The sequence below is a fragment of the Prionailurus bengalensis genome, chromosome E4, assembly GCF_016509475.1.
Source record: "Prionailurus bengalensis isolate Pbe53 chromosome E4, Fcat_Pben_1.1_paternal_pri, whole genome shotgun sequence".
Classification (NCBI taxonomy): Eukaryota; Metazoa; Chordata; class Mammalia; order Carnivora; family Felidae; genus Prionailurus; species Prionailurus bengalensis.
The window spans coordinates 42,001,095-42,073,183 of NC_057360.1; the positions used below are offsets into that span (position 1 = coordinate 42,001,095).

The 72,089-nt window shown below is 39.6% G+C and overlaps 1 protein-coding gene across 2 annotated transcripts; it reads left to right on the forward strand.

Annotated features, from left to right (window-relative positions):
• The first annotated feature begins 2,610 nt into the window (after positions 1-2,610).
• Positions 2,611-48,748, forward strand: SNRPE (small nuclear ribonucleoprotein polypeptide E). 2 transcript variants are annotated; one of them, XM_043567644.1, is made up of 5 exons: positions 2,611-2,740; positions 3,252-3,278; positions 4,712-4,774; positions 5,656-5,734; positions 48,677-48,748. In XM_043567644.1, the coding sequence occupies exons 1-5, from the start codon at positions 2,687-2,689 to the stop codon at positions 48,745-48,747; spliced, it is 294 nt and encodes a 97-aa protein (XP_043423579.1). In that variant the 5' UTR covers positions 2,611-2,686; the 3' UTR covers position 48,748. The 2 variants fall into 2 exon arrangements, with proteins under 2 accessions (XP_043423579.1, XP_043423580.1); XM_043567645.1 differs by lacking the exon at positions 48,677-48,748 and adding an exon at positions 7,987-8,205 and having other exon boundaries at positions 2,613-2,740.
• The last annotated feature ends 23,341 nt before the right edge of the window (positions 48,749-72,089 follow it).

A 72,089-nucleotide genomic window follows, 5' to 3' on the forward strand; every position in this document is an offset into this window, starting at 1 on the left:
TTAACTCACAAAATCATGAATTGTAACAATACTTGTTGTTGTTTTAAGGTACTATTTGAAATATTTCTTTCACAGCAATAGAGAACCAGAAGAGCATTTTTATAAAGTTCTTTATATACTAATAAAACTAGCCATTAGTTTGATGTGGTGCAAACATACTTTTCCCAGATCTTTTGACTTTGCTTATTATGGTGGCTTTTTAGTCACCCAAAACTTTATGTAATTTTTATGTAATTGAATCTATCACTTTTTCTTCTAAAACCCTGCTAGAGCATACAAGCAAGGAAAAGGCAATTGTTAAGTACAAGAAAGAGGAAATATCTATGATTACACCAGATAAGCCAGCAAGAAGGAACTAAAAAGTTTACTGGAAAATTCTCAAAAACTCAAAAGGAAAATTTAAACGAATAGCCATCAGGAACTTAGTTTTAAAAAACTGATTCTAAGTTGTTCTCAAGTTTATTGTAAAAGGATTCTTTTAATCAGATAAGCTAATTCTAAAGTTTATAAGAAACAAACAAGAATAGCTAACAAAGTTCTACTGACTTTTAGTCCTAGCAAATAAACATCATACAATACTTGCAACAGTGACACTGGCCCATAAATAGACACAAAGATCAATTGAGCAAAATATAAACTACACACACACACACACACACACACACACACACACACGGTATATTATAAACGTGGCATTTTATTTATTTCTAATGTTTATTTATTTTGAGAGGTATACAGAGTGCAAGTGGGGGAGAGGGGCAGAGGGAGAAAAAGAATCCCAAGTGCAGAGCCTGACTTGGGCTTTGATCACAGGCCCCTGGTGGGATCATGACCTGAGCAGAAATCAAGAGTCCGACGCTCAACCAACTGAGCCACCGAGGTGCCCCTAAATGTGGCATTTTAAATTAAATGGGGAACAATGGGTTGTTTTTTTGTAATAGTAATGGAAAACTGGGTAGCCATCTAGATATTATAAAGTTGTATCAGTTCCAGGATATACTGGGATACATTCTAGATGGTTCAAAAATTTAAATGTAAAAAAGCAAAATCATTTTTACTTTTTTTTTAATGTTTATTTTTCTGAGAGAGAGAGCGAGAGAGATAGTGAGGAAGCGCGAGCAGGGGAGGGGCAGAGGCTCCAAAGCTGGCTCCCCACTCACAGCAGTGACCCTGATGTGACCTGAGCTGAAGTGGGACTCTCAACAAACTGGGCCACCAGGCGCCCAAACTTTTTTTTTTTTTAAATCGCTTCTCACGAACTATGTGATCAGATAATAGGTTATAGGGATCGATCTCCAAAAGCCTAGGCATCATGACGTCAGAGCCGGAAAGTTGCAAAAGTAGTTAAGCATCTTTGTTTTCTGAGATGAGACAGGTATGATAGTCTATTCCACCCATGCTATCTTTGAATTCAACAAATCTCCTGTATACTCTGTGGACAATCTAACCCTCTACTGGGATTGGGTGGGACACCATTTTTTTAAAACAAATAATTATCTTGTGCGTTTTCCAGCTCTTTATAGTGTAAAGCTCATTTTCACATCCTTTAATCACAACATTTTATAAGGACAAGCATCGATATTGTACTCAGCAGAAGATCTCAGGCAAGTTACGATTCTGCCACTTGCCTAAGGGGTGTCCCCTTAGAGGAGTCCCCGCAACTCTGAGCTTCAGTTTCTTCATCTGTGAAATGGGTATCCCGATCAAATAACATTTCTGCCAGGCCACAAGCCCCTGACAAAACCTTACAAACTCCAGCTCCTCTCCTTCCAGCTCTGTCCCCCGGGCGACAGTGTTTCAACACGGAGGCCTTGCTGAGCACACACACAAGGCACCGCTTCACTGCATCTTCAACCCGGCGAGGAAGGACATTTTCATCTCCATCCTGGTGATGCCGCCGCCGAGACAGGGCAAGCCTGAGGAACTTACCCTTATTTGGGCCTAGTCCTCAGGTTTCAGGGCTTCCCCGCCAGCCGGGCCCTGCGGCCACCTTGCAGTAACCCCTTACTTACAGTGTTCAGAAAACAAAGGGGACGAGAGTGCGATCAGAGCGAACCACAGGGCCTGATTTTTGCATTCAGATCATCTGTGGCTGCTAGTGGCAGGTGTGTGTGTTGGGGGGGGGGGGGTGGATGGGTGGAGGGGGGTCTCCGGGGTTTCAGATCATCTGTGGCTGCTAGTGTCAGGCGGGGCGGGGCCTGGCTAGTGTCAGGGGGGCGGTCCTCCGAGTTGGGCTTCTTGCCGCCCTACCCTCTCCATCACGATGCGGCCCCTCATGCCTAAATTTCAAGGAAATAGGCCTCAGAAAAAGCCCTAGACCCTAGAGGTACGCAGGGTAACCACTCGGCTCCTAAAGCCCACATAGAAAATGGAGCCGCTCCGGCGCCAGGCGCCAGCGTCTGCACCGCTTTCCGCCGCGGCCGCCGTACAGGCGAGGCCGCTCGGCGCCTCCTCCCGGCTCCCTCCAGGAGGCGCTGTAGGACCGACTCACGGTCCAAGGTGCGGCCGCCTCCGGAGGGCCTCCCCGCAGGGGCTATGGAGCACCGAGAAAAGCAACCTCCACGGCTAGAGAGGCATTTCCCAGGAGCCGCCCCGGTCGCCTCGCGCGCGCCACACACTTCCGCTTCCGCCTCTTTTGCCGGAAGTTGCTCTCAGAGCTAGCGTGCGGTCTTTGTCAGCTTCCACCATGGCGTACCGCGGCCAGGGCCAAAAAGTGCAGAAGGTGATGGTGCAGCCCATCGTATCCTACGTAGGATGTCAGGACTGGGAGGTTCGGGCCAGAAAACGGGGGGCGAAAGAGCAGACCGAGAGCAGGCCTGAGGGAGCGGAGTGCGGACCCACATCCCATGAGCACCCGGGGCGACCGAGGCCGGGAGAAAGCGCGGGGTAGTTGAAGACCCGGTGAGAGGTGGGCTTGGGCAGCCCCCTGCAGTGGGCAGTGCAGGAGTGGCGCGGATGAGCGAAGGAAGACGGCTTTAGTTAGGTACTGAGTGGAGGTGGGGGTCCTCAGGCTCAGGGAGGAGGAAGATGTCGGCGCCAAGAAGCCCCTGGAGAGCAAGGGAGTGGGAGGGATTCCTTCGGAGCGTTCGGGAGTCCCTAAAGAGTGCCTGGCTGGGCTCCGGCCGTTGCCTGGACACCAGACCTCGTGTTCAGAAAACAAAGGCGAGATGGGGGTGGGATTGACCCGTTTCGGGGAGCACGGTCTACCCTCTGCCTGTATTTTTTTTTTTTTCCCTTAACCTCTGGTGCAGAACCTCATCTTCAGATACTTGCAAAATGTACGTAAGTTGTTTGTGCTTTGTTGTTCTGTCATTTTGGTTTTTTTTTATGTAAAAGGTGAATTTATTTGGCTTGTTTGCATCATCCTGCCTAATCAACGTGTTCTAGAGTTAAAAATAGATGAAACGGGCGCCTGGCTGGCTCGGTCGGTCGAATGTGCGACTCTTGATCTTGGAGTGGAGTGTTCCAGCCCCACCGTGGGGCTAGAGTTTCCTTAAGGGAAAAAAGTACGTGAAACCGGAGATTGGAGGAGTATTTGCGGGGAAGGGGCTCCGGGATGTAATGAAATGCCCACTCCAAGCAGTGAAAGAATAGTGTCATTACTTTTGCAAGACCAAAGGTACTTCAAAAAGCAGTTCTTGGCAGGCATGATTGGTATTTGGGTACTTTTGTTGGTACTCATTATCGGAACGTTTCCCCTTTCCTTTCCTCCGGGGTAAAACATTGAAGGAAAGAAATCCTGTCGACTTTAAGCCACATAATAAGGTGGTGTGTTTAGCACTTGGGAGAAAACGGAGATACAAAAAAGATGCCCGAAAAGGAAGAGAGGAGGGATACCTTCAGAGGATATAGTGGCAGGCAGCTTTCCTTTAGGGGAATTTTTAGCAATTCACATTGTGAGGTAGTAGGGCCGAGTATTTAAGTTATTTTGGAAAGAAAATGCATTTTCTGTTGCTCTGACCGTTGTAGTATGTGTAACACAGTTGCAGACAAATTTCAAGCCATGATAATTTTTTTTTGAGTCATCTCCACCCAACGTGGGGCTCAAACCCATGACCCCACGATCAAGAGTCACATGCTTCACCCAACCGAGCCGGCCAGGCACCCCAAGCCATTGTAACTTTTTTTTTTTCTAAGCAGGCTTCATGCCCAGCGCAGAGCCCAAAGTGGGGCTTAAACTCCTGACTCTGAGATCAAGACCTGAGCTGAGGTCAAAAGCGGGGGTGCTTAACCCAGTAAGCCACCCAGGTGCCCCCAAGCTATTGTGATTTTTAATCACCAGGCTTGAGGGTCCTTCCCCTGGTTGTTAAATGTGAGATGTGGAAAACTGGGAACCTAGAGAAAGCTGTTTTGAAGCTGGATTTTGCTATTGCAGATAAGAAAGAAGCCCTGATGATTTGGGAATTGGCTGCTTTATACTATACTGTCAATTAGCACTCAATATGTATCGAGACGAGAAGCTGTAAGAAATACAATTGAGTCCCAGCATCACAGGAAAATTATTAACTTGGTCCCAATATAGCATTTATTGAGACTGTTGCTTGGCAAGTAACTAATCTTGGTTACTAATTCTTACATATGATTTGAGTAGTTAAATTCTTGGCTTTTATTTTTGAAGGTTTTCTTTAGCAGCCAGATTTCTGTATTGTTTGACCAGAGTGCTTATGTTTTGCTTGTTTTTTTAACATACCTATTTTTACGATTATTTCAGAGATCTCGGATTCAGGTGTGGCTTTATGAGCAAGTGAACATGCGGATAGAGGGCTGTATCATTGTGAGTAACCAGGATGTTTTCTCTCAGTCGGTGTTCATAGACAACGATTTTGCAAAAATGCCCAGCCAGGACAGTGTACAAAAACACAGTGACCCAACCCAAGGAAGGTTCTTCAGGGCCACTGTCCTTGTCTCACTGTTGTACTTAATAGGGCTTGGGTCATTCATAAGAGAGGGACAATTAATCTTTAAAAATTATTTGAACAACAGTGTTAGTATTCGAAGGACGGGACGAAAGAAATGAAATTACAATGGGGTGAAAATCAGTGGTGCATTAGTTCTGTCTTAGGTGATAACCTGAATATAGCTGGGTGGGGTTAGTTCAATAGGACTTTCAGGATGGCAGAGTACACTAAATAATGTTTTAAAGAAAGACAAAACAGTGCTCGCTTCAGCAGCACATACACTAAAATCGTAAAGAAAGATAAAACATGGCTGAAAAGTAGTATGTTAGGACACTTTGGTATTCCCTTTAGACATTGTAGATTCCGTCAGTAATCTCCCCTTCTGTGATTACTAGTAGAAAAACAAACGTTCTGGGTAGTGGTGATAGTGTTTTGTGAGGAACACGGGAGGAGTGGTGCCAGTGCAAGTTCACACACAATTCTGTATGGGACAGGTTGTAAGAGACAGGGACAGTGGCTCTTAGGCCCAGCTAATCAGATCTTAAGTCCAAAAGGCTCTAAAGGTAATTTGGAGTACGGTCTGCCTTTCTTTTGTTATTTAGAAAAAGGCTTAGGAGGGAGATGGTGTTTCAGCTGAAAGATCAGTAGAAAGGTGAATTTCTGAAGTTAGTTGGCATTTCTGTGTTGGTGTAGTCATCTGAAATGGCGTGCATGTGATTTTACTTGAAGATGACATTCGGTTGGCTTATCTTTCTAGGGTTTTGATGAGTACATGAACCTCGTATTAGATGATGCAGAAGAGATTCATTCTAAAACAAAGTCAAGAAAACAACTGGGTAAGAATAGCTGGCCTTTTGGACTTAGAGAAATATTTATTCGCTTGCAGAATTGAACGAGTTGTAACTCTATTCATGTTTAAATTTAGTGTGCAGTTGAGAATTCACTGTGTGGAGGAGTATATGCTTTTGAAAACCTCCTCAGCCACTTGCTGCTTACCCCACTCCATTTCTGCTTTTGTTTCTCCACTCAGACCCCTCTCATGAAGGTCACCAAAGACTAACGGTGTCAAATCGAGTCGTCAATACTAGTTCTCATTTTATAGAACTCTGAACAGCGTTTGGCGCCGTGGGCCACTCCCACCTTAAAACGCTTTGTTCCTTTGGCTCCGTGATACTGTACTCGGTTTTATTTTTCATTTCTAGTTACTCCTTTTCAGACTTTTGTATATTCATCCTTTCAGACACCGCCAATTAAATGTTTTGAGTTGCTCAAGGCTGGGTTCTAGGCCCTCCTGTCATTTGGTGTTATTTATCCAGGCCCTCTAGACTATACCTTCAGTTGCCATCTGTAAATTGACCTCAGATTCACCTCTGTAGCAGTAGGCCTCTCTGAGCCTATTCACCATGTCTACCTGGATGTCTCAAAGGCTCTTCAAAGTGAGCATGTCAGAAATCAAACTCGCTTCCCACTCCCTGTACACTCTTTTAGACCTATTTTAGTGTTCCTGCCTTACTGAATGGCACCAACCCCCATTCAGTTTACTGGTTGATTTCTTTGCAACTGCCTCAGCCCCCTCCACTTTGCTCTGCAGGCTGCAGTTATCTTTGAAAAGCACCAATTTGACCTTGTCATCCCTCTGCGTGAAACCTTCCGTGACTTCCTGTTGCTAGTGGGATAAGAAAATCTTTAATGTATTCTGCAAAGTTCTTCATGATCTTTTCTCTCTCTGCTCGTTTTGTATCACTGCTTCATTTTCTGAGCTTCATCCACACGTGTGCTCTCTCAGCTGTTTGAACCTGCATACTTGCTCCACCATAAATCTTTGTATATGTGGTTTCCTCTGTGTTTAGGACTCCAATCAAATGTCAGATATCGGGTTTTCTTTTTGTCTTACTGGGGTGAGGATGGGGGCGGGGGGAGACAGGCTGTGCTGAGTTGATAGTAAAACACTCATTAGTGGGATTGTTCGATTAATGTCTCTCTCACTGGGCCGCGTGCTCCATAAGTCCTCTCTTTTTTGCTCCCTAATAGGCCTAGTGCCTAATTCAGTGCCTGTCATACAATAGAAACAAAAAAATATTTGAATAACGAATGCAGGTCCTGAACCCAGTTAATGAAGGGTCTTTAGGAATCATGACTTCAAGACAAGCAGTCATTTCTTTCAAAATCCTGTTCATTTGAAGTTATTTAGGTACTTTGTTTTTAATTGTTTAATGCCTAGTTCACAGCTCACTAGTACCTTAATCAGTGGTGGCCTTCAGGTGTCTCTTTTTTCCGGACCCTGAGGATTCTCTTGAGCCTGTAGGAGATATGTGGAAGGTAGAATCTGAGAAGTGGTATGGTGTTTTGCTATGCTTCTTTCTGTTTAGGCTATTTTTGTGAAAGTCTGGATTTTCGAATTTAAACATGTCTTGCCAGGAAGGGTAAGCTAGCTTTATTGACATCAGTATATATAAATTATTTGGAGGGTGTTGAATTCCTGTAATAGTATTTATCCTATAGAATAGATTAATATTACCTGTTGTAGAAGTCTGAGAAACTTAAAAATCAATCACAATTGGGGTTGATTAGTATTTCTCAAAATGATTTTACTCAACACTGAAGATATTTATAGCTATTTCTCAGGAAAAAAGTATTCCCTGCTCAAATAAGTTTAGGAAATGGTGGATAAATTTGAAGAATTTTATTTATTGTAGTATAGACTCTTTAATTTATTGAAAACAAGAATGGTATCGGATGCTGTCAAATGTTTTAAACTTGGAACACCACTCGTTCTTCAACTTCTACAAACTCAGAGCAGTGGGATATGCTCTGAGTCAGTTGACTTAGTCTGTAGAAATCGGAGGTTTCGTAAAATAATATTTCTCTACATTCATTAGTTTATTGTTGGAAAAGCTCATACACTCTAATATGCAGAGCTTTTCAATATGTGGATATTTGAAATTTTTCACATACCTTCTCAAGGAAGAAAGCATTTCAAAATTGCTCAAGTGTGATCTGAAATTCTGAGGCTAAAAGGTGTTGCACACTTGTCTGAGTGGCTATTAATAGCTTTTTTTTTTTTTTTTTTTTTAATTTTCTGTTGCAGGTCGGATCATGCTAAAAGGAGATAATATTACCCTGCTCCAAAGTGTCTCCAACTAGAAATGATCAATGAAGTGAGAAATTCTTGAGAAGGCCATGTAGTTTGTTTTTTTAGAGGTCCTTTGTTGGGAGTATAGTTCTAAAACATTTGTTCCTATTGTTTTGATTACCTTTATGTTATTACCAGATGACAATAAATGCTGTGGGATTGTTTTTATTTAAACATGTACATTGTTTCTTTCTATCCAGTGTTAGAGACCTTTTACACAGTGGCCCCTAAGTTTTCTGAAGGGCGGCAGTTGCCCCTGGGCATTTGTTTTCTGTAGGGCCTGGATCTGTAGATTCTTAAGGCAAAGAGTAGGAATTCTACCTGACAGGTAAGCTTCTGATATTGGGTCATGGAGAAGAGGAGGGTTTGCAGAAATAAAGGTTTTTAAACGAATACATGTCTTCATTATCAGTTCTAGTTCTAGATGCTGGAACACTAGAATTCCTAACCACAGTAGGTTGCAGGTGCTATGATAGTTTCAGTATTTGCTTATTAGCACTCTCTGAGTCACTCTCTGAGGTCTTTGTGAATTCTTGTATTACTAAGATCAGAATGTGAGAAGTATTTGGGTATAAGCAAAGAGTAAAGTGCCCTAAACGTACATTTAAAATGAGATCTGTTGGGGCACCTGGGTGGTTCAGTCGGGTAGGTTTCCAACTTTAGCTCAGGTCATGATCTCGCAGCTCGTGGGCTTCAGCCCTGTGTTGGGCTCCGCACTGGCAGTGTGGAGCTTGCTTGGGATTCTCTGTCTCTGCCCCACTTGTGCTCTCTTTCTCTCTCTCAATAAATAAACTTAATAAATAAATAAAATGAGCTCTGTTAAGAGTTAACAGGAGGGAGGGGTGCCTGGGTGGCTCAGTTGATTAAGCATCCTACTCTTGGTTTCAGGGCTTTTCTCAAGCCATGGTCTCATGGTTCGTGGCATCAAGCTCCACGTCGGACTCAGTGCTGACAGCATGAGCCTGCTTGAGATCTCTCTCTTTTATTCCTCAAAATAAATAAATAAACTTAAAAAAAAAAAGTTAACAGGAGGGACACTTTTGTGAGATTGGTAACCTGAAAAAGACCACAAGCAGTGCTGGTCAGTTGGTAGGCATAATAATAGTATGTTCGTTGGAGCAACACGTATCTCTTACCCTTCTCTCTAAAGATTTTGGTGCCTCCCTCAGTATTTTCTTAGTTCCCAACTGAATTATGTGGATAGATCTTTCCTCCCCCAGTTTCTCAGGGCGGTTCTAGTTAGGGGCGCCAGGCTGGCTTAGTCCGTAGAACATGTGACTCTAGATCTCAGGGTCATGAGTTCTACCCCCGCACTTAAATCCCTATTTAAGTAATAGGGATTACTTAAATAAGTGAAAAATGACCCCAGGGCGGTTCTAGTTAGAATTCTGTTCAGTGATTATTGAGCATCCGCTGTTCCACGGGCACAAGGTTGAATAAATGCAGTGAAACAGACTGGCAAACAAATAGCTTCAGTGCCACACACTAAGTGCTATTTAAATTGGATCTTGAAAGATGAATAAGGCCTACCTTAAATTCTTGTAGTGGGCATTTTTAAAGGTTAGTGAAGAAGGAGCAAGACTAGTTCCTGCTTTTCCAAGTGCCTGTGAGGGAGATGGCGAACTTTGCTTTAAACTGAGCAAAAGAAATCTTTTCGAGATAGAGGAGGTTTGTAGTGCAAGTGTAGAAATTTGTCCAGCTTAGAAGTTGGCATTCTAGGTGTTCCTCTCCTATTTGAACCTGTGCCTTTTTGGGCACATTTTGAAGTAAAGGGCTACTTTACTTTAGCTCTTTTAACATAGTTGAGTTTGAAATGCATTGAACCTGCTACGGCGTGCAAAGAAATCCTTGGGCAGCAGAGGGAGTTGCAGCCCTGGGACTGCTTCAGCCTTTCTAGTAAAAGCTTTTTCAGAGCAGAGCAAAGACCTCCCTGCAGCTTTCTTGGCACCAAAATAGCTAGGAAGAAGGATAAAAGCCGGAGCAGTATAATCCCTAAGAAAACCTGCTGGCTGCTTTTCCATTTCCCTGTGTGGCCTTTCTGACCTGGCTGCCCTGGGTAAGCAAAGCTGTGCCTGCTGTGGCTTATTCTGAATGGATCAAGACCTGGAAAGTTCTATTTTTGACAGAGCAAACGATGATAGAAATAAGGTACAGTGAACTCTTACAATTGAGCTCTGTATTTAGAAATCTCTGCTTGCTTTCCTGCCTTACTGGAGCCTGTGGTGTTTGCTTTTTAAGTTGTACTTTTCCACAATCTGTAGATCTTTTTTCCAACCAGAATTTGTATTATAGGAGGCGTTGCTCTCTGCTTCATTAAGGTTATTAAAACATGCTGCTGGGAAGCTGCTCTTGTTGGCAGCCCTTGGTATGTGAGCAATTATTTTTCTGGAATGGCTGTTGGTTTCTGAGGGGGTCTTGCTAACCACCCACTAACTCTCTTGTAACATTCTTGAAGTGGGGGTGGGAGGAAAATAAGGCTCTGAAAAAGTTAAGTGCTGGTGCAGGCCTGGTGTTTTATTAGTCTAAGTAGGTAGGGAGAGAACGCGCTAAGAATAGTTTGAAAACCCTAGGATTTTGTATTTGCAGGCACCAGCTATTGTATCAAATTTGTCAGTTTCAAGATGAGAGAGTGGATCGTTGTCTAATCTAGTTTTAGGCATTATTGGCTAGGCAGTGTCATGGACAGTTACTGGGGTAAGCCTAATAGGCACATCGCCTATTAACTGGATGACACAGGAGGTTTTCCTTAATTATTCCTTTTAGAGCTAACCATAATAACCTACTCAGGCCATGCTTTTTGTGAGGAGATGTGCTTGGTAAAACTTTTAAAGTGGGTTAGAACTTAAGTCTATTGTACCTAGAGTTTAATTTTAAGTTATATCCAAAACACTTTTTTAAAAAATTGAATTTAAAAATCCTAGCATAGTGCATGTTTATAATTAAAATGCCAGTAGAATAGAAAGATAGGAAGTAAATAACAAAAGTCCTTCCTTTTCCCATCAGTATTCTCGATACATAACTACTATTAGGAGTTAGGGGTTTATCCTTCTAAACTCTGCAAATATGTACAATTTGGGTTTTTTCTCAATTTGGTATTTGTATTTAAAAACTTTTTTTTTTTTAAGTTTATTTATTTGGGGGGATGGACAGAAGGGGAGAAAGAAAATCGCAAGCAGGTTCTGCTGACAACATGGTGTCCAACACGGGGCTCAGGTCCCAAGAACTGTGAGGTCATGCCCTGAGCTGAAATCAAGAGCCAGACATCCAACTACCTGAGCCACCCAGGCGCCACTAAAAGTTTTTTTAATTTTGGTAAAATTGTGCAGCTCAGTAACGTTAAGTACATTACATTGTGCAGACATTCCCTAGAACTTTATCTTGCAAGAGTGAAACTACCCTGTCAACAACTTCCCATCCCTTGGCCCTCCTAGCCCCTGGCAAACATCATTCTTTTCTGTTTCCAGGAGTTTGACTCCTAGATACCTCATATATATGGAGTCATAATAATACTTGTTTTACAACTGACTTATTTCATTTAGCGTAATGTTCTCATGGTTCACCCATGTTACAGAATGTGTCCTAATTTCTTTCTTCTCTTCAAGGCCGAATAATACTGTATGTTTACACACCATGTTCTGTTTATGCGTTGAACTGTCAGTAGACATTTAAGTTACTTTCACCTTTTCGCTATTGTGAATAATACTGTTCTTCAAGGTCCTGTTTTCAGTTCTGTTGAGATATACCTAGAAAGTTTTTGAGGAACCATCTTACTATTGGCAGTAAACATGGGTGTACGAAGATCTCGTTAAGACCCTGCTTTCAATTTTTTTGAGAGTATGTACCCAAGGTCTTTTTGAGGAATCATCATCATATTGTTTTCCACAGCAGCTACACCGTTTTACATTCTGATCAGTAGGGCACAAGGGCTCCTGTTTCTTTACATCCTTGGCAAACCCTATTTTCTACTTTTGATAGTAAATGTCTTAATGGTTGTGAGGTGATATTGTGGTTTTGATTTGCATTTCCTTAATGGTTAGTGATCATTTCTTCATATGTTTATTGGTCATTTGTATATCTTCAGAGAAATGTCTACTGTTAAGTCCTGGGCCCATTTTTAAACAGATTATTTTTTTGTTGTTGAGCTGAAGGAGTCCTTTACATATTCTGGATATTAACCCCGTATCAGATACACACTTCACAAATATGATAGTTAAGCACTGGACTTCAGCTCAGGTTGTGATCTCACAATCCGTGTGAGTTTGAGCCCCACATCAGACTCTGCTGACAGCTCAGAGCCTAGAGCCTGTTTTGGATTCTGTGTCTCCCTCTCCTCCCCTCACCCTCTCGTGCTCGCTCGCTCTCTCAAAAATAAACATTAAAAATAAAAAAAAATATATTTTCACCCATTCTGTGGGTTGTCTTCACTCTTTTGTCTTTTGATGCACAGATAATTTTGATGGAATCTAGCTTATTTTTTAAGATTTTGTTGCCTGTGCTTTTGATGTCATAGGTAGTTTTACTTATATATGCATACTCCCTGCAGCTTGACCCTTATCAACAAAACGTGGATATATTTCCATGTTAAACAGCTGTATTCTATTGTATGGGTCTCTCAGGTTAAGTAATCACCTGTATTAGTGGCTATTTTAGGCTGCTTCCAGATTTTTGCTGTTAAAAAGAGTTTCTGTCCATTTACATATTCCTGAGTTGAATTCTTAGAAGTGGAATTATAAGATCAAAGGATATGCATATTAAAAATAATTCTGGGGGCGCCTGGGTGGCGCAGTCAGTTAAGCGTCCGACTTCAGCCAGGTCACGATCTCGCGGTCCGTGAGTTCGAGCCCCGCGTCGGGCTCTGTGCTGACAGCTCAGAGCCTGGAGCCTGTTTCCGATTCTGTGTCTCCCTCCCTCTCTGCCCCTCCCCCGTTCATGCTCTGTCTCTCTCTCTCTCTCCCAAAAATAAATAAACGTTGAAAAAAAAATAATAATAATAATTCTGTAGGTACTTCTAAATTGCCTTCCACAGTACAAATGAGAAAATTGTTTTCTTCATTCTAAACAACCATCAAGCAACAGTTTGAAATTCAAGCAACAGTTTGAATGAAATTCACAGGCTTATTGTGAGATGACTATGAAGTAGTAATTGCCAGCATCCTAAGGATGTCAGAGTAGAACAACGGAAAAAAAACTTGGTCTTTGATGACTTTTGAGCCACTGAATTAATCAGCTCTGGAACTTGCCTAACACCAAACTTGTTATGTGAGAGAATAAATTTCCTGGTTGATTTTCTGTTAGGTAAAACTGAAGCATTGTGAATGAGAACAATGTCAGAACAGGGCCACCTGTATTTGGAAGGGGATCAGTTGTTCAGTGAAGAATTTTTAAATGCCATAGTTGAGTTGGCAATTGAAGTGATGATCTTGGACTATATGCGGGAATACAAATGAAGCGATGTGACTGGTTTTATTCTGTTAAACAGCAGACTTTATTTCCTTCCCTAGTTATGAAAATAATTCCTGAGAAAGATGATCCTGGATCATCATTCCATGTCCATAGAAACTGCTGTCTCTGGAGTATTAACAGATTAGCCTCATCCCTAGGGCCACGCTGAGTTAGAGATGTTTTGCTGGGCTGGGAGATTGCAGAGGAGACGTGGGGAAAATAAACAAACGAATGCCTCTTCCTGGTGGGCTTTGTTGCTAAACCAGAGAGAAGGTAGATAGAGTGAGGAGAGTGTTTTGCCCAAAACAGCCTTTTTTAGATCCTATACTATAAGATACTCAGTTTGGAAGGTGTTTCTCATTTTTCACCAGTGTCCACTTCCTTTGGGTGTTCTTTGCTAAACAGTGAAGGATGTAAAAGGGTGTCCTTACCTTGGAGATTTAGGGAAGCAGTGAAATACACTCAAAAAGATCCAAAGATCTTGGGGGTCCACAATCACAACTTTAGAATTACCCAAGCCTCTCAACCTCAGTTTCATGGTGGTGGTGGAATGATTTAATAAGATAATACATATGCCACTTCAGGTCTCAGGAATGCACAAGAACTATTACTTGTCTAGTTCCAAATGAGGATACTTTATAGTTTAAAAGATTCGTTGAGGAGTATGTGTGGATAAGAGGTAAACTCATTCCACATAAACCCAAGATATTAAAATTTGGGGAATTTTTTGTTTTTGCTTTTTCAGTCAAGTTTATGGAGGTATAATTTACAGATACTAAAATCACACGTTAACACCTATATACTTTGATGACATTTGATAAATGTATACAGCCCTGTAGCCACCAACAGTCAAAAAGTATTTCCATGATCCAAAATGTTGCCTGGGCCCCTTCATAGTCAATCTACCTCAACTCACCCTAGCTCCTGGTAACTAATGGTCTGATTTCTGACCTTAAAGTTTTGTTTCCCTCAGAATGTCCTACACATGGAATTTTACAGTGTGTAACCATGTATGTGTGGCTTTTTTCATGGAATATGCTTTTGAGTTTCATTCATGTTCCATGAATCAGTATTCTGTTCCTTTTTATTGCTGAGTAGTATTCCATTGTATGGATATACCACAGTTTGTTTATCTGTAAACTACTTAGTGGAGTTGGGGGTTATTTTCAGTTTTTTGGCACTTCTGCATTGATTCCTATAAAGTTCATGTGTAGGCAGGCCCATTTTAAAAATTGGGATGTGGTGCATGGGTGCCTCAGTTGGTTAAGTGTCCCAACTTTGGATCTCACACGTTGTGAGTTCAAGCCCTGCGTTGGGCTGTGTGCTGACAGCTCAGAGCCTGGATCCTGTTTCAGATTCTGTGTCTCCCTCTCTGTCTCTGCCCCTCCCCTGCTGTGCTCTCTCTCTCTCTCAAAAATAAATGTTAAAAAATAATAACAATAATTGGGTTGTCGTTTTTTTCTTTGTTGTTGGGAGAGTTCTTTATGTCTTCTGCATTTTGAAAAAAAATCCTTACCAAATAGGTCTTTTGTGAATACTTTTCTCCCAGTCTGTGGCTTGTCTTTCATTTCTGTACAGTGTTTTTAAACAACACAGAATTTTCCTTTTTTTTTTTTTTTCAGTTTTCAAGTTTTCATTTATCAAATTTTTCTTTTATGATACGTACTTTTTGTGTCTAAGAATTCTTTGCCAGGGGTGACTAGGTGGCTCAGTTGAGAGTCCAGTGCTTGATTTCGGCTCAGGTTGTGATCCCAGGGTCATTGCATCTTTTATATAGATGATCATTTTGTCTGCAGAAAATGAAGATGCAAAAAATTTTAAAAACGCAAATAAAAATAGTTTTATTTCTTCCTTTCCAGACGAAGCCTTTTATTTCTTTTTCTTGCCTTATTTCAGTGGCCAGGACCACTCTAATGGAGTGGTGAAAGGAGACATCTTTGTCTTGTTCCTGGTATTAGGGGGATCCTAGGGAAAAAACATACTAGTAAGTGTGATATAGTTACAAGGTTTTTGTACATACATACAAGGTTTTGTACAAGTCTAATTTGCTTAGAGTTTTTCTCTACTGAGATGATCATACGGTTTTTCTATTGAAGCCTGATAAGGTAAATTGCATTAATTGATTTTCAGTGATAAACTGACCTTGCTTTTCTGAAATAAACACTGTTTAGTCATGGTTTGTTACCTATTTTATATATTGCTAAATTCACTTATTTAATATGGTCATTAGGGATGTTGATCTGTAGCTCTCTTGACAATGTTTTTGTCTTTTTTTTTTTTTTTTTTTTTTTTTTTTTTTAAGGTTATTGATTTTGAGAGAGAGCACATGGGGTGAAACCCCAATGCCGGGCTCCATCTCACAAACTGTAAGATCATGGTGACCTGAGCTGAAATCAAGAGTCAGACACTTAACCGAGTGAGCCGTCCAGATGCCCTTTGTCTGGTTTTAATATCAGTGTAGTAGTTTCATATAAGGAAGTGTTCCCTCATCTTTTATTTTCTGTAAGAGTTTTATAGGATTGATGACCTATTTCCTTTCTTAAATGTTTGGTATGTTTTCACCTGTGAAGCCCTTTGATCTGGAAGGTTTCTATACGTTATCCCCCAGTTTGGAAATCTTTTTTTTTTTTTTTTTTTTTTGAAATCTTTATCATATCTATCTAAAGGAATTTACACACTTACTAAGGGCACTGTATTACACATAAATCCAAGAGAGAAAATACTATGAGGCATATATAAATACTAATGAGCAAGTGACATAAAAAATGCAGAAGGTATGGGGTACTTGGCTGGTTCATTTGGTAGAGCATGCAACTCTTGATCTTAGGGTCATGAGTTCAAGGCCCATGTTGGGGGTAGAGTTTACTTAAAAAAATGCAGAGAATGGTCTGGAGCACAATGTGAAAAAGACATTGTGTGATAGAAGTTGGTAATTGTAGCCTTTCGGTGCTTATTTTTAGACCAACCTTATCTCTCAGGATTCCCCTGTAAGAATACTTCTCTGTATTACAGTTAACTTACTATCCCTCAAGTTCACCTATCTCTGTAGCTTGTTGTGGTAGCTTGTGTTGTTTTTACTCCTAATTCAATTACTTAAATAGATCTAGGATTATTCAAGTTATCTACATTTATTGAGTGAGCTTTGGGAGTTCTGTTTTGTTTTTTTTTTTAAGTATTTTTCCCATTTCATGTAAGCTATCAAATTTATTGGCTTAAAGTTGTACATATTTCCTTATTCTTCTAATGCCTGTAGGATCTGTAAAGATGCCTTCTCTCTCATTCCTAATATTGGTAATTTGTCGCTTCTCTACTTTTTTCCTTAGTCTGGTTAGAAATGTATCATTTATTGAACTTCTCAACCAGCTTTTCATTTCATTAAATTTTCACTAATGTTTATTATTTTTAATTTCTCCTGTTATTTTCTTCCATCGGCTTGCTTTGAGTTTAGTTTGATCTTTATATAGTTTTTTTTTTTAACTTTTTTTTACGTTTATTTATTTTTGAGAGACAGAAAAAGACAGAGCGTGAACAGGGGAGGGGCAGAGAGAGAGGGAGACACGGAATCCAAAGCAGGCTCCAGGCTCCGAGCTGTCAACACAGAGCCCGATGCGGGGCTGGAACCCACAAACTGCGAGATCATGACCTGAGCCGAAGTCAGACACTTAACCGACTGAGCCATGCAGGCACCCCTGATCTTTATATAGTTTTTAAGGTTGAAGCTTAGATTATTGATTCAAAACATTTCCTGTTTTTTAATGTAAGCATTTTGCCATGTGTTAGAAATTTCAGTAATGTTGCGTTTTGATTTTTGTTAAGCTCAAAATATTTTCAGTATCCTTTTTTAATTGCTCTTTGATACGTGAGTTAGTTAGAAGTGTATTAATTTCTGGGACGCCTAGGTGGCTCATTTGGTTGGGCGTCCAACTTCGGCTCAGGTCATGATCTCATGTTTCATGAGTCTGAACCCCACATCAGGCTCTGTGCTGACAGTTCAGAACCTGGACCCTGCTTCAGATTCTGTGTCTCCCTCTCTTTCTCTGCCAGTACCCCCACTCACACTCTGTCTCTTTCTCTCAGAAATAAATAAAAACGGGCTCAGTCAGTTGAGTGTCCGATTTCAGCTCAGGTCATGATCTCAGGGTTCGTGAGTTTGAGCCCCATGTCTGGGTCTGTGCTGAAAGCTCAGAGCCTGGAGCGTGCTTCAGATTCTGTGTTTCCCTCTCTGTGCCCCTCCCCTGCTTGCGCTCTTTCTCTCAAAAATAAATAAAACATTAAAAAAAATTTTTAAAACATTAAAACAAATTTTAAAAATAGAAGTGTGTTAATTTCCAAATGCTTGGGGATTGTCCACATGTCCCCTAGGTTCAGATAATTGATATGATTTCAGTTATTTTCAACTTGTTAGGTTTCTTTGATAGCCCACAACATGATCTATCTTGGTGACTATTCCACATCCACTTAAAGAATGTGTGTATTGCTGGGGTGCTTGGCTGGCTCACTTGGTAGAGCATGCAACTCTTGATCTCAGGGTCAAGAGTTTAAGCCCCTTGTTGAGTGTGGAGCTTACTTAAAAAAAAAAAAAAAAAAAGAATATTGCTGTTGTTGGGGAAAATATTCTATAAATTATCAGGTCAGATTTGTTAGTGTTGTTCAGGTCTTTTATGTCATTATTATTTGTCTACTCATTCTCCGTGACTGAGCAAAGTAGGTTTATTATAGATATCATATAGTTGAGGTCCAATCTGACAGTCTCTGCTTTTTAATTTGGGTGTTTAAATCACTTACCTTTATAGCAATTATTCGTATGGTTTGTTTAAATCTGCCATCTGGTGGGAGGCAATTCTTCATAAGTCTCTTGCATTTCTCTATGTCTTACAAGCAAGGTACTGACTGTCCTTTGTTTCTGACTATCTTTACACAGATGTTTATTTAGCAAACTACCTTGGAAGACAGATAATATCCCCCTTTAGAATAAAGAAAATAAAAAAGTTTACTTCCTCAGATACCAGGCTTTTCTGCAGTAACACAACCCATTACTTATATCAGTGTCATGTATATGATTCCCTATTGATTACAATATACATCTTTAATTTCTTATAGATTATCATCAGAACTATCTTATTGCTTCATGTATGGCATAAGAACCTTATACCTCCAGTTCCTCCCTCTTTTGTGCTCTATTTGTCACACTTTTAGATGTGTTATAAATCTTATAGCACATTATTAATGTCAGTTATCAAGACTCATTCTGTGACTATCAAGAAGTCCCATCTTTTTTGGGAATTTTTAAAAACATAATGTAAACTTGAATTGGAAATAATTTTCCAGGTTATTCTTTCTGAAAGAGGTGTGAGCTTTGTACTGAGCAAATCTTTTCTTGGCTTTTACTTGATATCTTTCCATACATAACCTTCCTATGTCCTCTTAGTGGAAACCTGAGTGCTGATTCCATTTCTGTATAGACTGCCTTTTAAAGTGTTGGCGAGGGTTTCGTGTCAGGGAATTAGCAGGAAAAGGCTGGAGGAAAGGTCAATAAGGGCATTTCCTTTTCCCCTCTTATTGTTAATTTCCTTCAGACAGCTAAAGAAGAAGAAATACTTTCTGCTACAGTCTTTATACCTTGCTTCAACTCTAGAGTGTTCCTTTTTTCCAGATTCTATTGTTAAAAACAGTTTCTTATGACATTTGGGGGTTCTAAAATATCACCCATAATCTTGCTTCCTATAATAGCCATTTCCTGCTGCCCTTTACTTTAGGCTTTGTGCATAATGTTCCATTGATTTAACAAATCATAATTTATGAAGTATTTTCTTATGTAGTTTCATATTTTTCACTTAATAAGTTATGCCACAGTGAACATCGTTATCTCTTTTGTCTCTCATAAGGATATATTTCCATGAGTGGGCTTCTATATTTTGAAACTATCCGCATTTTTGTAATTCTTATTATATGTTGTTAGAGTAAGGAAGAGGAGGACATTTGGAACATAGATACTTTGTGGGGGAAGATCTTACAACTTTGCCTAAAGAAAAGAAGGTGAGTCAAATTGGTTTTAGGTTTGTTGAGAGACTGGCTATGGCAAGGAAATTTTCAAAACTTTGGTTATGGATTTATACTTACTCTTTCTCCAGAGATCAGTGCTTAAGTTTAACCTCTAGATTTTTTAAAAAAATTATTTATTTAAGTAATTTCATTCAACATGGGGCTCAAACTCATGACCCCGAGATCAAGAGTCTCACACTCCCCTGAGTGAGCCAGGCAGGTACCCCCAGATTTTTTTTTTTAATTTTTATTGTGGTTTAATACATAGAGCATAAAATTTACCATATCAGCTATTTTTATTCTATTTTTTATTTGAGAGAGAGAGAGTGAGCATGCGTGAGCAGGGAAGAGGGTCAAAGGGAGAGAATCCCAAGCAGGCTCCACACTCAGCACTAAGCCTGAATTTGGGCTTGATCCCATGACCCTGGGATCATGACCTGAGCCTAAATGAAAAGTCGGTGCTCAACTGACTGAGCCACCCGGGCCCTTTATTTATTTATTTATTTTTCTTTTTAATGTTTATTTTTGAGAGAGAGAGTGCAAGCAGGGGAGAGGAGAGAGAGACAGACAGACAGAATTCGAAGAGGCTCCACACTGTAGCACAAAGCCCAACATGGGACTTGAACCCACGAACCCCGAGATCATGACCTGAGCCCATCAGACACTCAACCGACTGAGCCATCCAGGCACCCCTCCTTTAATTTTTTTACTAAAAATTTTTTTATTTTTATTTTTTAAAGTAATCTCTACCCTCAGTGTGGGGCTCAAGCTCACCACCCTGAGATCTAGAGTCACATGCTCTACCAACTGAGCCAGCCAGGCGCTCCTAACCATTTTTTTTTTTTAAGTGTACAATTTGGTGATATTAAGTACGTTTATAATGTTGTACAGTCATCATCATATATAACTTTTCATCAGGTTAAAGTAAAACTATACCCATTGAACAATAATTCATTCCCCCCATCCCCCAGCCCCTGGCAATCATAGTTCTACTTTTTGTCTCTGATTTTGACTACATTAAGTATCTCATATAAGTGGATTCATACTGTATTTGTCTTTTTCTGACTGGCTTATTTCGATTAGGGTAATGTCCTCGAGGTTGATCCATGTTAAAATTTCCTTCCTTTTTGAGGCTGAATATTCCATTGTATGTATTATACCACATTTTGCTTGTTCCTTCATCTGTCAATAGGCACTTGGGTGTTTTATCTGTTGTGAAAAATGTTCTGAACACGGATGTACAAATATCTCAAGACCCTATTTTCAGTTCTTTTGAGCATATACCCAGAAGTGGAATTACTGAGTTACATGGTAATTCTATTTTTAATTTTTTTAAGTTTATTATTATTTTTTTTTATTTTTAGTAATGTCTACACCCAGTGTAGGTCTCAAATTCACACCCCCAAGATCAAGAGTTGCATGCTCTTCTGACTGAGCCAGTCAGGTGCCCCTCAATTTTTGATTTTTTGAGGAACCACCATACTGTTTTCCACAGCAGCTGTACCATTTTACATTCTTACCAACAGTGTACAAGGGTTTCCACTTTTTCCATGCCCTCACCAACGTCTCTTATCTTGATTTTTTGGTAATTGTTTTTTTTTGTTGTTTGTTTGTTTGTTTTGTTTTAAGTAGGCTTCGTGCCCAGTGCAGAGCCCAACACAGGACTTAAACTCACGGCCCTGAGATCAAGACCTGAACCAACATTAACAGTCAAACACTTAACTGACTGAGCCACTTGTTTTGTTTTTAATGTTTGTTTTTGGGAGAGAGAGAGGGAGAGTGTGTGTGTGCATGAGCACAAGCAGGGGAGGGGCGGGAGGATGGGGGACAGAGGATCCTAAGCAGGCTGTGCACTGACAGCAGAGAGCCCAGTGTGGGGTTTGAACTCCCGAACCATGAGATCATGACCTGAGCTGAACTCAGATGCTTAACTGACTGGACTACCCAGGCGCCCTGTTATTTTGTGTTTTTTGATAGTAGCCATCCTAATTGATGGGAGGTAGTATCTTAAAATGTTGATTTGCATTTCTCTGATAATGATTAGAGACACTCAGCATCTTTTCATGTGCTTATTGGTCATTTGTACGTCTTTAGAAAAATGTCTATTCAAGTCCTTTGCCCATTTTTTAATTACATTGTTTTTTGTTGTTGTCGACTTCCAAAGAGTTCTCTGTATATTCTGAATATTAATCCCTTATCAGATACATGATTTGCAAATATTTTCTCCCATTCTGTGGATTGTCTTCTTACCCTGGATACTGTCTTTCAATGCCTAAAATTTTAAAATTTTCGTGATGTTCACTTTTTTTTCTTTTCTTGCCTGTGCCTTTGGTGTCATATCCAAAATAATATTGCCAAATCCAGTATCATGCAGTTTGAGTCCTATGTTTTCTTTTAAGTGTTTTTTTGTTTTAGGTCTTACTTTTAAGTCTTCAATCCATTGTGAGTTAGTTTTTCCAACTTCATTCTTTTATGCGAATATCCAGTTTTCCCAGCACCATTTGTTGAAAAGACTGTCCTTTAGGGGCGCCTGGGTGGCTCAGTCGGTTAAGCATCAGACTCTTGGTCTCTGATCAGGTCATGATCTCGCAGTTTATGAGACTGAGCTCCATGTAGGGCTCTGTGCTGATAGCATGGAGCCTGGTTGGGATTCTCTCTCCCTCTCTCGCTCTCTGCCCCTCCCCAGCTTGCATGCTCTCTCTCTCAAAATACATACATATATTAAAAAAAAAAAAAAAAAAGACTGCCCTTTCTCCATTAAAAGGACAACTTTGTCAAAAATCATTTGATAATATATGTGAGGGTTTATTTGGCGGCTCTTTATTCTATCTCATTGGTTTATATATCTGTTTTTTTAATCTGTTTTAATTTTCTTTTTTTTTTTTTTTGAGAGAGAGAGAGATGGAGTGCAAGCATGGGAGGGGCAGAGAGAGAGAGAGAGAGAGAGAGAGAATCCAAAGCAGGCTCACAGAGCCTGATGCGGGACTTGAACCCACAGGCTGCAAGATCATGACCTGAGCTGAAGCTGGACGCCCAACTGACTGAGCCACCCAGGTGCCCCTGTATATCTGTCTTTATGCCAGTACCACACTGTTTTGAGCTTTGTGGTAAATTTTGAAATTAGGCAGTGTGAGTCTTCTAGTTTTCTTCTTCCTTTTCTAAGCTGTTTTGGCTATTCAGAGTCCTTCAAGATTTCATATGAATTTTAGAATGGGTTTTTTGTTTGTTCCTGCAAAAAATACCATCAGGTTGTTGACAGGAATTACATTGAATCTGTAAATCACATTATATAGTATTGACATCTTAACAATCTTAAGTCTTCCAAGCAATGAACATGGGATATGTTTCCATTTATTTATGTCTTAATTTCTCTAATCAGGGGGCGCCTGGGTGGCTCAGTCAGTTGAGCGACCAACTTCAGCTCGGGTCATGATCTCACAGTTTGTCAGTTCGAGCCCCGCATCGGGCTCTGTGCTGACAGCTCGGAGCCTGAGCCTGCTTCGGATTCTGTGTCCCCCCCTCTCTGCCCCTCACCCACTCATGCTTTGTCTCTCTCTGTCTCAGAAATAAATAAACATTAAAAAAAATTTTTTTTAAATTCTCTAATCAGTTGTAGTTTTCATTGTATAAAAGTATTTCACCTCCTTGGATAGGTTGATTTCTAAGTATTTTATGCTTTTTGATGCTATTGTAAATGCAACCGTTTTTGTAATTTTCTTTCAGATTGTTTATTATTATGTATGAAAATACAACTGATTTTTGTGTGTTTGTATCCTGACTTTGTATCCTGCTACTTTGCTGAATTAGAATATTAGTTGTAAAAGATTTTTTTGTAGACTCTTTAGAGTTTTCTACATGAAATATCCTGTGAACAGAGATAATTTTACTTTTTTCTTTCCAATTTGGATGCCTTTTACACTTTCTTGACTAATTGCTCTGGTTAGAACTGCCAAGTACTATGTAAGTAACATAAAAGTGAAGAAAGTAGATATCTTTGTCTCGTATCTGATCTTAGGAGGAAAAGAGCTTTCAGTCTTTCACTATTGAGTATGATGTTTGCTGTGGGTTGTTTTGTTTTGTTTTTTTAGTATGGCTTTTATTATGTTGAGGTGATTTCCTTCTATTCCTAGTTTGTTGAATGTTTTTATAAGGAAAGGGTGTTGAATTTTGTCAAATGATTTTTCTATATGAATTGATATGATCATTTGAATTTTCTTTAAATGTTTATTTTTGAGAGAAAGTGAGGGAAGGGCAGAGAGAAAGAGGGAGAAACAGAATCTGAAGCAGACTCCAGGCTCTGAGCTATTAGCACAGAGCCTGATGTGGGCCTCGAACTCCTGAACTGCAAGATCATGACCTGAGCCAAAACTGGATGCTTAACTGACTGAGCCACCCAGGCGCCCCTGAGATGATCATTTGGTTGGTTTTTTTTTTTTTTTTTTTTTTTACCTTCATTTGTTATGTGGTGTATTATATCGATTGGTTTTTGTATATTAAACCACCCTTGCATTCTAGGAATAAACCCCACTTGGTCATGATGTATAATCCTTTTTAGTATGCTGCTGAATTTTGTTTGCTGGTATTTTATTGAGTATTTTTGCATTGGTACTCATAAGGGATAGTGGTCTATAGTCTCTAGTATCTTTGTCTAGCTTTGGTATCAGAATAATGCTGGCCTTAGAATGAGTTAGGAAATGTTTCCTACCCTTCTAATTTTTTTCTGAAAATGTTTGAGAAGGATTGGTGTTAGTTCTTTAAATATCTGATTGAATTTACCAATGAAACCATTAGGTTCAGGAGTTTTCTTTGTTGGGAGATATTTTAAATTACTGATTCAGTCTCCTTACCAGTAGTTATAGGTCTATTAAGATTTTCTATTTCTTCATGGTTTAATCTTGGTGGGTTTGTATCTCTAGGAATTTGTACATTTCATTCAGGTTATCCAATTTATTATAGTGGTTCATTTCTGTAGAATCAATAGTAATGTCTCCATTTCTGGTTGTTTTTTTTTGTTTGTTTGTTTGTTTGTTTGAAGTTTATTTATTTTGAGAGAGAGAGTGTGGGAGGGGCAGAGAGAGATGGAGAGAGAGAATCCCAAGCAGGCTCTGCACCATCAGCACAGAGCCAGATGTGGGGCTTGAACTCACGAACTGTCAGATCATGACCTGAGCTGAAACTGAGTCAGACACTTAACCGACTGAGCCACCCAGGCGCCCCTCCATTTCTGTTTTTATAATTTGTGTCTTCTCTTTTGTTGTTAATCCATATAACTAAAGGTTTATCCATTTTGTTGATCTTTTCAGAGAACTAACTTTTGGTTTTGCTGATTTTCTCATTTTTCTGTACTCTTTTCATTTATCTCTGCTCTAATCTTTATTATTTCCTTCCTTCTGCTAGCTTTGGGTTTAGTCCTTCTTTTCTTGTTCCTTAATTATAATGTTAGATTGTTGATTTGAGATTTTAAAATTGTTTTTAAGATTTTTTTAATGTTTATTTATTTTAGAGCATAAGCAGAGGAGGGACACAGAGACAGGGGGACAGAGGATTTGAAGTGGGTCTGTACTGACAGCAGCAGGTCTTGAACTCACAAACCCTGAGAACATGACCTGGGCAGAAGTTGGACGCTTGACCGACTGAGCCACCCAGGCTCCCTGAGAGTTTTTTTATTATAAACATTTATACTTGTAAATTTCCTTCTTAACACTGCTTTCACTTCATCCCACAAGCTTTGGCATGTTGTGTTTTTGTTTTCATTCATCTGTGTTGTCTAATTTCCCTTGTGCTTTTGTCTTTGAGCCATTGTTGTTTAAGATTATATTGTTCAGGGGCACGTGGGTGGCTCAGTGGGTTGAGCATCCAATTTAGGCTTAGGTGGTGGTCTTGCAGTTCATGAGTTTGAGCCCCACGTTGTGCTTGCTGCTGTCTGCACAGAGCCCCTTCGTATCCCCTGTCCCCCTCCCTCTGCCTCTCCCCCGCTTGTGCGCCCTCTCTCTCAAAAATAAACATTAAGAAATATATAAAAAATTAAAGAAATTTTTAAAAAAAGATTATGTTAATTTCTACAGATTTGTGAATTTTCCAATTTTACTTCTGTTGTTGATTTCTGACTACCCTGTGTGTGAAAGAAAATATGTTGTGCACCTAAGAAGAATATGTGTGCTCTTGTTGGGTAGTGTGTTCTGTATATATCTGTTAGATCTAGTTATTGTGTTGTTTAAATACTATGTTTCCTTATGTATCTTCTGTCTGGTTGTTCTGTCCATTACTGAGGGTGGGGTATTGAAGTCTCCAAACTGTTACTGTAGAGCTGTCTGCTTTTCCCTTTACTTCTGTTTTTGCTTCATGTATTTTGCTGGTATGTTATTAGGTGCCTAAATATTTATAATTGTTATATCTACTTGCTCTGTTACACTTTTATTAATGTGTGTAATAATTTTTTTTTGTCTCCTGTAAACTTTTTTCATTTAAGGTCCATTTCTCTGATATTAGTATACCTACCCTTTCTCTCTTTTTATTATTACTTGCATGGGCTATCTATTTCCATCCTTTTATATTCAATCTATTTGTGTTTTTGGATCTAAAGTGAGTCTCTGGTAGACAGATATATTTTGGATCATGTGTTTTTATATGTACTGCTGATCTTTGTTTTTTAATTGGAGAGTTTAATCCATTTACATTTAATTACTGATAGGGATTTCTGTCATTTTGCTGTTTGTTTTTCTGTAGGCATTATAGCTTTTTTTTGTCTCACATTGCCTGCATTACTGTCATTTGTATTTAGTTGATTTTTTTTGTAGTGAAGTGTTTAAATTCTTTTCTCATTTTCTTTTGTGCATATTCTGTGGGTTTTTTTTTTTTGTGGTTACCATGGGGATTACACTGAATATCCTATTGTTGCAACATTCTAATTTGAATTTAACTAACTTAATTTCAATAACATACAAAAACTCTGCTCCTTTACAACTTTGTCCACACCCGTTTCAATTGTTAATATCACAAAATTGAATCTTTATACACTGTGTGCCCCCAGACATAAACTAGTAATTCTTTTAAATGCATTAGTCTCTTGGGGTGCCTGGGTGGCTCAGTCGGTTGAGCATCTGACTTCAGCTCAGGTCCTGATCTCACAGTCCATGAGTTCAAGCCCCACATCAGGCTTTGTGCTGACAGCTCAGAGCCTGGAGCCTGCTTCGGATTCTGTGTCTCCCTGTCTCTCTGCCCCTCCCTTGCTCATGCTCTGTCTCTCTCTCTCTCTCAAAAATAAATAAACATTAAAAATAAATAAATAAATACATACATACATACATTAGTCTCTTAAATTATATAGAAAACAACATCGATTTATAAATCAAAATTACAAAAATACTAGTGTTTGGGCTAATAATTTTTAAAAAATATATTAGTCTCTCTCTTAAAAACTGAGAACAAACTGAGGGTTGATGGGGGTGGGAGGGAGGGGAAGGTGGGTGATGGGTATTGAGGAGGGCACCTTTTGGGATGAGCACTGGGTGTTGTATGGAAACCAATTTGACAATAAACTTCATATTAAAAAATATATATATATTAGTCTCTTAGATCATGTAGAAAACAAAGTGGAGTTACAAACTTGTCAAAATAATACTAGCTTCTGGGGCGCCTGGGTGGCTCAGTTGGTTAAGCATCTGACTTCGGCTCAGGTCATGATCTCATGGTCCGTGAGTTCAAGCCCCACATCAGGCTCTGTGCTGACAGCTTGGAGCCTGGAGCCTGCTTCTGATTCTGTGTCTCCTTCTCTGTGACCCTCCCCCATTCATGCTCTATCTCTCTCTGTCTCAAAAATAAATAAACATTAAAAAAATAATAATAAAAAAAATAATACTAGCTTCCATAATTTTCCATGTATTTATTTTTGAGATCTGTATTTTTTCATATGGATTTGAGTTACTGCCTAGTGTTTCTTCATTTCACCCTTGAGCATATCTTTCAGGATAGGCCTAGTGATAAAACTCTCTTAGCTTTTGTTTATCTAGAAATGTCTTAATTTCTCCCTCACTCTTGAAGGATAGTTTTGTCAGATATAGGAGTTTTGGTTGGCAGGTTTTTTTTCTTTTAAGACTTTGAATATGTCAGCCCACTACCATCAGGCTTCCAAAGTTTCTGAGGACTCTCCTTTTTTCTTTCTTTTTTTTAAATAGGCTTGGGGCACCTGGGTGGCTCAGTCGGTAAAGCGGCCGACTTCAGCTCAGGTCATGATCTTGCGGTCTGTGAGTTCGAGCCCCGCGTCGGGCTCTGTGCTGACAGCTCAGAGCCTGGAGCCTGTTTCAGATTCTGTGTCTCCCTCTCTCTCTGACCCTCCCCTGTTCATGCTTTGTCTCTCTCTGTCTCAAAAATAAATAAATGTTAAAAAATAATAATAATAAAATAGGCTTCACACTCAGCATGGAACCCAACACAGGGCTTGAACTCACACCCTGAGCTGAGCTGAGATCAAGAGTAGGACACTTAACCAACTGAGCCACCCAGGTGCCCCTCTGCTCCTTTTCTTACTGAGGATCCCTTGTATGTGACAATTCACTTTCCTCTTGTTGCTTTCAAGATTCTCTTTAGCTTTTGAACATTTGATTATAATGTATCTCAGGGTTGATCTCTGTGACTTCATCTTTATTGGAATTTGTTGAGCTTCTTGGGTATTTATTTTCATGTCTTTCATCAAATTGGTAACCTTTCAGCCATTACTTCTTCAGATAGTCTCTCTGCCCCTTTCTTCTCCTTCTGGGATTCCCACAATGTATATGTTGGTCCACTTAGTAGTGTCCCACAGGTCCCTCAGGTTCTGTTTTTATTCATTCTTTTTTCTTTCTGCTCCTCAGACTCAGTAGTTTCCATTGTCCTATCTCCAAGTTTTTTAATTCTTTGTTCTGCCTACTCAAATCTGCCTTTGAATCCCTCTAGTGAATTTTTCCTTTCAGTTATATTTTTAGCTCCATAATTTCTTTTTGGTTTCTTTTTAGGTTTCCTACTGCTTTGTTCATACATCATTTTCTTGACTTTCTCCACATCTTTATTTAGTTCTTTGAGCATTGTTAATATTGCTTCAGCGTCTGGCTAGTAGATCTGTTATTAGGTCTTCTTCTAGGATAGTTTCTTTTGACTTAGTTTTTTCCCTTGAATGGGCCATGATTTACTGGTTTTTCTGTGTGTGCTTTGTGATTTTTTTGTTGACAACTGCATATTTAAATCTAATAATGTTATCTCTAGAAATCAGGTTCTTCCCTTCCCCAGGGATTATTGTTTTTAAAGTTATTTTGATGGTTTGGGTTTAATGTTGTTTTGTTTTCATTGTTATGGGCGGTCTCTGTGCCAAGGATCCACCTGAGATGTAAACTTAAGGTCTTCTCAAATTGAGAAATAATGGCTGAAATTTTTCTAAATTTGATGACAACTATAAGCCCACAGATCCAAGAATCTCAATGTGTGCCAAACACACGAAACATGAAGGGAACTAAACCAAAGCACCTTTACTCAATTTCCTCAAGCCAGAGATAAAGAGGAAGTATTAAAAGCAGTCAGATGAAGACCCATCACAGAAAGAGAAACAAAGATAAGGATGACAGCATGTTTCTCATCAGATACGGTAGAAGTATGAAGACAGTGGAGTAACATCTCGAAAGTGCTGAAAGAAAAGGGGCACCTGGGTGGCTCAGTCAGTTAAGCATCCAACTTCGGCTCAGGTCATGATCTTGTGGTTCATGAGTTCAAGCCTTGCATAGAGCTCTGTGCTGACAGCTCAGAGCCGGAAGCCTGCTTCAGATTCTGTGTCTCCCTCTCTCTTTGCACCCCCCTCTCAAAAATAAACATTAAAAAATTTTTTTCGAAATAAAAAGTGCTCAAAAAAAAGAAAACAAACTCAGATTCTATACCCAGCAAACATATCCTTCAAAAACACTGGTGAAATAAAGGCTGTTTCACATATGGAAAAGTTCAAGGGATTCACCACAAGACTTGTACTACTAGAAGTGTTAAAGAAGGTACTTAAGGGATAAGGGGAAGGATAACAAATAGAAATCTGGGGCCACACAAAAGAATGATGAGTAAAAGTTTTCTTTAAAAGATAATTACTGGGGTGCATGAATGGTTTAGTTGGTGAAGTGTCCATGAGCTCACAGTCGTGAGATCGAATCCTGCATCAGGCTCTGCACTGAGCATGGAACCTGTTTAAGATTCTCTCCCACTCTCTCTCTGTGCCCTCCACTCATACAGGTGTGCACGCTCCCTCCCTCCCTTCCTCCCTCTCTCTCTCTCTCTCAAAAATAAACATTAAAAAAAAATACTGCTTAAAGGAAAAAGTAGTGAATTAATCATGAGGTTTTTAATAGATGTAAAAACAGAACAGTAGGACAAAGGCCAGGAAGGGGTAAAGGGAATCACTGGTGTAAGAGTCTTACCCTGTGCGTAAAGTTGTATATTACTTGAATGTAGAATGTAATAATTTAAAGATTGGTGTATTTGAAAGGCCTAAGGCAGTTACAAAAATGAAAAAACTGATAAGCCAACAGAAGATATAATAGAATCATAAAAAGTTCTCAGTCTAAAAGAAGACAAAAGAGGGAACAAAGAAGGGCTGGGACAAATTGAAGACATGGCAAGATGGTACATTTAAGGCCAATCATATCAATAATCATACTTCATGAAAATTTTCCAAATACCTTAATTAATATCAGATGAGATAAAAAAGCAAGATCCAATTATATGCTGCTTATAAGAAAACCACTTTAATAAGACATAAATAGGTTAAGTGTAAAAGGATGAAAAAAGAAGCCCTGTTACGTCTACTATAAAGAAGGCTGAAGAGGCTGTATAAATAACAGATGAGGTAGATTTCAGAACAAAGCCATTACCGGGGAAAAGATGATCATTTCGTAAAGGGCAGAGGGTCAACTCTGTAGGAGGTCATAACAATCTTATGTATTTATGTGCCTAACAGCTTCAAAATACATGAAGCAAAAACTGACAAAATTGTGAGAAGAAACTGACAATTTTCACAATTACAGTCAAAATTTCAGTACCTCTCAATAATAAAATGTAGAAAAGTAATACACCTGAAACTAATATATGTCAATTACATCTCAATTTTCTGAAAAAGAAAACAATGATATAAAAATTTTGAACTATACTATCAATCGATTTAATGTACTTGACATTTATATAGTACTCAACAACAGCAGAAAATACTTTTTTCAAGTGCACAAGGGAACTTTATCGAGATAGGTCATATTCTGGACAACAGGGCAAGTATCAATACATTTAAAAGGATTCAAAATCATGCAAAATATGTTCTTTGACAAAATAAAATTTTAAATTAAATTTGACATTTAGAAATTGGTAATAGAACAGTTTCTGGGAAACCTCCAAATATATGGGAACTAAATAACACATTTCTACACAGCTCATCAACCAACAAAGAAACCTAAAGGGAAATTACAACTTATTTTTTTAAGTGCAAAGTGAAAACAGTATATCAGAATTTGGAGAATACAGCTAAAACAAAATTTAAATGACAATTTATAATGTAAATGCCTGTGTTTGCAGTCAAATGCTCTGCCCCTGAGCTATCTCCACTACCTGTGTTTGAAAAGAAGAAAGATCTCAAATCAATGACATAAGCTTCCACCTTAAACTAGAGAATAAAGAATAAATGAAACTCAAAGTAAGCAGAAGAAAGGAAATAGAAGTGTGGAGATCAGTGAAATTGGTAAACCTTTAGCTAGACTAATAGGAAAAAAGAGAAATGGCAAAAATTACTAATATCAGGAATGAGAAATGAATTATAGATATGTATTAGAATATTGTGGACAATAAATTTAATAATTTAAATGAAAGGGACAAATACCTCTATAGAGAAACCTACCAAAGCTCACTCAAGAAGAATAGGGGGCACCTGGGTGGCTCAGTCAGTTGTGTTGGTTCTTGATTTCTGCTCAGATCATTATCTCACAGTTCGTGGGATTGAGCCCCGCATCCAGCTCTGCAATGCAAAACCTGCTTGGGGTTTCTCTCTCTCTCTCTCTCTCTCTCTCTCTCTCTCTCTCTCTCTCCCCTCTCTCTCTCTCTCTCTCCCTTTCTCTCTCTCTCTCTCTCCCTTTCTCTCTCTCTCTCTCTCCCTTTCTCTCTCTCCCCCGCTCATGCACATGCTCTTTCTCAAAATAAATAAACTTAAAAAATAAAAGAGGATGAGTCAACTAGACTTGTTATGGTGATTATTTCACAATATATACAATTATCAAATCATGAAGTTTTTACTATAATGTTATATGTCAATTATATCTTATTTTTAAATGATAAAAAGTGAGAAATAAGTTTCTTCATTATCTGTGTAACTATTAGAGTTTGAAGTTATAATTAGAAACCCCACAAAGAAAACACCAGGCCCAGATGGCATTTCTAGTGAATTCTGCCATATATTTAAGGAAGGAAAAAAAACCCATTCCTCACAAAGTCCCTTAGAAAATTGAAGACGATGGAACACTCCCTTACTCTAGGAAACCAATTAGTATAATTGTCCACACTAACGGACTGTCAAAGAAAAAAACATTATCTTCTCAACACTTGCACAAAAAACATTGACAGACTTATAACATCCATTCTTGATAAACTCCCAACAAACTAGGAATCATCATTTATGAAAAGCCTACACCAAACATGATGTTTAATGTTGAAAGACTGCTTTCCCTGTACAATCAGAAAGAAGGCAATGCTCTCACCTCTGGCCTCTGCTGGCACCTCTTCTGTTCAATATAGTACTGAATGTTCTACCAGTGCAGTGAGGCAAGAGAAAGAAATAATGAGCCAAGATAGAGTAATAGGAAATGGATTTTCCCTCTTACCTGCAACAACTGAAAAACAAGACTAAATATATGAAACAGTGATTTTCAAGACATTAGGCATCAGGCAACTATACAGCAATGTTTGGTTATTGGGAAACAAATACGGCCCTACTAGTTGGCCCAGCTTACTGCCTGAATATAGTTGCCAGGTTGCAGGGAGGGGGACCCCAGGTATAATCTGGACATCGCCCTGTATCAAAGAGAGGAAATTCGGTTACTGGCAGGCCAAGGTGGTTGGAATTCTCAGGGTAAAATATCCAACAGGACAGAGACACATAAAGAGTACTCTGGATTTGGCAGTTTTCCTCAGCTGAGAACATGCATCTAAACAAAAAAACCCAAAGACTTGGAAATAAGTCAAAGAAAGGAGGGCCTTGCCTCTTCAGTGTGTTCCCAGAGCATTGTTTAACAGACCCATCCAAAGTTTATGGACTTCATTTTTTCTTTTTTTATGTTTACTTATTTTGAGAGAGAGAGTGCACATGTGCTGGGAAAGGGCAGAGAGAGAGGGAATGAGAATCCCAAGCAGGCTCTGTACTATCAGCACAGAGCCCAGTGAGGGGCTCTATCTCATGAACAGAATCGTGAGATCATGACCTGAGCTGAAATCAAGAGTTAGACGCTTAACCAGCTGAGCCACCCAGGCACCCCTCAAGGTTTATGGACTTCTTTAGGATTACTGTACCTGTATCTGATGTTACTGTTTACCATCTGTAGAGCCCAAACTGTGGAGCTCCATATTAACTTGTAGGTTTCTATCCAGTAGAAAAAGGCTGTGGTTTTATTGTCCTGAAACTCCTTTACCAGTTTTAGTACGTAACCTAGCAATCTTAATCTAGCAGTCTTTTTGAAAATAAAATATCTATATAAATACACAACTCCTCCAATACTCTCGGAACCAGTTTTACTATCTTGGGCGCATGATTAACTAGTTAATAAGTTTTTGACATGGCTTTATTTTATTATTTGTATGAAAGCCATATTTTCAACTTTTTGAATATTTTACTTTGATAGGGTTCCACTGAGATGCCCAAGTGGACACTTGTACCAGAGTCAGTTAAGGAGTGCTTCTAGAAGTGCATCTCATGGAATATTTAAGCCCTTACATACCTTTTTCTTCTTTTCTTTTTCCAAGTGTGTCTGTGTGTGTCTGTGTATATGCACACGTGTACCCTGAGAATAAATCCCAAAGGAAATAGAACTATTTATTTTTGATCTCTCTTTTTATTCCTGGCCCTGTGTTTTTCTTTTTGTTTCTGGATCTTGACCAAAGTTGGTTCTAGTTCTGACTTGCAACATAGTTGATAAACTATTTTCAATTGGTGATAGCAACAAGTGGGGATCTGATGTTATGGCCTGAAATTTTGGTCATCAATATCAGCATGGTATTTCATTAGCTAATGGATGGGAGACCATGGCTTGTGACTCATTTTTCTTTTTGAATGCGTTCCTATTAGTGAGGTCATATCAATTAAGAAGATAATTTGTGAACACTGGAAAATATCTCTTTGAGATCAGCACTGATGATATTTTGTGTTCTGTGTTTACTTTGACCCATAGCTGCAATTGTAGAATTAAAGCTTTCTGTGATTCTGTGTGCCTTGATGAGAAAATGCTTTGCCTCTCATATAAATTTGTAACATTTTCTTATCTCTGAGTACATTAATAAGTTATACTCTTCATTTACACAATACAAAGCCACCACATGTAATTCCTTTTTTTAATTTAAATTTTAATTTTTTAAAATTAACGTCCAAATTAGTTAGCATATAGTGAAACAATGATTTCAGAAGTAGATTCCTTAATGCCCCTTACCCGTTTAGCCCACCCCCCCTCCCACAACCCCTCCAGTAACCCTCAGTTTGTTCTCCATATTTATGAGTCTCTTCTGTTTTGTCCCCCTCCTGGTTTTTATATTATTTTTGCTTCCCTTCCCTTATGTTCATCTGTTTTGTCTCTTAAAGCCCTCACATGAGTGAAGTCATATGATTTTTGTCTTTCTCTGACTGACTAATTTCACTTAGCATAATAGCCTCCAGTTCCATCCATGTAGTTGCAACTGGCAAGATTTCATTCTTTTTGATTGCCGCATAATACTCCACTGCATATATATACCACATCTTTATCCATTCATCCATCGATGGACATTTGGGCTCATTCCCTACTCTGGCTATTGTGGATAGTCCTGCTATAAACATGGGGGTGCATGTGTCCCTTCGAAACAGCATCCCTGTATTCCTTGGATAAATACCTAGTAGTGCAATTGCTGGGTCATAGGGTAGTTCTCTTTTTAGTTTTTTGAGGAACCTCCGTACTGTTTTCCAGAGTGGCTGCACCAGCTTGCATTCCCAACATGTAATTCCTTTTTATCCTGTCACCTCTTGGATGCCTTTGTGAAGGTTGTATGTATAGATGTGTATGCAGCTGCATATGGATATGTTTTGTATGTGTACAACATTTTGGGTTGTTTTTAGTGGGAGGAGCTGGGGTTGCCAAATAAAATTAGAGGGCAGCAGTTTAATTTGGATTTCAGATAAACAATATGTTTTCAGTATAAATATGTCTGAAATTCACATTTAACTGGGCATCTTGTTTCTTTGCTACATCTGGCAACCCTGAGGGCAATGGGGATCAATTCAAATAATCTAGACTACCATCACTAGAAACAAACATCATTTCTTTTTTCAAATTCTTAATCTTTGGCTAGAAATTTCAAAGACTTTTAAATAATTAATTTTTTAAAAGATTATTCTTGTTTGTTATTTTAGTTTTGAAGGGAATAGCTCTAGCTTTTATCCATTAAATAGAATACTGGCTCTTGAGTTGAAATACAGTTTTTTATACTACGGATTGTGTAATGAAGAATTACCCAAAGAGATGTCTAGCTTCTGCCCTTTGATACCAGAAGGTGATTTCTGGGATTTGACCGACAGGAATGTCCTGCCTGATGGGAATGTCTTTGTTAGCTGGGGGCTTAGAACAAAAAAAAAGTTTAACACTGTGGTTTATGTGGTTATGTGGTTTATGGCTATGGGCCATACCATATTAGTTCCAACTTCCAGAAGAATTGATGACTAAAGGTATTATCTCAACCTTGGGAGGGAATGAAAATTAAGAATTAGCCAGGTGAGGGGCGCCTGGGTGGTGCAGTCGGTTGAGCCTCCGACTTCAGCCAGGTCACGATCTCACGATCTTGCGGTCCATGAGTTCGAGCCCCGCGTCAGGCTCTGGGCTGATGGCTCGGAGCCTGGAGCCTGTTTCCCATTCTGTGTCTCCCTCTCTCTCTGCCCCTCCCCCGTTCATGTTCTGTCTCTCTCTGTCCCAAAAATAAATAAACGTTGAAAAAAAAAAAAAAAAAAAGAATTAGCCAGGTGAGCTAAGCCTTAATAAAATCAAGGCTTAATAAAAATTCTGGACACCAAAGGTTAATAAGCTAAGCTTCTCTGGTTGGCAGTATTGTGTGTATATGGTCACACATTGTGACAAGAAGGAAGTAACACCATATATGATTCCATGGGGACAGATGAGTAGAAGCTCTGCATGTAACCTCCTCCTTGAGTCTGCCCTGTGCATCTCTTCCCTTGGCCGATTTTGATTTAAATCTTTACTCTAGGGGTGCCTGGGTGGCTCAGTTGGTTAAGCGTCCAACTCGTGAACTCCGTTCAGGTCATGATCTCACGGTTTGTGAGTTCGAGCCCTGCGTCAGGCTCTGCGCTGATGGCACAGAGCCTGCTTGGGATTCTGTCTCTCCTTCTCTCTGCCTTTCCCCCACTTTTGTGTGTATGTGTGCATGTGTGCAGTCTCTCTCTCTCTCTCTCTCTCTCTCTCTCTCTCTCTCTCAAAATAAATAAATAAACTTTAAAAAATAAAATAAATCTTTACTCTGTAACAAACTGTAATTGTAAGTATAAAAGCTCTCAGGGAGTTCTGTAAGTCCTTCTAGGGAATTACCAAAGCAGAAGATAGTTTTCAGAACCCCCCAAATTTACAATGGGTGTGAATTAGTAAGGCTAGTCTTGTGGGTACTGTTCCTTCAAACTACAGTTGGATTAACCCTGGATAGGATATATTTATACTGTTGATAAGAACATTAGTGAATTTTATTATGCCTTCTTTTCAAACTTCTATTGAAATAATTAGTAAACTTATCTTATCTGATGGATTTTAAACAATAAACTCTATGCCCATCCTGGGGCTCAAACTCATTACCTAGATTGAGTCGCATGCTCTACCAACTGAGCCAGTCAGGTGCCCCTAGAGCTTTTTTTAATATTAATCTGTCATGAGGATGGACGCAGGCTTTGTGGAACCTGAAACTTCTATAATTTGGGTGAATCTTTTTAAAAAGTATATAAAATTATAAATATGGAATCATACATAGAAATGAGCATTTATTTAGAATGAAAAAAGAAGTAAATTAAAATATTTTAACTTGACCACATAAAATCATAAAATCTATAAAACAACATAATATTTTTATTAACTAATGATTGAATCACTTCTATAATGCTTTTTTTCCTGCAACTCTTTGATTGCTTCTTAATATAAGCTTTTGTAATATTTTCTATTAAGTAAATAGACAAATCATTTTCTCTTTCATGGTTGTTTGAAATTTATTTTGAGTGTTTAAAAAAGTTTCTTCAGGGGCACCTGGGTGGCGCAGTCGGTTAAGCGTCGGACTTCAGCCAGGTCACGATCTCACGGTCCGCGAGTTCGAGCCCCGCATCAGGCTCTGGGCTGATGGCTCAGAGCCTGGAGCCTGTTTCCGATTCTGTGGCTCCCTCTCTCTCTGCCCCTCCCCCATTCATGCTGTGTCTCTCTCTGTCCCCAAAATAAATAAACGTTGAAAAAATAATAATAATAAATAAATAAATAAAATAAAAAAGTTTCTTCAGCTTTGCAATTTGTCATTAATAGTACCATATAGGGGCGCCTGGGTGGCGCAGTCGGTTAAGCGTCCGACTTCAACCAGGTCACGATCTCGCGGTCCGTGAGTTCGAGCCCCGCGTCGGGCTCTGGGCTGATGGCTCAGAGCCTGGAGCCTGTTTCCCATTCTGTGTCTCCCTCTCTCTCTGCTCCTCCCCCGTTCATGCTCTGTCTCTCTCTGTCCCAAAAATAAATAAATGTTGAAAAAAAAAAAATTAAAAAAAAAAAATAGTACCATATAGTCTCTTAAAATGTCAAATTTGCTAAAATCTCTAGCAAGTTTCTTTCGTACATAATCTCCAGATTTCAGGGTGTTTCAAATTTTCTTGTGCAATAACTAATCCTAAAGTACTCTTTGTATTAATGACACTAATGCCATAGATATCTTCCTCTAGTGAGTATTATGAGTTATGTTCTCTTTGTGGTCAATTCAGCAACAAATTGAAAGCTAGTTCTAATATGTTTATATGATTCATTTCCCTTCATTGATTGGATTAATAAATAATCCAAGAAACTATTTACCTCTATTTGAAATTTAGCTCATACTCTTAAAAAATTAATGATTATAGCGGCACCTGGGTGGCTCAGTCGGTTAGGTGTCTGACTTCAGCTCAGGTCATGATCTCACAGATCGTGGGTTCGAGCCCCATGTCAGGCTCTGTGCTGACAGCTCAGAGCCCGGAGCCTGCTTCAGATTCTGTGTCTCCCTCTCTCTCTGCCCCTCCCCCACTTGTACTCTGTGTCTCTCTCAAAAATAAACATTTAAAAAAATTAATAATTTTGATATGATATAAAAATGTTCCTGTTATAATTCACTTCTTAATTAAAAAAATACAAATTTGCTGATTCCATAGCTGCTCTTTATTGCTTTTATTTCCTAATCTGAATTTTCCTTTGATTTTTTAATGTATAAATTTAAAGATGACAAAATTCATCTTTATATAAATCCAAATTAGGAAGCTAACATTTTTCACTTTATTAAAATATTTCAAAATATCTCTTCAAATTGCAATGGAAATGGTGTATTAAGCTTTATACCACAAGTTATTCCCATCAAAAAAGAGGAAAAAAAAATCTATGGTACATTTGCTATTGCATATGTTGCATTGTCAGTATGTTTCTGACAGGAGTATCTTTGCTTTCAATTAGGTCTTCATGAGACTGGAATCCTCTATTGACAATTTTATGTGACCTTTAACATGTACCTTCCTGTGTCTATGCCAGGTATATTGGCACGGTAGGTTTTAGGAGTGTTCCTGGATGCATTCCTTCACTGGGAGGGTTAGCAATAGTTTAACTGTGCGCAAAAGCAACTCAACTGCATACAGTATCTCACCTAACTAAAGTTTACCCCCGGCTCAACTTCTTAGCCACATCCAGAAATATCTGTGACCTGATACAAGGGTATATGTGATAAAGGGAAAATCTAAGTGGAAAGAGACAATAATCTTAACCTTGATTTTTGCAAATTAAAAATGTATTTGATCATGTAAAGATTGCTTGGGTCCCTCCTAGGACCTTGGAAGGGCCTGTATATGTGAGAAGGCCTGAAGCTTAAGCTTTATCTTCGTGTTGTTTTTTTTTGTAATTTTAATTTAATTTAATTTTTTATTTTCAGAGAGAGAGCATGTGAGTGGGGGAGAGGGGCAGAGAGAGAGAGAGAATCCCAAGCAGGCTCAATGCTTAGCATGGAGCCTGAGGCAGGGCTCGATTCCATGACCCTAGGATCATGACCTGAGCTAAAATCAAGAGTTGGACACTCATTGATCTTCACTAATGGAGGCACCCCTTCATGGTTTTTAAAAAAAATTTTTAAGGGGCGCCTGGGTGGCTCAGTCCGTTAAGCGTCCAACTTCAGCTCAGGTCATGATCTCACGGTCTGTGAGTTCGAGCCCCATGTCGGGCTCTGTGCTGACAGCTTAGAGCCTGGAGCCTGCTTCAGATTCTGTGTCTCCCTCTCTCTCTGCCTCTCCCCCACTCATTCTCTGTCTCTCTCACTCTCAAAAATGAATGAATGTTAAAAAAATAAATAAATAAAATAAAATTATAAAAAAATTTTTAAGTAAGTCTCTACATCCAACGTAAGGCTTGAACTCACAGCCCTGAGTTCAAAAGTCATGTGCTCTATCAACTGAGCCAGCCAGGCACCCCTTTAAATGTTTTACTTTAAAAATTCATGTGAATTTTGCTTATATTTTATTCCATTTATGTTCATCACCATTTAGCATGCAAAGAATGTTTTTAAAAACTTAACTCACCTTCAGTGCCCACTCTTTGAACGGGGGGGGGGGGGGGGGGAGGAAACAGTAAAGCCAGTGTTTCAGTTTTGTCATTGCTTCGCATCCTTATAATTTCTTTTCCTGTCTTTTCTCCTTGGGTTTATCATTTGAGAATATGATATTTTCTGGAAATTTGCAAGGAACACAAAAACCAAGTCGCAGTAGCTTAAACAAATATAAATTTATTTATCCCACAACAAGAAATCTGAGATAGGTAGTCCAGTTATCGGCCATTCATTGGTATATAGCACTTACCAGTATTGAATAGATACTGATGAGAGATATATGATGATGCCATTCAGATACCCAGGCTACCTTCATCTTTCCTGCTGCTTCCCTTGTCACGCAGGGCATTATCCTTGTGCCTATCCCCTTGTGATCACAAGAAAGAAATGCTGGTCTGCTAGGAAAATGGAGGGAGTCTGAAGGAGCATACCTTCTGGGTCTGTCCTTTTTAAAAAAGCATTCTCAGGGGCGCCTGGCTGGCTCAGCCAGTTGAGCGTCTGACTCTTGATTTCAGCTCAGGTCGTGATCTCACAGTTTGGTTTATGTGGTTGAGCCCTGCCTGGGGCTCTGTGCTGGCAGCAGTGGAGCCTGCTTGGGATTCTCTCTCCCTCTCTCTCTCTGCCCTTCCCCCGCTTACGCGTGCATGTGCGCTCTCTCTCAAAATAAATAAACATTGGAAGGGGAAAAAAAAGGTCCTAGCATACATTTAAAACAATAATAAAAAAAAAAAATGAAAGATGAAAAGCATTCTCAAGAGTTTATACCCAAAGATTTCTTTATGTGCTTTATTAGCCATAACCAAGTGTCATTTTCACTCCTAGATATAAGGATGTCTGAGAAAGTAAGAGTATCAGGCTGTTTGGGCTGCCATAACAAAATACCACAAACTGGATGGCTTAAACAACAAATTTATTTTCTCACAGTTGCAGAGTCTAGATATCCCAGATCAAGATGCTAACAGATTCTATTTCTGGTAATAGCTCTCTTCCTGGCTTTCAGGAGGCTGCCTTCTTATGTCCTCACATGCCCTTTCTTCTGTGTGTGCAAGGAAAGAGAGAGCTGTCTGGTGTCTTGTCCTCTTTTTATAAGGATACTAGTTCTATTGGATTAGAGCCCTCACCTTATGATCCCATCCTCACTATCTCCTTAAAGGCTCTCCCTCATTTTTCGTCATTTTGGAAGGCATTGTCACTGTATTTCCCTGTGGCAGTGTTTGTTTGGATTAACCTATGTATTGGCCACTTTGTTCTTCCATTATTCTTTCATTTTAGACCGTCTGTGATCACTTTCTTTCTGTCTAAAGTGCGCACTCTAGAATTTCCTGTAATGAAGATCTGTGGTGGCAAACTCTGTCTTTGTCTGAAAAATGTTTTCATTTAACCTTTGTGGCTTTTTAAAAAATGCTTATTTTTGAAAGAGAGCGAGCGTAAGCAGGGATGGTGCAGAGAGAGACGGGGGAACAGAGGGTCTGAAGTGGATTCTGCACTGACTGCCGAGAGCCCAACACGGGGCTCAAACTCATGAACTGTGAGATCATGACCTGAGCTAAAGTCAGATGCTCGACTGACTGAGCCACCCAGGCACCCCTAGCCTTTGTTTTTAAAGATATTTCCACAGGCCACAGAATTTTAGTAAGTTACTTTTTTTTTAAGTTTATTTATTTTGAGAGAGAGTGTGTGTGTGTGCATGCTGGGGAGGGGCAGAGAGAGGGGGAGAGAAAGAATCCCAAGCAGTTAGTGCAGAGCCTGATGCAGGGCTCGAGCGCATGAACAGTGAGATCATGACCTGAGCCGAAATCAAGAGTCAGATGCTTAACCAACTGAACCACCCAGGCGCCCCTGAAAAGTAACAGTTGCTTTTTTCAGTGCATTAAACACTTTAGAAATATTACTTCATTAACTTCTAGCTTCCATTGTTACTATTGATAAGCCATCTGTCATTCTAATTGTGACGTATTCGAAGCTAATCTCTTTTTTTAGCTGCTGCCTCAAATGTAGTTTTGTTTCTTTCTTTTTGTTTTTTACTGTTGTTCTGTCATTTCCCTGTCGTAGGTCTGAGTATAACTTTTTTACTTATTCTGCTTGAAATTCATTGGATTTCTTGCATCTGTGAATTGAATTCTTTCTTTAGTTCTAAAATATTGTTAGCCATTATTTCTTCAATTATTTCCTCTACTCCATTTCCTTAATATCCTCCTTGACTATTTTAAATAGTCATTTGTTAGACCCTTACACTATATCCTTCATTACCTTTTGCATATTTACCATCTTTTTTTCTTTGTTCCGTACGATTTTTTCAGGTTTATCTTTTAGTTCATTATTTTTGTCTGTGTCTGAAAAGCTATTAGACCTATTCAGAAAACAATTTTTGTAATTTGTTACAGATTTTATTTTTAAGTGATCTCTATACCAACATGGGGCTCGAACCCCCAAACCCGAGATTAAGAGTCACACTCTCTACCAGCTAAGCCAGCTAGGTGGCCCAGAACATTTTTAGTTTTAATTATTACTTTTTTAGTTCTTGGTTTCTTTTAGATATGTTGGTTTTTCCTATTTGGTGCCTGATAATTCTAATATCTGATGTCTTTGCAGTTCTGATTTTCCTGTCTTTCCTGCTGGCTCTTGCTCATGGTGCTTTCTTTCCTGGTTGTTTTGTGACTTGTGTTTGTTTCATTATATTGTTGTTTGTGAACTGATTTAAAAAAATTTCTTTCTCCTTTGGGAAGTCTTTAAGGCCTGGGATGAAGATGAGTTCCTTCCAGGAGATTTGCTTTTGCTTCTTTTGGGCACGTGAGGGCATCATTGTACTAAGACTACTATTAAACCTAATTTTTGGCTTAAGACTCTTTTCAGGTATCTAGGTTGTATGTGTTGGGCTACAAACCTGCACTGGAGTAGCTCGAGGTTACAGATTCTTGGGGGAGATAATCTCCTCCTCTTCCTGACCCAGCACCAAGTTTTGAGCAGTTTTTGTTGTAGACCTCTGGTGGTGTTAGTTGGGCAGGGAATAGATGAATTCTAATTGGCTTCAATCCGAGAGTGTAACGCTTTGAGGATTCAGCCTTATGGGAGGTGGGAGGAGACTCTCCTTTTAGAGTCCCTATTTTAGGCAGCCCTGGGCTTTTGTTTTTAGCTCACATGGGACAAAGTTCTATCAAAAGTGAACTATAAGTTTTCCAGTTTGGGTAGATTTCTTTCGTGTCTTCATCCCTACTATAATTTATCTTATTTTATTAGCCAAAATATACCACCACCATCCCCCCCCCCCACACACACACACATTTTAACATCTCTGAAATCTACATAGCTCTTAAACTGATGGCATCCTGGATTGACTGGCAGCCAAGGTCAGGCATAACATAGATGTATTGTTTATGTGTGTATGAATATCAAAAGCGAAGCATCAAATCTTGCAGAATAACCACCAGTGGCATGGAAGAAAATCTTGAGGCGGATGGTGGAGCATTCTTTTAACTCCTAGGAATCAAATGTCTATGGAGGGGAACTGTTCTTAGAGTGAATCAGACACATTCAGCAGCATTCCTGAAACATGAGTCAGAAGTTGGTTGGTGCTACATAACTGCAAAGTCAGGCTGGAGAGTACAGTGCCACCTGGTTTTCATTTTTTTAAGGATTATTTTATGAAATAATAAATCGCTTGTGTTCTTGATGGCACAGAGCGTTGTGTGGAAGAGGAAGATTAAATAAGGAAGTTTTAGGCAAATGATTTTTTTCACTTATATTTTACTGTTTATAAATACCTAAGAGTAATTTATACTTAAAATAGATGGCTAAGCCTAAAATATCTCTTTCTGTTCATGAGTTCGAGCCCTGCATTGGGCTCTGCTCTTGTCAGCTTAGTCTCTTTCTCTCTCCCTCGCTCGCTGCCCCTCTTCAGCTTGCACACACTCTCTCCCTCTCAAAATAAATAACTAAACTCTAAAAAATTAAATATCTCTTTCAGTAAGTACAAAACTTACTGATTATAAAACTTATTAATTATAAGAAAGCATTATGTTATAGTTTGACGGCTTGTATCCCTTTTTTAGTAGTGAATAAAGCAGTGGTATCTCTTTCAACCCATAATGCCGTAGAATAAAGGTAATAAAGTTAAGTAATCTTTCATTTCTTGTCAGCTTCTGAGTACATCGGAGACTTTTTAAAAATCCAGTAATTTCAGATGGTAGCTGTACTTGTGGTGAGCATAGCACAAGGTATAGACTCGTTAAATCACTGTCGTACTCCTGAAACCAATGTAACGTTGTGTGTGTGTTGACTGTACTTCAATTTTCTAAAAAACCCACTGATTTTCGTTGCTTTTAGCAGGTGGGACCGTCTTCTTGTGTGTAGTCTACTATACTAACAGAAATGTGAGTCTTGTTTTACTCTTATCATCAGAAAACATACAATATTTCCAAAGACATCATTTGTTTTTGAGAGGGTCTTTCAAAAGGAGAGGGAGAGAACTATAGTAAAAGACAGGGTTTTTTTTTAGGATAGGGAAAATTTTACCATGTTCATATATTACTTACCTCCTTATTTCTAACAATTTGTGTCTATTTTTCTCTCTCTTTTTTTAAGTTACATTGCCTTTTGAAAAAAAACTTTTCAAATGCTTATTTATTTTTGAGACAGAGAGAGATAGAGCATGAGTGGGGGAGGAACAGAGAGACAGGAAGATAACAGAATCTGAAGCAGGCTCCAGGCTCTAAGCTGTCAGCACAGTGCCTGATGCAGGGCTTGAACTCATGAACCGTGAGATCATGACCTGAGCTGAGCCACCCAGGCACCCCTATTTTTCTCTCTTCTTGATTACATTTGCTGGAGCCTTGTCTATTTCATAGTGTTTACAAAATCAAATTGCTTTTACTTCCAATTAACTTTATTTTGGTTTTAACTAGCCCATTCTTTACTTTTGGGGATTTTGTTGCTTTTATATCCAATCTCTTTGCTGTCTTAAAAAATATGATATTTGAAACTATACATTTTCCTCCAAATACTGCTTTGACTTTCCCACAAAGATTTAGATAGGTTGATATTTTTATTATTATTTTTAAAAGAAGTAACTAATCATAATTGCTGACATTTGCCGTATACTTTTATGGCCTGCAAAAGCAGTCTGTTTACATTTCTCTTTCTTTTTGTCCAAGTTCTTATTTGTGGAAACTTTATTTTACAGATGACTGGGGACTCTTTATAGGAAAACATGAATGCAGTTAATGTTTAACTACAGATAAAAAAATATAGCCTATTAAATATTTTGTTGTCTTTAATGAGATTTTTCTCAATAATCTAATATGTTCAATTTCTATATGTGAACATATATAGCCATTATTTGTAGAATATAAAATCTGCAATAATGTTCTTCACTATGAATTATGGTGTTTAGATCCTTTCCAGCTTTTTTTTTTTTTTAATATTTATTTATTTTTGAGAGAGAGAGAAACAGAGTGCAAATGGGGAGGGGTTAGAGAAAGAGGGAGATACAGAATCTGAAGCAGGGTCCAGGCTCTAAGCTGTCAGTGCAGAGCCACAGGATCCTGACCTGAGCTGAAGTCAAACACTTAACCGACTGAGTCACCCACGCCCCCCGATCCTTTATAGCTTTACATATATTATAGCCTTAATCTGTCATTGATATTGAAGAATTAAAATTTTCCATTGTAATTGTATTTTTATAATTTTCATATGACATGGGTATTAATCTACATGATATAATTAGCTGTCATGTTGGTCCATATAAATTCTTTATTATTTTATTCATTATTGACTACCTTTTATCATATGCAGTAACCACCTGCCTTAAGTGCTTTTTTGCCCTAAATTCTGTTTCATTTGATATTAATATTGCTACCTCTGCTTTCCTTTTTTGTCAGTGTAGTTTATTTTTGCCCATTCTTTGATGTTTAGCTTTCCCAGGCCTCTTGGCTTCTACATATCTATGTTAGTAATATATTATTTCATTGATTTTTAAATAATTTATGCTTTTTTCCCTTCTAATAGCAAGATTTCTACTACTTAGGACAATTTTAATTGTTATTCTTGGTTTATTTTACTTTCTATTTATGCTTCCTAACTTTTATTCTTGCTTCTTCAATTCTGCCTCTTCTATGAGTTTTACTTTCTTTCCTTTTTTTAAAGTCAATCTGACAGGGAAACTTAGTAGCTGAAACAACAAACATTTATTATCTCACCCAGTTTCGGAAAGTCAGGAATCTAGGAGGGGTTTAGCTGGGCAGGTCTGAATAGGGTGTGCTTGAGATTACAGTCTACAAGTCACCTGATGCTTCAGTCCTCTGAAGACTTAATTGGATGCTGGGAAGTTTGCTTCTAAGCTCACTCAGATAGCTGTGCTCAAAGACCATAGTTCATTGGTGGCTATCAGCTGGAGGCCTTGCTCCTTCCCACGTGGCCTCTCCACAGGATTATTCGGGATCTAGCAGATGGCTTCCCCCAGAGCAAATGGTCCAAGAGAGCGAGAAGGATCAAGGTGGAAGCTCTAATATCTTTTATCACCTAACCTTCCAAATGATAACTGTCACTTTTGTTGTATCCTATTGGTCACACAGACCAATCCTGGTACTGTGGGAAGGGACAGCACAAGGACATAAATACAGGAGGCAGGGAGATCGGGAGCTATCTTGGAAGCTGGCTACCACAAACACCCAATTTTTAACTCCACCAGCAAATATCTGGAGTCCAAAAACATTCTTAACTCTCTATTTGCCTGTTTATAGGTATCTAATAAAATATAACTCTGGTTATCATATTGTAAAATAAGCATTTGCCGCCACCTTCTCCTTCTCCTCCTCCTCCTCCTCCTCCTTCTTTAATTTTTAATTTTTTAAAATTTACATCCGAATTAGTTAGCATATAGTGAAACAATGATTTCAGGAGTAGATTCCTTAATGCCCCTTCCCCATTTAGCCCATCCCCCCCTCCCACACCCCCTCCAGTAAACCTCTGTTTGTTCTCCATTTGTAAGAGTCTCTTATGTTTCGTCCCCCTCCCTGTTTTTGTATTATTTTTGTTTCCCTTCCCTTATGTTCATCTGTTTTGTCTCTTAAAGTCCTCATATGAGTGAAGTCATATGATTTTTGTCTTTCTCTGACTGACCACTTTAACTTAGCATAATACCTTCCAGTTCCATCCACATAGTTGCAAATGGCAAGATTTCATTCTTTTTGATTGCCGCGTAATACTCCACTGCGTATATATACCACATCTTCTTTATCCGTTCATCCATCGATGGACATTTGGGCTCTTTCCATACTTTGGCTGTTGTTGGTAGCGCTGCTATAAACATGGGGGTGCATGTGTCCCTTCAAAACAGCACACCTGTATCCCTTGGATAAATACCTAGTAGTGCAATTGCTGGGTCGTAGGGTAGTTCTATTTTTAGTTTTTTGAGGAACCTCCATACTGTTTTCCAGAGTGGCTGCACCAGTTTGCATTCCCTTTTTTTTTTTTTTTTTTAATGAGAGAGAGAGAACCCCAAGCAGACTCCACACCCAGTGCAGTACCTGATGCAGGGCTTGATCCCCAGCCCCTGGGACTGTGACCTGAGCCAAAATCAAGAGTCAAACGCTCAACCCAGGCACCCCAACCATTTGGCTTCTTTATCTTTTGACTTTCTCATACTTTCTCATTCTTTTTTTTTCTTCTCATTCTTAATTAATTTGCTGTGAGTCTTTATAATTTAGGAAATCAGTCTCTCTTCCATACCCTTTTTCTAATATTTTATCAGTGAAGAAGACTTACCAACAACTGTAGCTAACGTCTCTGTGTCAAATTGCCACCAGAGAAAGAGGGCCAGTAGGAGATATATATTAATAGATTTATTACAAGGAATTGGCTTTTGCAGTTGTGAGGGCTGGCTAGAAAAGTCTGAAATCCATAAGGTAGGTCATCAGAGAGGCCACGCTGGAACTCTCTGGCAAGCCAAGGCTTTAATTCACAGGTGGAATTTCTTCCAAGCTTTGCTCTGAAGAGATTTCAACTGATGGAATCAGGCCCAGCCAGATAATCTAAGTAATCTCTTTTACTTAAAGTTAACTGATTATGAACTGTAGACACATCTACAAAATACCTTCCCAGTAATGCCTAATGTAGTATTTGAGTGAATAACTGGGGGTTATCCTAGCCAAGTTGGCATGTAACATACCACTTTTCTTCAAAATCACTTTTCTTCAAACAGTAGCTCCCGGAGGCCTTGGTGTTCTTGAAGATATCAAATATGAAAAGATATATGCCTCCATATGTCTCCTATTTTGCCAAACTAATGTTGGTTTCCTGGCCCATTTGTTTACTAATGAAACTTATGTTTGAATTGTGATTTTTCAGTGATTCCTTTGGTTTCGTTTTAATGGCAAAATATAAAGCTGCTCTAACTTGAATAGAGCCTGCTTTTTTTTCAGGTTGGAAGGCTTAGAATTATTTTTTTATAGTAATTTAGTTTCTTTTCCCATAAGCCATGATCTTGGACTCTGCTAGTTAATTTTCATTTCCTCTCTGAGCTCTCTTTGTGTCCAGTCTCAGTTCTTTATTTGGGTGAAAAAATATTCTTTAATACTTTTATTGATTACATATGTTCCCGTTTTTCTGCATTCTTTGAGATTTCTATCTTTCAAAGGTTGGTTCTGCCTTTCCTCTTTCATGCTCTTTTAAAATATATTTATATTTTTTCTTTCCTAATACATTTCTCTAAATTACTTTGCATTTCACTGTTGCTACTTTACCCTGCTGAGTCCATTTTGTTTTTTAGTGTTTTACAGAATGATCTCACTTGGTAGTGTGATAATCCTGACAAGGTGTTGCATAGCAAATACATACAAGGATCCTCTGGACTAGACATTCCCTTGCATTTATCTTCTTTAGGGATTAGCTTTCACCTCCTCCCTAATGTATTTTTGTGGTTTCTTATGGTTTATCCATTTCATTGATTGGGTTAACTGCGAGCTAATATAGTATCGTTATTTCTACAGGCCCTGTATTACTTTTCTACGTATTTCCGCTGCCTTGAGTTTAATTCCTTAAATCTTACTGTTGATACTGATGTTTCTCCTTATTTCAATGATTCGTTTTTTAGAAATTTGGAGAGCAGGGAAAGCTTGGAGTCTGGGGCACAGTTACTCTTTGCCATCTTTCAGGAAGTCCTGAGGTATGTACTTTTAATTGATCTTGTTAGTTTACTTGGTTTTGTTTTTGTTTTTGTTTTTAATATTATGACAGAGTGTTTGTAATAGAAGGTCAAGAATCAGGAGAATTCCAGGGGCACCCGGGTGGCTCAGTCGGTTAAGCATCTGACTCTTGATTTCAGCTCAGGTCATGATTTCATGGTTTGTGAGTTTGAGCCCCACGTGAGTTGAGCCTGCTTGGGATTCAATCTCTCTCTCTCTCTCTCTCTCTTTCTCTGTGTGTGTGTGTGTGTGTGTGTGTGTGTCTCAGAAACAAATAAACTAAAAAAGAAGAAGAAGAAGAAGAAGAAGAAGAAGAAGAAGAAGAAGAATTCTATTTCAATCCTAGCTATTTTCCTAAATACCCTGTGTAACTTTGGCTAAAGTCCCTTCATTTTTATGGGCTTTAATCTCTCCATCTACAAAGTGTGGGAAAGAAAACTGTCCTTACCTTTTAGGAATGCCAAGAAAAATCTAAAAGTTTATGAGAAAGTCAAGAAAATTCAGGGCTTTTAGCCAAAAATAGTCTGAGGATCAGGCATTGGCAGTGGGAATGGAAGGACAGGAACTTAGAAGTGAAGGAAACAGGGGCACCTGGCTAGCTCAGTCAGGAGAGCATGAGACTCTTGATCTCAGGGTAGTAAGTTTGAACCCCACATTGGATGTAGAGCGTACTTAAAAATAAAATCTTTTAAAAACACACACACACACACAATATATCCATAACCCAGCTTGTCACTTCTTAACATTTGTTGCTTCAGATTTTTTTTTTTTTTCTTTTAGAGAGGGAGCGAGCACAAGCTGGGGAGAGGGCCCGAGGGAGATGGAGAGAGAGAGAAAGAGAGAGAACCTCATGCAGGCTCCACACTCAGCGTGCAGAGCCCAACACAGGGCTCTATCCCACAAACCTGAGATCATAACCTGAGCCAAAATCAAGGGCCGGATGCCCAACCAACTGAGCCACCCAGGCACTCCTCAGAATTTTTATTTGAGAAGTTGAACATTACATATATAGTTGAATCCACTTTGTACCCTTTATGATAAAATCTCTTTCTCTTCTCAGTGGTGTTCGTTATGTTAATATATATCATTTTTGTGTGTTTTTTATATTTACTGTATAATATAATATATGCTAGTGTTTTGCCTGTTTTTAAACTTTATATTATTATTATAATATATATTATAGAATATTATATTATTCTGCAAATTGCCTTTCCCTTTCAAGATTATTTTTTTATATTTATCCATGGTAGTATATGTAATTCTAGTAGAGTCATTTTAACCATCAAATATTTTTATAGGATCAAATATCAAATATGCCTCAGTTTATATTTTCTAGCTACCTATTGATGGACATTTAGATTGTTGCCAATTTTCAGTGTTACATTAGTGCTGTAATGAATATTCTTTTATAGTTCTCCTTGTACACACATGTAAGAGTTCTCTAGACTAGAGTGTCTTTTTAATGTTTATTTATTTGAGAGAATAATGTTTGTTTATTTATTTTGAGAGAGAGAGAGAAACAGAGTAAGTGGCAGGGGCAGAGGGAGAAGGAGAGAGAGAATCCCAAGAAGGCTCTGCCCTGTCAACATTGAGCCTGACACACGGCTCAATCTCATGAACTGTAAGATCATAACCTGAGCCAAAATTAAGAGTCAGAGGCTCAAATGACTGAGCCACCCATGCACCCCTAGACTAGACTATTTCTACTCAACTAGAGTTGTTGGGTCATGTGTTATGTGCATCTTGAACTTTACTAGTTATTGCCAGATCATTTTCCAAAATAGTTGTACCAATTTACCTTTCACTAGCAGTGTGTAAGTTCCTGGTTCTTCACATTCTCACCAATACTGGTTTTTGTAGACTTCAAAATGTTTTCTGGTCTGATGAATATGAGTAAACAATCTATTTTAATTTGCATTTCTCTTATTAGTAGAGAAATTGAGTTTCTTATGTTTATTGGCTACTTGAGTTTTCTCTTCTGCAAATTGCTTGTTCATATCTTTTGCCCATTTTTCTATTAAGTTGTTTTTTACTTTCTTATTGTGGTGTCGCATTTTTTTAATATATTCTAAATATTAACTCCTTGTAGGTAATATTTATTGCAGTCATATTCTCTTAGCCTGTGGCTTGTTTTTCACTTTATCTATGGTCTCTTGTTTTACAAAAGTTTTAAGTTATAATACTATCCTTTTTTTTTTTTTTTAATTTTTTTTTTTCAACGTTTATTTATTTTTGGGAGAGAGAGAGACAGAGCATGAACGGGGGAGGGGCAGAGAGAGAGGGAGACACAGAATCGGAAACAGGCTCCAGGCTCTGAGCCATCAGCCCAGAGCCCGACGCGGGGCTCGAACTCACAGACCGCGAGATCGTGACCTGGCTGAAGTCGGACGCTTAACCGACTGCGCCACCCAGGCGCCCCCTTTTTTTTTTTTTTTTTAAGTAAGCTCTAGGCCTACCATGGGACTTGAACTCATGACCCCAAGATCAAGAGTTGCATGATCTATCAGTTTTTTCCTTAACGTTTATATCCAACGTCATAAAAAAAAATCTCCAATATTCTCCTAAAAACGTTTCAATTTTGTTTTTTGCATTTAGGTCTTTGTCTAGATTTTTACTTTTTGTCGTTGTTGTTGTTAATGTTTATATATTTTTGAGAGAGAGAGAGCACAAGCTGGGGAGAAGCAGAGAGAGAAGAGGACAGAGAACCTGAAGCAGGCTCTGTGCTGACAGCAGGGAGCCTGATGCAGGGCTCGAATCCACAAACCATGACATCATGACCTGAGCCAAAGTTGAACAGTTAACCACCTGAGCCACCCAGGTGCCCCTAGAGTTTTCTTTTTTGTAGATGATATAAAATAGGGATCTCATAATTTTTAAAATTATGAATTACTAATTATTCTAATATTATTTTTTCAGTAATCCTTCTTTTTCCTACAAAATTTGCAATGTCACCTTGATCATATTTGTATTTATCTGCACTTAGCTCTCTATTCTGGTTCACTGGCAGCCTTGACAATCCCTATACTATTACCCTGGTGTTCAATATTATGTCTTTATTATAGGTTCTTTTTTTTTTTTTTTTTTTTTACATCCCCCTGACATTTATTATATAGGTGGAAATTTTTACCATTTGACCCCTTCACTCATTTTGCCCATTGCTCCACCCCCTCCTCTGGCAACCACCTATTATTGGTCCTGGTAGAGTAAGTCTTACCTTGTTTTTTTAATAACTATCCTGGCTATTGTTGGCCCTTTAATCTTTTTTTTTTTTAATATTTTATTTTTAAGTAATCTCTACGCTCAATATGGGGCTCTAATTCACAACCCTGAGATCAAGAGTTGCACGTTCCAGGGACTGAGCTAGCCGGGTGCCTGGCCCTTTAATCTTTCATGCAAAGTATAGGTTCTACAAAATAAGTCTACTGGGATTGTGCATGGAATTTGATTGAATTTTGAGATTAATTGGGGCCTAACTGCCTATCTTATTAACTTTTTTAAAAAATTATTTTTAATGTTTATTTATTTTTTAGGAGAGACAGAGCATGAGCAGGGGGAGACAGAGAGAGAGACACAGAATCTGAAGCAGGCTCTAGACTCTGAGTTGTCAGCACAGAGGCCAGCGTGAGACTTGAATCCACAAACTGTGAGATCATGACCTGAGCTGAAGTAGGATCCTTAACCAACTCAGCTACCCAGGCACCTCTCTTACTAACTTTTTAATGTTGAACATAGTATATTTTTATTTAGTTAGTTTTATTTTATGTCTTAATGTAAAGTTTTAGAATTTTATGTTAGGGTTTTAAATAATAATTTTTTCCCGTAGTTTTTTGTTTTTGTTTTCCTAGCCTGATAATAGAAACAAGTACAGTAGCAGAGAACACAGGAATGAATCTTTAAAAGGCTCTGAAGAGTAAGGGAGGAAATGTCTGGAAGGACTGTCCAGTTGTGTATTGATTCTGATGATAGCTTTGTACTCTGTCGATGGTAGCTAAGGTAGAACTATATTCCTCCTCATATCCTTCCCTGTATGCTTCCTAGTTAGAATTGTCACAAGAGAGATTTGCATGAGATTTTGAAGGTAAGAGTAAAGCAGTAGCCAATTTTGTGCTCCAAAGGTCAGCGTAGGGCAGGTGCAGTTACGTAGGTTACATGTTGTCAGTTGTCTGCTGGTTCATTTTGTTGGTTTGGGGCAGGAGCCGTATCCCACTGGATCTCCTCCTTCATCTTCTCCAAATTCTGGGCCATGTTCATGTCCTCTATGCTGAGGAACACCAACCTACCATATAGATCCCCTATAGCATTTAGAGTAGAAGAAGTGACAAAGAGACACACACAGCTCATTTGTCCTCATGGGTTCCACTTTGTCCTCTGTCTCTCCCACATTGTATCCATCTTCCTTTTGCAGCTGCTGGCCTTGCTGACTTCAGGGCCAACGCCAGATGTAGAAGCAACAGACTTACACAGACTGCTTAACTAGCTCCCATGATGGCAAAAGACCCGATCCCCATAATAAATCCTTTACTCTATTTTACTCGTAGTGGTCTGCTTCCTTGATCAAATCCTAATTGATACAATCCACATTTTCCTAAAGGTCCTAGAGCAAACACTGGAAAAATAGAATGAAGAAAATGGGAGTTGTATATGGCCTCTGAGGGAATGAGAGAATATCCGAGAATTCAGGGACAAGACACTAGTCTTCAATGAAATGCATAAACATTGATGCTATGGAGACTGCAATGGTTGGTGTCAGTGGAAAGGAGTCTGAGACATACTTCCATAGTGCTGCACAAATCCAAAATCTGGGAATGCAGGATCTATTTCTAATGAACTTTGTTTTCTGTTGTTGGTGATTTATTTTAGAAGCCCCTTAGTATAATCCTGACACAGTATGCATTCAGCAAACGTTTGTGGAATGAATTGAAAATTAGACTGCTTGAAATTAGACTAATTGAAATTAGACTTGAGCATCTTACAAGACTCACCTTTGCTGAAATACTATTAATTAGGCCCAAGAGAAATATTATTGCCCTGTCTTTGAGAAGAAAATGGGCACCTTTAGAGGTGGTACAATATTGTCTCTTTTCATGGAGAGATATGAACTGGATGACAGAATCTTTGAATTTTGGAAATGGAGCCCTCTCATTTTCCAAATAAGTTCAAGAGAAGTTCGTTGACTTGTCAGTGGCAAAGTCTGTTTCAGAATCATGTTCGTAGGAATCTCAGTCCATTGCTCTATTTACTAAACTACAACCTCTTCCCTGCAAAACAGTCGAGTGAATTTCTTTATTGTGGATTTCAAAAGTTAAATCCAAGTACTGATAAGATCAATTTCAACTTGGAGAGAGATCACTGAAGTCCCAGGCCTTCCTTATCTCATTCAACATTTTATTCAACAACTTGGATAAAGACCCATGAGAAATAATTTTGAAATTTTCAGGTGACATAAACTGTAGTACCTATAACCTACTATATTGGTTTGGAGAGTTAGGATTTCAAATTCTAATTAATAGGCTAAAAGACAAAAATTTACAGGAATAATCAGAAAGTCCAGTATATACATTAAAATATATAGTTAGTACAGGAAGGGAAAAATTTGGTTTGGTACAAATTCATGAGAAAAAGGCCTGCAATTTTGTAGGAGTTAGTGAATAAGCAAAGGAGCTTTTTAAAAAAAATGTTTATTGCAGTCTTTGGATACAAGCAAATGGAGGAAGCAGGATGGGTCGTAGATGAAGCCATGAGGACAATTTGGAGCAAGTCCTAAGACAAAACTTTAAGCTGTGGTGTCTAAATCTTTTCTTAGAAATCAAGAGAAGCCAGGGCATAGCTTGTGGGTATCCCTGCTAGCCTGGACTTTCTTACTCTTGATTATTCCACCTCCTCATCATGTGCCTGTAGCACTCTGCTCTTACGTGTATAAAGTGACTGCAGACCACCTTCCCCCCCCTGCTCACCTAAATCCATCCTTCATTCAAATCTAGCTCCAGCCCGATTCACTTCTCAACATAATTCATGGTGAGCTTTCCCCTCCTCTGAAATTCTCTTTTAGCCTGCTGCTTTTATTTCATGATGATTATGGGAACAATATTGGTGGCAGTGGTGATAAATAGCATTGGCCACAGAAGAATTATCTGAGTATAATAAAACTTTGGGGAGAGATGGCTCATTTTGAAGACGATATAAATGCTAATTGTAAAAGCTAAAGAATGATGTAGTTTGGAAAAATACCTATTCTATTTTTGCTTTGAAATTTGGCACTTTTTTTTCAATTTACTAGTTTTTAGGATTATTTTTATTTTTTTTTAAAGTTTATTTATTTATTTTGAGAAAGAGAGAGAGAGCATGAACCGAGGAGGGGCAGAGAGAGAGGGAGAGAGAGAATCCCAAGCAGGCTCCGGACTGTCAGTCCAGAGCCGGACGTGGGGCTCAATCTCAGAAACCGCGATATCATGACCTGACCCGAACAAGAGTCAGATGCTCAACCAACTGAGCCACCCAGGCGCCCCTGAAGTTTGACTTTTTCAAAAAATTGTAAAATTATCTTAGAGCAAAGAGGGGCAACATAGAAATTAAGTCCCCGGGTGTTACGTGACTTTGCTCAAAGTCACTAAAGGAGAGACAAATTTGATCCCAGTGTACTGGGGCCTACACTGTGTCTATCAGAATAGGCTCTTAGGAGTTTACATTGTAAGAAATAGAAGTCAACTATGCCTGATTTATTTGATCAACAAGTCTACTTAATGTATATTTATTGAGTGCTTACTCTGTGCTGGACAGTCTTCTAGGCCTTGGGGATACAGCAGCAAATAAACAAATTCCCTGGAGTAGGGGATATAGACAATAAACAAACTCACAAATATATTGTATTTTGGATGCTAAAGAAGCAAAACAAAGAGGACTGAGTCAGATGTTAGAGAAGAGAAATGAAGAGGAAAGGAGTGCTTAGACAGGATGGGGTTAAGGCAGCCCGTTTAATAACGTAACATTTGTGGACGCCTGACTGGAGTGACGAAGCAAGTCAGATGGGCGTCTTGGGGAAGAGCGTTCCAAGAGTGTGCTCAGCATCTAGAAGACTAGCAGGGAGGCTAGTGTGGCCAGAGGAGAACAAGTGAGGAAGTGATAGGAAATGAGATTAGAAAGGCAGCAAGCAAGGGGCCAATCCTACAGACCTTCATAAGTATTTTGGATTCTGAGTAAGATGAGAATCTCTGGGATGGTTCTGAGCAGAAGTGACAGGATCTGACTTACAGTTTTTAAAGAGCACTGGCACCTGGGTGGCTCAGTCAGTTAAGCGTCTGACTTTGGCTCAAGGCATAATCTCTTGGTTTGTGAGTTCAAGCCCCACATTGGGCTCTCTGCTGTCAGCACGGAGACTGCTTGGGATCCTCTGTCCCACTCTCTCTCTGTGTCCCTCTCCCGCTGGTTCTCTCTCCGTGTGTCTCAAAATAAATAAATAAATAAGTAAAATTATCGGGGCACCTGGGTGGCTCAGTTGGTTGAGCATCTGACTTTGCCTAAGGTCATGATCTCATGGTTTGTGAGTTCGAGCCCCACATTGGGCTCACTGCTGTCAGCACAGAGCCTGCTTAGGATCCTCTGGCCCCCTGTCTCTCTACTCCTCCCTTCCTCACACTCTCTCTGTCTAAAATAAATAAACATTTTTAAAAAAGAATGATCTCCACAATCATTGATAATGAAATATACGACAAAAATTATTTAAAAAAACAAAAACAAAAAACCACCGACTACTGTGTAAAGACATGAAGGACTGCATGGGAACAAAGGTGAAACTAGGGAGATAAGTTAAGAGGCTCTTGCAGTGGGGCCCCTGGGTGCTCAGTCAGTTGGGGGTCCGACTCTTGGTTTTGGGGCAGGTCATGATCTCGTGGTTCATGGGTTCAAGCTGAGCAGGACTCTCTGTCTCTCTCCCTCTCTGCCCCTCCCTCATGCATACTTTCTCTCTCTCTCTCTCTCTCTCTCTCTCTCTCTCAAAAGAAATAAACTTTAAAAAGAGGCTATTGCAGTAATCTAGTGAGGGGTCATGGTGAGTACCACCAGTGAGTACCAGTGGAGGAGAAGGCCACTTTCAGAATTTCCTCATGGATTAGACATAGGGTTACAAAAAAGACTCAGGGAGTCTCCAGAGTTTGGGCCTGAACAACCAGAAGGAGTTGGATATTCATGGGCCCTCCTGGTAATTCAAGCTCTAAAAATGGGCATAAATGAAGAGGAGGAAGAGAGCCATAACCACTGTCAAAATCCTACCCCAGAGCCAGTCTGATGAAGCCTTTGTCACTGCCAGCACTGGACACTGCATGCTACCCCTGGCCTAGATATTGCTGTTGCTAGAATAAATTCTGCTTCCTTGCTTCATTCTCTGCATTACTATTGCCTGAGCCAACATTCCAGGTGGGCACAACCGATTGACCGAGTTCAGATCACATGCCTGCTCCCCAACTACAAGAGGTGCTGGGAAAGGAAGTATATGCTGCTTCTACTTTTTTCCCCCCTCCTTCTACTTTTAAAGTGGGATACTAGCCCTGCTTTTTACTCAAGTTCGAACGGTAGGGGATTCCTCAAAGACAAGAAGACAGTTCAGATGGGGGGGGGGGGGCCACAAAATCAAGGAATATACATGACAGTCTGTCGGAGCGGTCGCTGTGGAAATGTGTTGGACTGCTGATACAGAAAGCCACTGTAACTCGTTTAAAAGCTCATTGTTTAAGGGAATTTTAAACAAACAATCTGAGAGAATTTCATTCATAACTGGGAAAGCACTTCAAAGTATGCAACAGGAAGATGAACGTTGCATTATCACTCAATGGCACAGAGCATCAGTAACAGACTTCCTTTGGCTCTGCCCACTTCTCTCACCCCAGCCCTGCAAGGCTGGGATTCTTACAGAAGTGAGGCTTTCTTTCAAGGCACCCAGACCCTATCTGTGAACTACTTATCTGTTTTAATCATTGCAGCATCAGGGGAAAGTAAGGCCTAACCTTCTGAGGGTTACCGAGGGAACCAAATGTATTTCAAATCAAAGGGTGATACCAAAGTCAGGCGTTACTGAGCAGTGGTCTAAAGTTTTTTGACTTGCTATAAGAATGTCCATAAAACCCCACAAATAGGGGTGCCTAAGTGGCTCAGTTGGTTAAGCATCCAACTCTTGATTTCAGCTCAGGTCACACGATCTTGTGGTTCATAGGATTGAGCCCCACAGCAGGCTCTGTGCTGACAGTGCGATGCCTGCTTGGGATTCTCTCTCTCCCTCTGTCTCTGCCTCTGACCCCCGCCCCCCGCATGCACACGTGTGCGCGCACACACACACACACACACGCACTCTCCCTCTCTCTCTCTCTCTCAAAATAAATAAACTTAAAAAAAACCCCACAAACAATCCATGAAATTGTTAAAGGCCTTGAAAAACAAAGTTTGAAAACCACTGGGCAATGCAGAGAATAACAGATGGAGTGTTTAAAGACCTGCATGGGGTTAACTACTTCTCTATAAGCTTTACTTTCTGTAAGCCGTAGTCTCCTCTAAAATGGAAAAAAACCAGCCATCTCACAGTGTTATTATGAGGATTAAATAAGAGAATATATATAAAACCTAGCTGACTGGCAAAGCGTCCTATGATGTTAGAATAACTTACTTCTCACAGGCACATGGGACCAAGAATTTTAAACCTAGAACACTTAGGTCCTGCATCTATATGCCTGAGAAATTTCTGCCATCTGGAAGATTTAAAGGCCCAGAGACGTTCACCGCACCTTGCCCCAAGAATGTTAAAACAATAGTGATAGAACCAGGTTCCCGGCCGTTCCTGTCCCTATCACTTTAAACACATCACCTGGGGGCGCCTGGGTGGCGCAGTCGGTTAAGCGTCCGACTTCAGCCAGGTCACGATCTCGCGGTCCGTGAGTTTGAGCCCCGCGTCGGGCTCTGGGCTGATGGCTCAGAGCCTGGAGCCTGTTTCCGATTCTGTGTCTCCCTCTCTCTCTGCCCCTCCCCCGTTCATGCTCTGTCTCTCTCTGTCCCAAAAATAAATAAACGTTGAAAAAAAAAATTTTTTTAAACACATCACCTGAGCTCTGGCTTACCTTACTGCCTTGATTTGTCTTGTTAGTGTGAACTGATGGCCGGTTCAGGTGTTAATTTATGCATCCCCCAGTTGCGAGGAGTGTCTCCAGGCTCCACTCAGGGATGGCTTACTTGTTCTCTCTGCATCTGGCTAACCCAGGTGCTGCTTTCCATCTTCCCCTATTTGGTTCCAGAGCCGCCTCCTCAGAGACTTTCTCCCACAACCCTGGGGAAAAGCTGTTTGGCTGGACGATTCCACTTCACCAGCCTTGGTCCCTCCTGGCATAGGAGCCATTCTGTGGTTTGTGATTGAGTTCCACTGGGAGACAGTCCTCTGGGTGGCTGCTTTTGTTGAAGATGCGTGAACTTAACAGCCCACGAGTGGCTTTGAAGGCTTTTCCAAACTTCTCTTCTGTGGGTCGGGTAGGGAAAATTTTCCAAACTTCCAGGGTACTTCCTACCTTTGAGAAATAGTCTCCCAGATCTGGCCACAACTAGAAAGATGAAACTAACAGGGCATCTGAGCTGTGTTAGAGCCGGGGGCAAAGGAAGAGTTAAGGGGACTTAGGCATTGTGTGTTCACCATGAGAAGAGTAGGGGAAGATGAGAACATGCTGAGTGTATGGGGGGGGCAGTGGATAAGGTTGCAGGGTGCAGGGTCTGCATTTTGGTATTGAACATGAAAAACATTTTTAAGTTAAAATATATAATAGGGGTGCCTGGATGGCTCAGTCTTGATTTCAGCTCAGGTCACGATCTCATGGTTCATGAGTTTGAGCCTCACATAGGGCTGCACACTGATGATGTGGAGTCGAGTTGGGATTCTTTCTCTCTCCCTCTTTCCACTCCTCTCCTGCTCAAGCTCACAGTTTCTCTCTCAAAATAAATAAATAAACTTTAAAAATATACATTATATATACATAATATATGTATGTATATTATAAATATTTGTGAAATGACTTCTTATTTGTAAATCATTGGTTTGGAACCCTTGTGCTTCTGAGCATGTGAAATAGGGAAAAGAGATGAAGGCAGGTCTTTTCCCTTATTGCATTTTTTTTTTAAGTTGTTTTTTTTTTTTTTTAACGTTTATTTATTATTGAGAGGCAGAGCACGAGCAGGGGAGTGGCAGAGAGGGGAGAGACACAGAATCCGAAGCAGGCTCCAGGCTCCGAGCTGTCAGCACCGAGCTCGACGCGGGGTTCGAACTCACGAACCGTGAGATCATGACCCGAGCCGAGGCCGGACACCCAACCAGCTGAGCCACCCAGGCACCCCACACTTGTTGCATTTTAAAAACATACCCAGAAAACCTTTTGGAAGGGAATGGATGCCTTTCAATCCCTAAACTTGGCGACTCACAGAATCCCTTTTTAGAGGAGCTAGAGGAAGAGCCCGGAGCTGTGAACGTTTTGCATTAGATCTTAATTAGATCTTTGCATTAGATCATCTGTGTAATGTGTTTTTTATTTTTAAAATAATGTGTTAGGGAGCCCCTGGGTGGCTCAGTCAGTGAAGCGTCCGACTGAGGGTTTCGGCTCAGGTCCTGATCTCCCACTTTGTGGGTTCGAGCCCCACATCAGGCTGTGTGCTGGCAGTGCAGAGCCTACTTGGGATTCTCTCTCTCTCCCTTTCTCTCTGCCCCTCCCCTGCTCACTCCTTCTCAAAACAAACAAACTGAAAAAAAGAACATTAAAACAATAAATAAATAAAAATAAAAATCACGTGCTAGAGCCCCTGGCTGGCTCAGTCGGAAGAGCATGCAGCTCTTGATCTCGGGGTCATGAGTTCCAACCCCACGCTGGGTGTAGAGATTACTAAAAAGTAATTATAATAAACTTACCAAAAAAAAAAACGCGTGTTCCTAGGTTCCATGGTATGAGATCAGAGCCGGTGTCTGTCTTTTGTGACATTAAAACTTGAGATAGGTGTACTTGAGAAGATCCAACCTGCAGTACCAGAAAACTAAAACCAAAACAATAGTGACATAGGACTAAGATGTTTTCATGAAAAACTAGCAGATGGTAGAGTTGAGAATGAAGGAGAACTTGACAAAAAAACAGTTCAGAGTTTGGTGTCCAGGGGGAATGTTCCGTAGGAGGTGTGCTAAAGAGAGGGAATAGGATGTTTGAATAAAATTAATTCTTTACGCTCTCTAGACTATGGCTTGTGCAAAAGGGACCGCCTTGACGGGGAGAGGTCAACGGCTTTCACAGCCCTGGCAGGATGAGTAACAACAGTTAGGTAAGCAGTTTTCTTCCACTTTGGCAAATCAGAGCAGTACCGGATTTGTGGGGTACTAGTGGGCTTGTAAGATGCTAACTTTCCGGAGGTGGTTGTTGCCATGCGCCCCGTACCTGGGATCAGGCTACTTTGAAGGTTAATTGTCATGTCACTGATCTGCAGCTGAAAGAGGGCCCTTGCAGATCTGGGAAAAGAGATACCATCAACACCGGTTTCTGCAGAGCCCTGAGCACAGCACGTCAAGCAGGAGAGGAAGGCAAGTAGAGGGGGCTGCTGCAGGAAGTTTGCCCACCGTGAGCAGCTGGGAGATTGTGTTTTTATAGCTGGCGAACCTACATCTTTGTGTAGAACAGGGAGCGTAAGATTGATACCAGTTATTCAAACTGCAAACCATGCTGGAGACAAAAGCAGGACCTCAGTTGTCCTGGATTAAGACTTTACGAGGTGAACCCCCCTGAACTTTGCCCATAACAAGGGGAAAGTCTTTGGGATCTGACCCAAGGACTTGCTTTGCTTTGGAACTAACAGAAACTTCTTCTGGACACTCCCTTTTGACTTGAATGCCTTTCCACTCCTTTGAACAATTTATTTTATTTATGGATCATATGTAATAACAAGAATAAACAAAAATCATTTATGAAACACCAGCAATATGTACAATGTTATGCTAGGCCTTGTAGGGGATGCAAAGAAAATTATGAAATGTACACTTTCGTAAGTCTTAATGCTTTCCAAAGTGCTTTCAGATCCTTGCATGATTTCACCCTTATAACATTACTCTGCTTAGCCTTTCCAGGAAGCTTTCTCCCATTAACTTTACTTTGCTATTTTTATTCGAATACCTATATGTATCAGTTTTTGAAGTTGCATGCATTTGTACTTGTCTTTTTAAAAAATGTTTATTTAAGAAAAAAATATTTTTGACGTTTTTTTTATTTTTTGAGAGACAGAGAGAGACAGAGCATGAGCAGGGGAGGTTGCAGAAAGAGAGGGAATCACAGAATCCAAAGCAGGCTCCAAGCTCTGAGCTGTCAGCACAGAGGCCGATGCGGGGCTCAAACTCACTAGCGGTGAGATCATGACCTAAGCTGAAGTCGGATGCTTGACTGACTGAGCCACGCAGGCGCCCCTAATGTTTATTTATTTTTGAGAGAGAGCACAAGCAGGGGAGGAGCAGAGAGAGAGGGAGACAGGATTCCCAAGCGGGCTTTTCTCTGACAGCAGAGAGCCTGATGGGGTGTTCAAACTCATCATCTGTGAGATCATGACCTGAGCTGAAGCTGGATGCCCAACCAACTGAGCCACCCAGACGTCCCTGTACTTGTCTATTTTTGATACATATCTAGAGGTGTACCCCTTATATTAGACTGTTTCTCAGAGCAGTCACTTTCATTTTACCAATTGCTCTAAAATTTCCCGGAGGGTTCAAACTCTGTTTCATCCAAAAGATTGTAGACACAGAACTTTGTTTTTATTCACTTTTAAAAAATTTACATAGGGGCGCCTGGGTGGCGCATTCGGTTAAGCGTCCGACTTCAGCCAGGTCACGATCTCGAGGTTCGTGAGTTCGAGCCCCGCGGCGGGCTCTGCGCTGATGGCTCAGAGCCTGGAGCCTGCTTCCGATTCTGTGTCTCCCTCTCTCTCTGCCCCTCCCCCATTCATGCTCTGTCTCTCTCTGTCCCAAAAATAAATAAATGTTGGAAAAAAAAATTAAAAAAAAAAATTTACATATAATAAAATTCACTTTTGTGAGTGCATATATGTCTGTGAGTTTTGACACATGCGTAGTTATGTAAACACCGCCACCATTAAGATTATAGAAGTTTCATCTGCCCCTTCCCACAAATTCCTTCCTGCCGCCCTTTGGTGGTCCATCTGCCCTCTACCCCCACCCTCTCCCAGGCCCTGACAACCACCGATCTGTCTTACATCTCTATAACTTTGTCTTTTCCAGAATGTCATATAAGTGGAATCATACATACGTAGCCTTTCACATGTGACTTCTTTCACTTACCACAATGCACTTGAGATCCGTCCATGTTGTTGCATGTGTTGTAGTGTTTATTGCTGAGTGGTATTCCATTCTACAGAGGTACCATAGTTTGTTTATCCTTCCACCCACTGAAGGACATTCGGGCTGTTTCCAGTTTTTAGTTTTTATGAATAAAGCCACCAAAAACATTTATGTACAAGTTTTTGTGTGAATATAGATTTTCATCTCTCTTGGATAAATACCTACGAGGGAGGTTGCTGGATCATATGGTAACTGTATGTTCGACTTTAAAAGAAGCTGTCTGTGAACCTAAAACTGCTGTAAAAATATACTCTTTAATAAGAAAAAACAAAACAAAACAAAACTGTCAAGTTGTTTTCCAAAGTGGTTGCTCCATTTTGCATTCCCACTGGCATTGTGTGAGAATTCCATTTGCTATGCATCTGTGCCAACACTTAATATTGCCAAATTTTTTATTATAGCCATTCTTTTTTTTAATGTTTACTTATTTATATAATTTATTTATTTTTTAATTTATGTCCAAGTTAGTTAGCATATAGTTCAACAATGATTTCAGGAGTATATTCCTTAATGGCTCTTACCCATTTAGCCCATCCCCCCTCCCACAACCCCTCCAGCAACCCTCTGTTTGTTCTCTCTATTTAAGAGTCTCTTATGTTTCATCCCCCTCCCTGTTCTTGTGTAATTTTTGCTTCGCTTCCCTTGTGTTCATCTGTTTAGTACCTTAAATTCCTCATAAGAGTGTAGTCATATGATATTTGTCTTTCTCTGACTGACTGATTTTGCGTAGCATAATACCCTCCAGTTCCATCCACAGAGTTGCACATGGCAAGATTTCATTCTTTTTGGTTGCCGAGTAATACTCCATTGTATATATATACCACATCTTCTTTATCCATTCATCCGTCGATGGACATTTGAGCTCTTTCCATACTTTGGCTATTGTCAGTAGAGCTGCTATAAACATTGGGGTGCATGTGCTCCTTTGAAGCAGCACACCTGTATCCCTTGGATAAATCCTAGTAGTGCAATTGCTGGGTCATAGGGTAGTTCTATTTTTAATTTTTTGAGGAACCTCCATACTGTTTTCCAGAGTGGCTTCACCAGTTTGCATTCCCACCAGCAGTGCAGAAGAGATCCTCTTTCTCCACATCTTTGCCAACATCTGTGGTTGTCTGAGTTGATAATGTTAGCCATTTTGACAGGTGTGAGGTGGTATCTCATTGTGGTTTTGATTTGTATTTCTTTGATGATGAGTGATGTTGGGCATTTGTTCATGTGTTGGTTGGCCATCTGGATGTCTTTGGAGAAGTGTATATTCATGTCTTTTTCCCATTTCTTCACTGGATTATTTGTTTTCTGGGTGTTGACTTTGATAAATTCTTTATAGATTTTGGATACTAACCCTTTATCTGATGTCATTTGCAAATGTCTTCTTCCATTCCATTGGTTGCCTTTTAGTTTTGCTGTTTGTTTCCTTTGCTGTGCAGAAGCTTTTTATTTTGATGAGGCCCCAGTAGTTCATTTTTGCTTTTGTTTCCCTTGCCTCCGGAGATGTGTTGAGTAAGAAGTTGCTGCAGCCGAGGTCAAAGAGGTTTTTGCTTGCTTTATCTAGGATTTTGATGGCTTCTTGTCTTACGTTTAGGTGTTTCATCCATTGTGAGTTTATGTTTGTGTATGGTGTGAGAAAGTGGTACAAGTTCATTTTTCTGCATGTCGCTGTCCAGTTTTCCCAGCACCATTTGCTGAAGAGACTGTCTTCGTTCCATTGGATATTCTTTCCTGCTTTGTCAAAGATTCGTTGGTCATACGTCTGTGGGTCCATTTCTGGGTTCTCTCTCCTGTACCATTGATCTGTGTGTCTGTTTTTGTGGCAGTACCATACTGTCTTGATGATTACAGCTTTGTAATACAGCTTGAAGTCCGGGACGGTGATGCCTCCTGCTTTGGTTTTCTTTTTCAAGACTGCTTTGACTATTCAGGGTCTTTTCTGGTTCCATACAAAGTTTAGGATTGTTTGTTCTAGCTCTGTGAAGACTGCTGGTGTTGTTTTGATAGGGATTGCTATTTTAGCCATTCTAATGGATGTGTAGTGGTTTCTCATTGTGGTTTGAATTTGCTCCTGATAACTGATGGTGTTGATGGCCTTTTCTCATGCTTATTTGTCACCTGTATATTTTCCCTTGTGAAGTATCTCTTCAAATCTTTTGCCCATTTTCTTTTTTGTTTAAGTTTATTTATTTATTTTGAGAGAGAGAGAGAGAGGTGGGGGAGGGACAGAGAGAGAGGGAGAGAGAGAAAGAATCCCAGCAGGCTCTGCACTGTCAGCACAGAGCCCAGCATGGGGCTAGAACTCACGAACCATGAGATCATGACCTGAGCCGAAACCAAGAGTCAGACACTCAACCGACTGAGCCACCCAGGAGCCCCTCTTTTGCCCATTTTCTCAATTGGGTTATTAGCTATTTTATTGTTGAGTTTTGAGAGTTGTTCATATATTATGGATATTAGCCCTTTGTCAGATATACATCTTTTTAGACACAAGAAAAACCCCAGACAGGCTGAAATGACAAAGGTGATTTATTGGCTCACATAATTACAAGATCCAGAGGCATAATGTGCAGTCTTTGGGGTTGGTGAAATTCATTTTCTCACTGTCTTCCCATATCTCCACTCTGCATCCTTCTGTGCTAGCTGTATCGAGGACATAGCTTTTCTCATAATGTCAGCATTGCCGCAGTTAATTCCAAGCCTCGCCCATAAACTATATTGTCCAGAAAAACAGCTGGCTTCCAATACACCTTTAAAATGACAGATCTTCTCTTACAACAACTATTGGAAATCTCCCCATTGGTGTGAAATGGGCCAGATGCCTATTGCAAAGCAACCTCAATGGCTAGGGGAATGCCACAAGCTGACTGGGTTAAGCCATGATGAGGGGACACCATGCTTTGAGGTTTCTAGCATCTTTTGATCACTCTTCCCTTGTGGGTTGTTTTTTGGGGGGGGTTTGTTTTTGTTTTTGTTTTTTCTGCTGGCACTATGAGTCCCACCTCACTGAAGTGTAGGAGCTGGCTTCAGTCTGTCTCCGTGAATCTTGTAGCTAAGGCACAGGCCTGAAAGTAGGCTCACCAATCAGATATTCCTGTGTGAGATTTTTTGATGAGGAAAGAACAAGATGAAGAAGCAAGGGACAGGCAGGATCACACTTTCTTACCAGAGTGGCGGCAGAGACCCAACCATTGATTTGTTAAGTAAGTTTGGGCCCTACTGAAGTCATCCCCTGTAAAATTAAGTCAATATGGTCCTTGACACATATCACTACAAAACTATGACCTCTATTTCTACCCCCATTTGTTTTAAGCTCCTAGCTATGGAAGGATTATCTCTTCGTGCTGTGTCTGGTAGCTCTTCTGCCAGGGAAGGCAGTGGAGCCTGTGGGTGAGGGACTTCCAGAGCTCTCCATTTTGAGTATTTTACATAGGAGTTATCATTTTACACAGGAAAGTGTAAAACCCTGAAGGCAGAGGTTTGAGAGGAAAGATGATGATGAGTTTGAGGTGCCTTTGAGATATCCTGTCAGTTAGGCAGTTGGATTTATGAATTTAGGTGCTCAGGAGATATAGAGCCACAGGCAAATTGTACACATAAAAAGGTAGAGGCTGGGAGTTCCTGGGCCCTTTTCGTGGCTTGCTTCATATATACCTTATGGGAGTGCATAATGAGTTTTATTTTATTTATTTATTTTCAAATAGGCTCCATGCCCAACATGGGGCTTGAACTCATGACCCTGAGATCAAGAGTCATATGCTCTATGGACTGAGCCAGCCAAAGTGCCCCCATAATGAGTTTCAATAGACGGGCCTCTTGGTTACAAGAGACAGAAACCCAACTTAACTGGCTTGGATAAAACCAAGAATTTATTGGAAGGATATTGGTATAATTCTCCTGGTCAAGGAAGAATTGATGAACCAAACTGTAAGAAGGGCAAAAATGCAGTTGGGCTGAAGGAATAACTGTCATGTCAATAACATGTCAATAACACTTCATGTCAATAACACTTATCCTTTCTTCCCTTTCCCCTGTGTTCTCTTAGTGCATACTGACCTCTTCCCTATGGAAGAGGAAGCAATGAAACTCAATTGTAAAGAGACACACACAATTGCTGGGTGATGCTATACTCCACAGCCTGAAGTGCAGGTAACCAGGGAGACTGACTTGTTACGGTCCCAGTTCAGAAATCACAGGCAAGGAATTCTTGGCCTGACCTGGCCTGGGACGGTTGACTCTGGTGCTGGTAGTAGAGTGGTGGTGGTCTTGTATGCCCATGGCAGAATAAAACCGAAACGGTTTTTACCATGAAATTGGTCTGGCCATTGTGATTGAGATCCAAAATAATAATGGGTTGGGACGCCTGGGTGGCTCAGTCGGTTGAGCGTCCGACTTCAGCTCAGGTCACAATCACGCGGTCCGTGAGTTCGAGCCCCGCGTTGGGCTCTGTGCTGACAGCTCAGAGCCTGGAGCCTGCTTCCGATTCTGTGTCTCCCTCTCTCTGACCCTCCCCCGTTCATGCTCTGTCTCTCTCTGTCTCAAAAATAAATAAACGGGGGGGCCTGGGTGGCGCAGTCGGTTAAGCGTTGGACTTCAGCCAGGTCACGATCTCGCGGTCCGTGAGTTCGAGCCCCGCGTCGGGCTCTGGGCTGATGGCTCAGAGCCTGGAGCCTGTTTCCGATTCTGTGTCTCCCTCTCTCTCTGCCCCTCCCCCGTTCATGCTCTGTCTCTCTCTGTCCCAAAAATAAATAAACGTTGAAATAAATAAATAAATAAATAAACGTAAAAAAAACCAAAATAACAATGGGTTAAACAAGATAGGAATTAATTTCTCTCATGTAATTACCCAGATATAAATACAGTATTGAAAATATATGTAACAAGACTGCTATGGTTCAAACCAAGGGTCGGTCTAGATTTTGTGAGGCTGAATACAAATTTTGGAATCCTCTTTAAGGAAAATAATACCAAGTTTCCAGTATAAAAATTAGGTATAAAAACATTTGTTAAGTGTGAGAAAATAAATTACGATAAATTATTGGAGCTTTGGAGTTTCAGATCCCTTTCTTCTGAGATCTCTTTAGCCAATTCATCAGAAATGCTTCCTCATTTCAATCTGTTCCCCTCTCCATCTAGAACACTCCACAACTCCCAACAACTGTCAGGTGAGGCGCCCTGAAGCTTCAGTTTTATTAGTTTCATGATACATCTGCCTCTGTGCTGAGGCAAAAAATTCTATACCTATGTAAATGAAGAAGAGGGGCACCTGGCTGACTCAGTCAGTAGAGCATGTGACTCTTGATCTCAGGGTCATGAGTTCAAGCCCACATTGGGCATGGAAGGTACTTTAAATAAATAAATAAATAAATAAATAAATAAATAAATAAAACATTTAAATCGAGAAAAGAATTGATATCCCACTAACAGTCTCTCCCACTAGCTCATTGTGCATAACTCCAAAGGGTATTATTAGGATTTAAGGGTAAGAGCTTGAGAAGAATTATGTCAGCCTAATATTCAGAAGAAACTTTTTAATGGAGTCAATGGATATAATGAACAGCATTAAAATACGTGGAATTCTTTGCCCCTGGAGGGGATTGGGCTGTTAACCATTCTTGGGGATGTCTTAATGAGGATTTAAACACCAGATCGGACAGGCCTTTTTTTAGATTAGATGAACTTTAAGATAGTGTAGTGAAATGCAAATGGATGAACTTCAAAGCAAAAAAGATCTGGGTGTGTGGCCAAATTCTACCTCTAGCTAGTTGGATGATGATGGGCAAGTGGTTTAATCTCTCTGAACTTTGATTTCTAAAGTCTATAAAATGGGGTAGCAAAACGTAGTCTCTATTTTCTGTAAGGATTAAATGTGAATGAATTTTGAACATCCAGACAGGTACATAATAACAGATCTCAATATAAATTATTTTCCTCTCTCTTGCTCCTTTCTAGTACTGAGCTTCTCTGATTCTATGCAGGATCTGAGCTTTATCTTGAAATATAAATGGGATTTAGATGAGCACATTAGAAGGTGGGCATTCTAAACAGAAGGACTTCCATAAGGTGATGCACTGATTCCTAGTTTTTGGCTTGTCTAACATCCCTTCCCCCTTTTGAAGGACTGCTCCCTTCTAACAATAGTACATATAATTTGGAGACAATTTATAATTCACAAAACAATCCTTTTATCACCCAATTTCTCCATTCTTGTGGTCATAATTATTCACATATTGAATGGCAGAAGTAAATCCTCAATTTCTTTTAAAAAGGGCAGGTAGGTCTATTTACTGAGCCCTTACATATCTAAGAATACTTTTGTCTTCCCTCAGAAACATTCATTTGGTTGGTTATAAAATACTGTTTTGAAAATATGTTTAATGTCTGGCTTAATAGAAGCTCATACATTTCTGCATTCAGTCTGTCTTAATCTGTTGTTTTAGTTGGAATACATGAAGGAAATCTGGCTTCATACCGATATATAATTGTAAAAGGGAAAAGTATTCGGGGGGGGTATTTTAATAATCTTTTCAGATAATTCTGGATATTCTTCTTTGATACCAGAATTCAGCAAATAGTAGTTTCCTAAAGATTAATTGCAATGTGGAACTCAAAACGTATCAGTGAATATTCATACTCTGTTAAATTAGAATCTATTGATCTATCTTTTACTTTCAATGGATTTTTTACCCAGGCATAATTTTGTATCATCATGCATTTGATCATTTGAAAATTATTGACTCACTGAGTTATGCCCGTCTTCCAAATGTTAACATATATTGTTAATCAATATTTTTAAAAATCACTTTCATTCACATTACCACTGATCTTATCAGAAAAATCTTTAAGTATTAGGTATCTGAGTAGCAAATACAACTTTTGTAATATTTTAATTTTCATTTGAAATCTCAAAAAAAAATTTTTTTTTTTTTTTTGAGAGAGAGAAAGAGCTCAGGGGGAAGGGGCAGAGAGAGAGAGAGAAAATCTTTTTTTTTTAATTTTTTAAATATTTACTTTTGAGAGAAAGAGACAGAGTGTGAGTGGGGGAGGGGCAGAGAGAGAGAGGGAGACACAGAATCTGAAGCAGGCTCCAGGCTCTGACACAAGGATCACAAGAGCATGACCTGAGCCTAAGTTGAACCCTCAACCAAGCCACCCAGGTGCCCCTTATATTTATTTCTCAGAGAGAAAGAAAGAGGCACAGAGAGAGGGGGACAGAGGATCCAAACCAGGCTCTGTGCTGACAGCAGAGAGCCCGATGTAGGGCTCAATCTCATGAACCATGAGATCATGACCTGAGCTGAAGTTGGACACTTCACCCACTGAGTCACCCAGACGGCCTGTGAGAGAGAGAGTGAGAAAGAGAGAGAGTGAGAGAATCTTAAGCAGCCTCCATGCCCAGTGGGGAGCCCAATCTGGGGCTGGATCTCCCAAGCTGGACATCATGACATTTGCAGAAATCAAGAGTCAGACAGACGCTCAACCAGCTGAGCCACCCAGACACCCTTCAAATGTTCTTAATGGCAGCAGATACTGTCAACTGTTTTCTTTGAAGAAATAGGGTCATTTTGTTCATTTTCAAGAAAATTTCTGCCAGTACCTAAGTCTCGATAACAATGGATTGTCTATCAGTCCTTCTTTCAAGTAAAAATAGTGATGCATGAGAAAAGTAGCTAGTTCAGCCTGTGACCCAATTCCACAAATGCATTTCCTCAAGACAACCATCATACTTCACGAAACAGCAGAAGTGCAATATGTATACTTCCTGTTTGCTGCACAGAATATTTAAAAAAATGTACACTTAAGATTCAAGATTTAGTAAAATTAGTATTTTTTATTGTTTCATCAAGGACACTTGGGAGCATGTGGTGGTGAAGAACATAATTGCTACTACAGTTGGTACCAAGGCACTAATTTGTCCTAAGCTGGCAGCACTTACCCACTTTTGCTTTTGCATCAACAGTGCAAATATTAACAAAGTGAAAAGGGCAAATAATGTCTTAGTGTTATTACAAAAGTAGCTTTGATCTTATAGATACCCTGAAAAGGTTTCTAAGACCCCAAGGAGTCCAAGGACTACACTTTGAAAATATCTGTTCAGTACATGCTTTTTGCTGACCTATGGCTGTGTCAGATAATTTCCCCCTAAAAATTCTGTAGCTATTGTTCCATTATATTTAGTATTCCAGAAAAAATCAAAATCAAACATAATTATTTTTCTTTATAGCTAACCTATTTATTCTCTTTAGGTTGTAGCAATTTTTTTTTTTTGTAATTAAAAAAATTTTTGCCAGAGCATGTCTATATACATCTATTTGTTCATTTTCATTCAACATGATCCTCTTTAATCTTAATACTTACGTTTTTTTCTAGTTCCAAAACCTTTCAATTTTGACTTCTTTTTCATTTTTCCTCTCTTAGGAGCAGCAGTAATTCTTTTTTTTTTTTTTCTTCTTTTTTTTAAAAGATTTTATTTTAAGTAATCTCTACACTCATCATGGAGCTCAAACTCACAACCCCAAGATCAAAAGTTGCCCACCCCACCAACTGAGCCAACCAGGCACCCCAGGAACAACAGTAATTCTTGCTTCAAATCTGTCCTTTGCCAGGGTGACTGGCTAGCTCAGTCTGTAGACCATATGACTCTTGATCCTGGGGTCATGACTTCGTTATTGTTTTGTTTTTGTTTTTTATAAATGTTTATTTTTAAGAAAGAGGGAGTGTAAGTGGAGGAGGGGCAGAGAGAGAGGGAGAAAGAAGATCCAAAGCAAGGTCCCTGCCATCAGTGCAGGGCCTGATGTGAGGCTCAAACTCAGGAACCGTGAGATTGTGACCTGAGCCAAAGTCAGATGCTTAACTGACTGAGCCACCCAGCTGTCCCACCAAGGTCATCAGTTAAAACCCCATGTTGGGTACAGTGCTTACTAAAAATTAGTCAA

Bases quoted from the DNA above. Each gene is read 5' to 3' on its own strand.
- SNRPE (XM_043567644.1), top strand. From the start codon at position 2,687: ATGGCGTACCGCGGCCAGGGCCAAAAAGTGCAGAAGGTGATGGTGCAG. The intron at 2,741-3,251 runs GTATCCTACGTA...CCTCTGGTGCAG, and splicing joins AGGTGATGGTGCAGCCCATC to AACCTCATCTTCAGATACTT. The intron at 4,775-5,655 runs GTGAGTAACCAG...TTATCTTTCTAG, and splicing joins GGATAGAGGGCTGTATCATT to GGTTTTGATGAGTACATGAA.